Here is a 72,089-nt window from a genome sequence, read left to right as displayed (position 1 = left end):
AACCGCCTCCAGTTGTAAGATCCATAAGATATCTCCCAACATTTTCCTCTAACTGTTTTATGGTCTTAGACCTAATGTTTAGATCTTTGATCCATTTTGAGTTAACTTTTGTATAGGGTGTGAGAGATAGGTCTTCTTTCATTCTTTTGCATATGGATATCCAGTTCTCTAGCCACCATTTATTGAAGAGACTGCTCTGTCCCAGGTGAGTTGGCTTGACTGCCTTATCAAAGATCAAATGTCCATAGATGAGAGGGTCTATATCTGAGCACTCTATTCGATTCCATTGGTCGATATATCTATCTTTATGCCAATACCATGCTGTTTTGACCACTGTGGCTTCATAATATGCCTTAAAGTCAGGCAGCGCGAGACCTCCAGCTTCGTTTTTTTTCCTCAAGATGTTTTTAGCAATTCGGGGCACCCTGCCCTTCCAGATAAATTTGCTTATTGGTTTTTTTATTTCTGAAAAATAAGTTGTTGGAATTTTGATTGGTATTGCATTGAATCTGTAAATCAATTTAGGTAGGATTGACATCTTAACTATATTTAGTCTTCCAATCCATGAACACGGTATGCCCTTCCATCTATTTAGGTCTTCTGTGATTTCTTTTAACAGTTTTTTGTAGTTTTCTTTATATAGGTTTTTTGTCTCTTTAGTTAAATTTATTCCTAGGTATTTTATTCTTTTAGTTGCAATTGTAAATGGGATTCGTTTCTTGATTTCCCCCTCAGCTTGTTCATTACTAGTGTATAGAAATGCTACAGATTTTTGAATGTTGATCTTGTAACCTGCTACTTTGCTGTACTCATTTATTAGCTCTAGTAGTTTTGTTGTGGATTTTTCCGGGTTTTCGACGTATAGTATCATATCGTCTGCAAACAGTGATAGTTTTACTTCTTCCTTTCCAATTTTGATGCCTTGTATTTCTTTTTTTTGTCTAATTGCTCTGGCTAGAACCTCCAACACAATGTTGAATAATAGTGGTGATAGTGGACATCCTTGTCTTGTTCCTGATCTTAGGGGGAAAGTCTTCAATTTTTCCCCATTGAGGATGATATTAGCTGTGGGTTTTTCATATATTCCCTCTATCATTTTAAGGAAGTTCCCTTGTATTCCTATCTTTTGAAGTGTTTTCAACAGGAAAGGATGTTGAATCTTGTCAAATGCCTTCTCTGCATCAATTGAGATGATCATGTGATTTTTCTGCTTTGATTTGTTGATATGGTGTATTACATTAATTGATTTTCTTATGTTGAACCATCCTTGCATACCTGGGATGAATCCTACTTGGTCATGATGTATAATTCTTTTAATGTGTTGTTGGATACGATTTGCTAGAATTTTATTGAGGATTTTTGCATCTATATTCATTAGAGAGATTGGCCTGTAGTTCTCTTTTTTTGTAATATCTTTGCCTGGTTTTGGTATGAGGGTGATGTTGGCTTCATAGAATGAATTAGGCAGTTTTCCCTCCACTTCGATTTTTTTGAAGAGTTTGAGGACAATTGGTACTAATTCTTTCTGGAAAGTTTGGTAGAATTCACATGTGAAGCCATCTGGTCCTGGACTTTTCTTTTTAGGAAGCTTTTGAATGACTAATTCAATTTCTTTACTTGTGATTGGTTTGTTGAGGTCATCTATGTCTTCTTGAGTCAAAGTTGGTTGTTCATGTCTTTCCAGGAACCCGTCCATTTCCTCTAAATTGTTGTATTTATTAGCGTAAAGTTGTTCATAGTATCCTGTTATTACCTCCTTTATTTCTGTGAGGTCAGTAGTTATGTCTCCTCTTCCATTTCTGATCTTATTTATTTGCATCCTCTCTCTTCTTCTTTTTGTCAATCTTGCTAAGGGCCCATCAATCTTATTGATTTTCTCATAGAACCAACTTCTGGTCTTATTGATTTTCTCTACTGTTTTCATATTTTCAATTTCATTTATTTCTGCTCTGATCTTTGTTATTTCTTTCCTTTTGCTTGCTTTGGGATTAGTTTGCTGTTCTTTCTCCAGTTCTTCCAAGTCAACAGTTAATTCCTGCATTTTTGCCTTTTCTTCTTTTCTGATATAGGCATTTAGGGCAATAAATTTCCCTCTTAGCACTGCCTTTGCTGCATCCCATAAGTTTTGATATGTTGTATTTTCATTTTCATTTGCCTCGAGGTATTTACTAATTTCTCTTGCAATTCCTTCTTTGACCCACTCGTTGTTTAAGAGTGTGTTGTTGATCCTCCAGGTATTTGTGAATTTTCTGGAATTCCGCCTATTATTGATTTCCAACTTCATTCCTTTATGATCCGAGAAAGTGTTGTGTATGATTTCAATCTTTTTAAATTTGTTAAGACTTGCTTTGTGACCCAGCATATGGTCTATCTTTGAGAATGATCCATGAGCACTTGAGAAAAAGGTGTATCCTGCTGTTGTGGGACGTAATGTCCTATAAATGTCTGTTAAGTCTAGCTCCTTTATAGTAATATTCAGATTCTCTATTTCTTTATTGATCCTCTGTCTATATGTTCTGTCCATTGATGAGAGTGGGGAATTGAAGTCTCCAACTATTATGGTATTTGTGTCTATTTTCCTTTTCAGTGTTTGCAGTGTATTCCTCACGTATTTTGGGGCATTCTGGTTCAGTGCATAAATATTTATGATTGTTATGTCTTCTTGTTTAATTGTTCCTTTTATTAGTAGATAGTGTCCTTCTTTGTCTCTTTTAACTGTTTTACATTTGAAGTCTAACTTGTTGGATATTAGTATAGCCACTCCTGCTATTTTCTGGTTGTTATTTGCATGAAATATCTTTTCCCAACCTTTCACTTTCAACCTATGTTTATCTTTGGGTCTAAGATGTGTTTCCTGTAGACAGCATATAGAAGGATCCTGTTTTTTAATCCATTCTGCCAATCTATGTCTTTTGATTGGGGAATTCAGTCCATTAACATTTAGTGTTATTACTGTTTGGATAATATTTTCCTCTGCCATTTTGCCTTTTGTATTATATATATCATATCTGATTTTCCTTCTTTCTACACTCTTCTCCATACCTCTCTCTTCTGCCTTTTCGGTTCTGACTCTAGTGCTCCCTTTAGTATTTCTTGCAGAGCTGGTCTCTTGGTCACAAATTCTCTCAGTGACTTTTTGTCTGAGAATGTTTTAATTTCTCCCTCATTTTTGAAGGACAATTTTTCTGGATATAGGAGTCTTGGTTGGCAGTTCCTCTTTTAGTAATTTAAATATATCATCCCACTGTCTTCTAGCCTCCATGGTTTCTGCTGAGAAATCTACACATAGTCTTATTGGGTTTCCCTTGTATGTGATGGATTGTTTTTCTCTTGCTGCTTTCAAGATCCTCTCTTTCTCTTTGACCTCTGACATTCTAACTAGTAAGTGTCTTGGAGAACGCCTATTTGCGTCTAATCTCTTTGGGGTGCGCTGCACTTCTTGAATCTGTAATTTTAGGTCTTTCATAAGAGTTGGGAAATTTTCAGTGAAAATTTCTTCCATTAGTTTTTCTCCTCCTTTTCCCTTCTCTTCTCCTTCTGGGACACCCACAACATGCATATTTGTGTGCTTCATATAGTCCTTGAGTTCCCTGATACCCTGTTCAAATTTTTCCATTCTTTTCCCGATAGTTTCTGTTTGTTTTTGGAATTCAGATGTTCCATCCTCCAAATCACTAATTCTATCTTCTGTCTCTTTGAATCTATCATTGTAGGTATCCATTGTTTTTTCTATCTTTTCTACTTTGTCCTTCACTTCCATAAGTTCTGTGATTTGTTTTTTCAGTTTTTCTATTTCTTCTTTATGTTCAGCCCATGTCTTCTTCATGTCCTCCCTCAATTTATCAATTTCGTTTTTGAAGAGGTTTTCCATTTCTGTTCGTATATTCAGCATTAGTTGTCTCAGCTCCTGTATCTCATTTGAACTATTGGTTTGTTCCTTTGACTGGGCCATATTTTCAATTATTTGAGTGTGATCCGTTATCTTTTGTTGGCGTCTGTGCATTTAGACAGATTTCCCTGGGTATTGGATCCAAAAGTTTGGAAGATTTTTCTGTGAAATCTCTGGGTTCTGTTTTTCTTATCCTGCCCAGTAGGTGGCGCTCGTGGCACACGTTTGTCTGCGGGTCCCACCAGTAAAAGGTGCTGTGGGACCTTAAACTTTGGAAAACTCTCGCCATCTGGGAGGTTCGCTAGCCGAAGCGGCTTGAGCCGGCCCGGGGTCCGAACGCAGGGAGGGTTGCTGGCCGCCGCAGCCCGGTAAAGAGCCCGTCCGAATTTCCTAGTCAGCCCTGGGCGACAAGCGTGGCGGGAGGGCACCAGCGGCAGTGGCCCGCCCGGGAGAGTGCACGTTCCTGGGGAGTCACGGGTTTGGAAGGGGCCTCCCCCACCCGTCACCGTTCTCCACGGCCTGGGGATTTCCGATCCAATTCTCTCAGTTGGTCCGGGGGGCCGCGCGTGGTGTGGGTGCCAGCCACCTTGGTTTCAGGGGACCGCCTCTCCAATTCTCCCAGCCGGCCAGGGAAGGGGGAAGGGAGTGACTCCGGCCGCTTGCCGCCCCACCTGGTGAGGCCCGCCTGCCTCGGTGATCTCACCCGAGCTGCTTCTCTCAGCCAGCCAGCTGTTCCAGGATGGGGTACGCTGTCTTTTTTATCTCTGTTGTGGCTTTGGGCGCTTTCTGTATCGTTTCTACTCCCCTAGTAGCTGTCCTGGAGAAGAAACTAAGATCCGCACGTCTTACTAAGCCGCCATCTTCCAGGAAGTAGTCGAGTGCAGTTTTTAAGGTAGGGGTTAGGTGATGACATGAAAGGGGTGGCACATTAAACAAAGGATTATTATGCCAGCGGGTTGAGCAGCAGGTGGTTAGATGTCCATGAATAGATGTTTGCTGTGCAAAGACCTTGATTGTAATGGTTCACCTCCTGTTCTGGAGTGACTTCATGATTCCAGCCATAGAACCCTCCCTTATTCCCCCCACCTACATGATGGAATTAATGTATTCTGTATATGGTAAATATGTCTTTTTGGGACCAGGGGGTAGAATGTGTCCATTTGAAAGGATCTGCATACCTTCAAAAAGCCATGTTCCAATCCTAATCAATCTTATGAGAGCAACCATTTATTCTAATCTCTATTCAGTACTATATGTTGGTTAGAATCTTGATTTCATGGCCTTAGAACTACAAACTAGGAACAAATTAAATTCACCTTTATAAAGCCATTCCACTTCTGGTATGCTGCATGCTGGCAGCTAGCAAACTAGAACAGAGTCCTTGACACAGTGGAAATGTGACTCACCCAATAGTGGATATTTACTTTTGAATAGAGGGAAATGTGACTCCACCCATTCTAGGTGGGTCTTGATTACCTTACAGAATCCTTTAAAAGGGGGAGCATTTTGGAGAAATCTTGATAATGACAAGAACAGCAGAGACAAGTGAACTTGAGAGTAACCAGCCAGCAGACTTTGGAGATGAAAGAGAATGCCCCTGGCCAAGCTTCATGAAACAATGGGCCTGTAGCAGAAGCTAGAAGACATTGGTATGCTCACCAACTACTCTTCCAGTTGAGAGAGAAACCCTCATCTTCATTGGCCTTTCTTGAGTGCTGGTAATCTCTTATTGGTGGATTAATTTGGTCATTTTTATAGATTTGCTGTAATTGGGACAGTTCCTCGGCCTTAGAACTGTAAACTAGCAATTTACTAAATTTGCCTTTTTAAAAGCCATTCTGCTCTGGTATATTGAATTTTGGCAGCTAGCAAACTAGAACAGATTCCTTGATGCAATATGATAGACTAATCTCATCAACCATCACTACCTACCTTACAAACTTAGTTGGATTTCACCATATATATTTTTGTGCTGACATTTCTGCTCATCTAGTGGCCCTAAATCACATGCGATAGGATGGAATAGTGATTGCACAGATTCTACACTAGCAAGAAGGTGGAAATTTAGGTGAATATCATCCATAGCAAGCCTGGCCAGAGAGCTGATGTTGAAATTAAATTAAATTATTACATTAATGTAAAATGTACACAATAGGAAAATCTAGAGAGACAAAAATTTGATTACTTTTAGCATATTGATAGCATGGGAAGGAAGGAGGAGAGATTTTTGTCTTTTGTAGTGATGAAAGTATTCTCAACTTCAATTGTCATGATGGTGGCACAACTGTGAATATAGTAAAAGACTGAATTGTCCATTACAATAGTGATTTTAATGCTATGGAATTATATCCCTGAAAAACTAAGGAAATAAATTTTAAAAATGTTGACTCATATCACAATTTCCAATTCCACCTTGTAATCATACCTGTGAATTAATGACTTCATTGTTGAGAGGTGTTCTAGTTTGCTAGCTGCCAGAGTGCAGTGCATCAGAAATGGAATGTCTTTTAAAAAGGGCAATTTAGAAAGTTGCTAGTTTACAGTTCTAAGGCCAAGAAATTTCCCAATTAAGATAAGTCTATAGAAATTTCTAATCTAAGGCATGCAGGGAAAGGTACCTTGGTTCAAGAAGGCTGATGTTCAGCACTTCTCTCTCTACTAGAAGGGCACAAGGTAAACGTGAGTGTGTCTAATGGCTTTCTCTTTAGGCCTCTTGAATCATGAAGCTCCCTGGAGGCATTTTCCTTCTTCATCTCCAAAGGTCACTGGCTGGTGGACTCCCTGCTCCATGGTTCTGCAGCATTCTGAAGCTTTCTACAAAAATACTTCTTCTTTTATAGGATTCCAGCAAGCTAATCAAGACCCATGTAGAATGGATGGAGACATGTCTCCATTTAATCAACCATCAGTTCCTACCTTACAAATTCAGTTGGATTTCACCACATATTTTTGTACTGACATTCTGCTGGTCTAGTGGCCACAACTGATTGAGTCACATTGCCATGGAGATAACTTAATCAAGTTTACAACCTGTAGTACTCATCAGGGGTTAGAAGAAATGGTTTTCCCCATAGGATTGATAAGGATTAAAGCATGGCTTTTCTAGAGTATATAAACCCTTTCAATTGGCACAACAGGTTTCATCTTGTGGAGGATCCACACAGAAAGACTTTGGTACCCATGATTCCTATCGGAGATGAATCTCTTGTACTATGATATCAATGATAAAAGATTTTATCTGGATGTTCCATAAATTCAATGTCGACCAGGATTTAGAAAATGTGGATTTTAAATGAATGGTATTAATGGGCTGTGTACTCTTGGAAAGTTCTGAAGGAAAAGGCTGTTTAGAATATAATTGCTCTGCCAGAATTCTGGAGAGAATCTTACATTCTAAATAAGAGCATTAGAATGTACAGCACCTGGAAATGTATGTGATCTGCAATTGCCTTATAATTTGCCTGTGAAAATCAGAATTAGTGCAAAATAAGGGTATATCCATCACTGTGTTCCAATCCAGCTCTTGAAGAACACGGGTCAGCATGGACTCAAGACCAAAACCATGGCAGGCATTGAGTTAAATATGAATCTTATTAGGACTTACAAAAAGGAGAACATTCCCAGCTCTTTGGGAAATAGAAGTGAGCATCGTGCAAATATGGGGGTCCACATTATCAATCTATAAGAGTTTACAACAAGGCCTTTTTATATGTTATGAGTATTGAATTTTATCTGGGACTTATGCTGCAGTAGTTTGGAGATTTGTTAATAACATATCCTGGAAGAAAGTTATGCTTTACAAGATAAGTGGTTTACAATACCATCTGTACATTATTTTATACCCTGAGGAGATATGTTAACCTTTAGCTTTGTCTAGGTCATGTGGGCAGCTGTTCGCAGTAACTTATTCTCCATATGGAGTAGGAGTCTGGTCCCTGGTCTCCACATATTGCATTGCAATTTTTATATTTATATTTATGAATTAGATCCTTTATTCTTTTTTTATTTTTGTATGGGCAGATATCGGGAATTGAACCCACCCAAGTCTGTAGTGAGAACTCTGCCTGCTTAGCCACTGTGGCCCAACCCCCTCATTCATTTTGACTTAAAATTAGGAATATATTTTTGTAGGGATCAATTTGTTCCTCCTAAATTCATAAATTTGAGGAAATAAAGTTGGTCATTATTTCCTTATATGATCCAATGTACCTTTTCTATGTTGATCAGGCCTTCATACATCTCCAATTTAATTTATTTCTCATATTTCTTGATTACACTCTAAAGGCTTTGTTTATTATTTTGCTCTTTTCAACTAAGTTTACATTTCTATTCTTATTGGCTATTATTGATTTCAGAGTTTCCTCTTGTCCTTCTGTTTGCAATACTGTATATTGCTATTTAATTCCTGATTATGCTGTCCTTCCCTAAGTTTATAGGTTGGATAGTCTGTCCAATCATTTTTAGACATTTTTATTGAGATATTCAAATATTGTACAATCCATTCAAACTGGGCAATCAGTGGCTCACAGAATCCACATTAAGGGTGAATTCACCACTACAGTCTATTTTAGCACATGTTCGTTATGCCAAAATTACCCAAAATATCCAGTACCCTCCAGTCTACTCCTATTATTAACCCTTAGCATTGGTGTAGTGCTTATGTTACTGTTCATGAAAGAATATCTAAATATTTCTGCTAACCATAGATTTTAATTTGCAATATATGCATTTCCACATACACAAGTTTATTATTAACTCCTTGTGATGGTGATGTAAATGTGTTGAGTACAAGAAAGAGCATTTTTATATTTATACTATGAACCACAGTCATTATCCACCGTGGGGTTCACTGTGTTATATGATTCTATGTTTTGTACTCTAGTTTTCCTTCTAATGGCATACATGGCTCTAAATTTCTCTTAAGCACAATCATAGCAGCATTAGTAAAATCTGTTCATGCCCCTGCTGTCAGAACTTCTGAGTACATATCAAGTGTCTTCCCCATAACCCCAAGCATCACCTCAACCATATAATCCCTGCCATTTTGTCATGGGCCCTTTTTGTTACTTGTACTGATTTTCCTACCCAACCCTCTTCATCATACTGTTCCCATTTTGCCTCCAAAGGACCATTACCCTTTCTCAATATGATTGTCCTTCCCACTCCCTATCTGTGACTTGAGTCACTAATTGTCCTTATCACCTACCAACCCCACTCATTATCACTTCATCCCCTAATAATATTACAATTATTATTTATTAGAATGTGTTTATTAGAGAAGATTGTGTTTAAAGAACAACTATGCATAAAACACACAATCCCCATCCATCTCCACACTAAAAGCACTTATAGTGGTGAAGAATATTTCTTGGAATTGATAATAGCACTTATGTAATTCTAATAAATTTTAAAGTAGCAATATTTCTTATAATTGCTGAGAGATTATTAAAATAGTACTATTAACTATTTTCCACAGTACACATATGATTATTTCCCCATATTCCAAACCAATTATTATTATTTTCGTGCATGTCTGTATTTTATTAGTCATTAACCAATGCAAAGGTAAAGTTGATGCCAGTCGAGGTTTTACAATCACAGTCAAAAGATGAAAGCTATATGGTTAAACAAACACTACCAAAGATAAATGTTGCTAGATCACTCTGAAACAATTTCAGGTATTTCCTTCTAGCTATTCTAATACACTAGAAACTAAAAAAGAAATATTCATATAATAAGAGATAATTTGTAATCATTTTTTAAATCCTAGTATCTCACTTGCAACTCCTCCCTCTCATCTAATCATTATTTCAGTTCTCAAGATGAAAGTTATTCCAGATATGCACACCTTTTTGGTTAGGTTATTAGCATTAAAAAGTAGTTACCAGCACATCTAATGTCAAATAATAGTACTTTGAAATTCAATTTTTTGAAGAAATTTTAGATGTTTTACAAAATTTCAAAATTGTCCCTTACATTTCATTGTCTTCCAAGTAACATTTCATGTATAGCAATAAAACAAAAACCAGAAAAATTATATATATAAGTCCTTATGTTACAGAGTAAAACTGTTTAGCTTCTTATTAAACCTGACAGTGTGACACTTGATCAGATGAGATTTTTTTGAGCAGGTTATGCTGCAAAAATCTGTCTCTTTTGCTTCCGTATTTATGGGGAGGAAATATTCATCCTTTCTAGAAACACTTCCTGATGTATTTTACTAAGAATAAATGCATTCTCAAACCAAAATTTATGAAATAAATATACTGTAAAGTTAATTAATACCTTCAACTTCCTTTATGATAGTAGAAAGACATTTGAACACTAACATCCTTATCTTCTGCCAATTTTTAAAATTTGGAGATAGATATTTTAAAACAATTTTCCAAGTCACATTTATCACTCTTAAGAGCAAAGCACTATACAAAAAAACCTTACAAACTGAGAACAACCCTGGAAATAGCTCCTAGATTCTGAAACAGAATATTGTCAGACACACAGGCTCCTCTTGGAACCCTCCTCATCCTCAAAAGGGAAAACACAATGAGGACATCTAATAGGCCAGGTCAGAATCACCCACTTTGCAGTGTGCATAAATGTCTATTCTGTATTTGCCTTTTTTTCATTCCATATATTTTTTGTGAATTTATGTTCACAAAAACAGGTTGTTATAGATCATTCAACCTATGTCAATGTTCTCCACATGCCTGTATCAGTCACCTCTACTGTCAAGTTTCTGTGGGCTTTGAGGCTCCTGTTCTTTCCATAGGGTCTGTCATTTCTGAGGTTTCTCCCAAATGTTTCCTCCTTTAAAGGATTCTCCTCCTATAAGCTAATCAAGACCTGAAATGAGTGAAAAGTCATCTCTAGCTAATCAAAATTTAATACCCATAGGGCAGTGTAACAGTGGCTCAGTAGCAGAATTCTCACCTGCCATGCTGGGGGCCTGGGTTTGAGTCTCAGAGCCTGCCCATGCTAAAAAATAAATCAATACCTACAATTGGATGTGTCATATCTCTGCGAGAATAATCTAATCAATTTCTAACCAAAATTGCTGAAGTGGGACTGAAAAACAGCTACTCCCACAAGATGGGATCAGTATTAAAACACAGTTTTTCTGGGATACATACTTTCTAATTGGGAAACAAATTATGCTACATCCATTCAGAGGATTACCTTTAGCTAATAAAAATGAACAGGGATATACCCAAGAGCATGAACATATATCATAGGCATCATTTGGAGTGAAATGAAACATATTCCATAATTCTAGCCTATATTTTTCAATTGATATGACATTCCAAAAAATATAAACCTATGTTGTCAGAATTCAGATCAGTTTTCAACCTCAGACATGAGGTTAGGAAAAGATACTGATTTCCAAGAAACAGGAGGAAAACATGTGGGGCCATGCTAAATGTATGCATAGATTGTGATGATATTACAGGAACATACTTACCAAACTCAGAACTGAGCACAAAAAAATGATGAATTTTATTTTACGTAAATTAAGATAAAATATAATATAATTTAACGTGGTTGTTATATATTCAGTAATCAAATCAAAATAAGTGTAGAAATAGATCAGTGACTTTTAGTTTGTTAAAGCTGCCAGAATGCGATATGTAAGAAATGAATAGCTGTTATAAAAAGGGGTTTATTAAGTTTCAAATTGACAGTTGTAAAAGACCTTAAAAATGTCTAAACTGAAGTCAGAGAAAGACCCTTTGACTCCAAACAGGTTAAATGGCATCCAGAATTTCTCTGTCACCTGGGAAGGCATATGACTGGCATCTGAGGTCCTTATTTAGTTTTCCCAGAGCAAAACTCTGGGTTACAGCTTGTTGAGTTTCTCATGGGAACATGGCCATGTTTACTGGCCTTTGCTCCTAGCTTTTTTTTTTTTTTTGGTTTCTGTGGCATTATTTTATTCTTGGCCTGGTGGCTTAGTCTCTTTCTCTCCCTCCCTCGCCATTTTGGCACGTCTGGTTTTTCTAAACCCCTGAATTACAAGCCTCACCGGCGACTAGTGATGATGCAGCCTTGTCTCTTTAACCCTATTGGTCTTCTCCTTATTCCTCCACCTGCCCAGCATTCACTGCTACAAGCACACTCAGGAACAACATCTCTATGGTGCCTGTGCAATTGGCTACCTTCCCCTGGAGGCCACGCCCTAACTCCTCCTCTCCTCAAACTGTATATAATCCAGGGCTCGCCGAGCCTCGTGGTCTTTAGCTACTGGCGGCCCTGGCATAAGCGTCTACCAACAATAAAGCTACCTCGCTTTATGCCTTAATTGGCTCAGCCTCCTGTCCTTTAGACCTGCAGCGAGGTCTCCTGCGTGTGCCCCTTGGACCCAGACCCCCGGCTCGAGCCCCTTTTCTGTGTGCAGCAGTGTCGTCTAGCAGGCAGTGAGAAGCTGAGGAGTAGAGGGTCCCCGATAGTTTAGCAGTTGGGCCAAACCACAGGTTTCAGCTCCTGGTCCCAGTGGCCTCCTCTCTGAAATTCTTTCTTTTCTCCAATCATATCCAAATGTCTGCATCTGTCAGCTCTGAGCTGTCTCTCTTTTTCCAGGAGTTCTCTGCAGACTCCCGTAAACTAATCAAGACCCATACTGAATGCATGAAGTCACATCTCCACCTAATCAAAAGTTTAACCCTGACAGTGAGGTGTGTCACATCTCCATGCAACAGTCACGATCAATATGTTCCAACCCTACAATATTGAATTAGGATTAAAATTCAAGGCTTCTCTGGGGTACATAAAATTTTGAATCCAGAAAAATGAGCATTCTCTGCAATAAAAATAGACACTTTGTTAAATTTCTATAATTTATGAAGGCACTGTTTCTAAACCTTCCCTGGGTCATCTGTAGGATTTCAAGCCATAGCAGAACTTTGTTCTCACTGCAAAGCTGTGTCCACCAGGGATTATGGTTGTATGTGTCCCTTCTCAATTCTAGTCAGATCCATTGAGGGTGCAGGCTCCTGCCTATCTAAGGAATGAATGGGCCTTTTGTCCCTCAGAAGAGAGTTGAACTGCTTCTCCATTGTGTGCTCAATCCAGGGGACTCAGCAATTTGGCTGGGATGAGCCAGCCTTCAGCAGAAAAGCCATAGGCCACTTGTGTGGTGATGGGGTTGATGACCTGCAATATTGCACATATATGTCCCCAGAGCTGGCTGAGGCCAGAGAGCTTCTCCCATGTCAGCAAGGAATGTATCTGCTGGGCCTGCATATGCACCATGTCCTGTTAAATGCCCTTGGGCAGAGCTCACAGGAAATATACTAGGCTACTACAAAGAAGTGGTGGCTGGTCTTCCAGGGACCAGAATTCGTGACCAGTGTGTATTCTGGAGTGTCTTCTCCCACATACATTTTGGGTTTCCTAGAGCTTACTGTAGTTGTCAGCATCAGAGGTCCTTCATTTTTTTCCTTCCCACAGTCATGTTTACTCAGAGTCCAAACAGGACCCTGCAGAACAAGCATGTGCTTGAGGCAATGAACCCACCTTCATGTACCTCACCATGAGCCATCTCCAGAATCCCAGTAATTCCCCCTCCTTCCAGTCTACCTCAGCTGCTGGAAAGACACAAGGCCCATCTCATTCTCTGATGCACCCTGGATCTTGATGTCTCCAAACACACTTAAGTCACCCTTATTCTGGATAGATATATCTGCTTGCCTATCTATGTCCTCATGACCTAAACATAAGATCCTACCTGATTGATTGGGCTTGCAGTCCCTGGAAATGATTTTTCTCCTCCTGGAGTTCTCTCCATGAGAACAGCACTCTGATTCTCTTAGTAAAGAGAAAGCAGATGAGTGCCTGCAAGTGAAACTTCTCAAAACCTGCTTCATCCAATTACAAGTAACTGAAGTTGAAAAAAAAATATTACTTGCCATCTCTTCCCCAGAGCCTAGGACCTGCAATTCCTTGGCTGCCAATAAGATCCCACCTCACTGCCCAGGGAACACTGAGTCACCTCAGGCCATGGAACTCCTCATGGCAGAAGAGAAAGATCTTACCTGATATACCAATGCATCAGTTTCTGGCTTTGAGCCTTTTCCCTTAAGATGTATGCTTATCAGACACTTCAGGGAATTGAAATTCCTAGTCAATCACTGTCCCATATTTGTGGGTCATCCTCTCAGGGAAGCTAGTCATCCTTTACTGATGGTAAACTAGGGCCATGATGGTAAACTAGGGCCTGTGATGATATTACAGGACCATATGCACTTGCCAAACTCAGAACTGAGCAAAAAAAGGCCATAGCATTCCCTACAAGGATGCTCACATTTTTCATAACCCATTGAACACTCTAACACCATTGCCCCAATCACATCCCCCAAAACAAAACACAAGCAAACATGTGTGAAGTGGTGCACATGTCTCCATTCCTCCTTTCAACTTTGTAGAACAACCCAAGATCCTACATCATCGTTGGATGTGGCTCTCCCTCAGCCTGCACGAGTGTATTGTGTTCTCCATCACATGAGTTTTTTTCTCCATATCTAAGCTCACTTCTTTAAAGAAGCTACATTGGAAAGTGGGCTGGTCTGCAACAAGTTGCATGGAGGTTCTCCCTCTTAAAGTGCCATGTCACAGTGAAGGGTTACCTGAAGAACTTGTCTTTTATTAGCTTCTCAGGCATCTGGGTGTGGCTTTCTCTGATGGGCTGTAAAGATTTCACACCCCACTTCTCCTTCACTCCCATTCAGTGGAGCCTCAGGGTTGAGAAGGTTTGGGCTGTGGTGATACCGGAGGCCAAGACAGAGACAAAGTCAGGGATATGCAAGGTCCTGACATAATGTCAAAAACCATGATAACAGAAGTGATAGGCAGGAGAGGCAGGATGTTAGGGACTCATCCCAATCTCTTCTCTAGTCCAATCCTTACCAAGATTTCTGCAGCTTCCTCCAACATGAAATGAGAATTAAGGGCCATCCAAGTGTAAGGATGCTAAAAGTAAAGAAGCAAATTTGAAAACTTTCCTCCATATTAGTGGATAATGTAGAGCTATTTTAATCCTCTTGTCTCCAATAATTTCATCCTATACAAGTATATAAAAATTGGTCTTCAAAACATAAGTGTAGATCACAATCCCCAAGCAAGAAGTGTGTTTAAATCACTACTATAAGGCTTGGTAATAGATGAGACTCACCCAAAATCAGGAAACACTGGATTTCATATGGAAAATTTACATACCAGTGGTGCCAATGAACATATATTAAAAATAAAAAAAACATTTTAGTGACAATAACACCAACAATGAAGAATGAATAATTGATAGAAACATATTTGTGATAGTGATATGTTTATTTTCAAAGATTAAAAATGAAACTCTAATCATTCACAAATTTAACAAAATTGTAGAGAAACTCTGACAGCATTTGGTCAGTGTTGTATTATTCACTCAAAAATATGCATTGGCTAGGGGAAATGGAACTGGGATAATTTAACGCAAATCCTTAGTTTATGTCATTTCTCTCCTAAGTAATTCTTATCTTATGAGTGATTTTGGTTTCAATCAATTTCTCGTTAATAATCATGGTTTTAAATGTCAAAACAATTCCTACTATGCTATTAAAATAGACAAAGTTATATATTTTTTCCTGTTGTTTTTGGATCCAAACCTCAAAATTATCTTACATTACAATCATTTAGTAAATTTTCAAGTTTGAAATAGATTTTAATGTCATCAACAATTTAATGGGTAAATTATCATTTAATACACATGGATTTTAAATCTTTGATATAGAGAAACAACCACAAATTTTATATGGAACACAGCAGGATCATTATACTAAATCTTAGAGCACACCTAATGAGTCACATAATATTTTTGTGACTTTAAAAACTGGTAAACACAGAAGGAGACCCACAATCCCTTTACTCATTGTCACTATATTGGCAGACATACCAGTTTTCTGAGCAATAAAATAATTAAAGGAGATTTTCATTAGTGACTGATGATGTAATTATCTATTTGTAAATATAAGCAAAAATGATAAAACTCTGATGTCACTAAGCTTAGAGTTCAGTGCAATGCCTATGCATAAAAGCAATTTACCAAAATAAAAGGCATTAACATATATTTCCAAACAATCAAAATATACTTTAGAAGATGGGATATTAAGGACTACAGTCCAAGATAAACAGTTCAGAGTCTAGCTCTAGACTTAAGTGCAGAAGTGGTTTAGGAAGAAAATTATAAACTATTCCACACTGTCATGATAGAACATTTAAATAATTTGACAATGACATGTTTTTTTAGTTGGAACAAAAACTGTTTTTCTCCCCAAACTAATGTGGAATTCAGTCAATTTCAATGAAAAGTTTTTTCTGAGAGTATGACAAAGTAGTTGAAAACTTTTTCAAAAAGATACATGTAAATAGTAGAAACAAATTGAACAATAACAGTGGGAAAGAATTTCCCTGCCAGTTGCCATACTCTATTCTAATAAACTTTTAAGAAGAAGGTGGTGATGTGTAATTATGAAACAAGGAAAATAGCCCTGAGAGTGATATACTTACATAATGAATACAGAAATGTCCAAGGGGGCTTCACATGTGTGTAAAGAAATAATAGATTGCTCAATAGTCATGTATGAAAAGAAGTTCAATCATATTCTACCAGATATCACTTACATACAGCAGTTTCACATGTATCATGGACCAAGTATGAAATTGGAAAACATGGTAAAAATCCACCAAAGTTTAGAACTTTGGATTATGTTATAGAGGGATATTTCTTCAAGAGGATATAAAATATAAGGGAGAAATCAAACCTTGTATGACTGATAAAATGAATGCTAGGAACTGCTGTTGGAAAATGTACTTTAAGGACATCACAATTTGAAAGAATATATACCCTATGTCTATCTCCCAGAAAGGAATTGTCTCCAGTATATATATATGAATGAATTTCTACATACCACAAATGAAAGAAAGACCTACAGGAGAAGTAATAGAAGGAAAATAGGAAGTCAATTCATAGACCAGTAAACTCATATTGCCACGACCAGCACGGTTCAGTGTCAGGACTGAAGAGAGACGATGGGGAATTAAGAAAAAAAAAAGGCAAGAGACAAAGATATAGTTAAAGCTGGGATCAGATGGGACTCTGAGTTCTGATGGAGACTCAAATACCCCAAGAGGCTCAGCAAATAACGAAAGTGTACCTAAAGAACTTAGAAGGAGGAAGTCTGGCTGAACCATCTGCTTCCCTGTGCTGGGATGGGTCAAAAGTTATATGTTTCCCAAGGCCTCCTTACAGCTCCAGACTTAAGCAGCTTTGCAATACTTTAGTCTTTTCAGGACATGAGGTGCCTATTCCCACAGAAATAGCTTTGCTATATCTCTACAGTGAGCATGTGTCTGCAGTCTCATCCATGCCTGACACACATAGTGAATGTGTCTTGTGTTATCTACAGTGTTGTTAATGATAATGTAGATGCTAATTCAGTCCTTACCATTTCACTTACAAGCAATTGCTAATAATCCCAACAACACACTGGGTCCATGATAAGGGGAATTGGACTCCCTTCTAGGATATGTGGACTTGTATTTGTTTAAGCATCTTCAGAAACAAATATGGTCACAGTCCAAAATTTGAAGATGTTAAAATCGTGGATAGAAATTTATGTCCTCATTTTCCATTCATGAAAAGGACATTACCTGAATATATAGATGGCAGCATTGATAGTGGATTAAAATTACTGGAAACAGCAAAATAGCCTCACAAAGTCAGGCATTAAAAACAAATAAAGAATAATCTAGTGTATCTACAGAAGTAAAAACTTTGCAAGATTGAATTAAAGAAATAAATGTTGATAAACATGCATCATCAAGGAGGCTTTCCAGATAGCTATTTTCTTGGAAAAGAACTATGTAGAATGATTCACTTTTTTTTACCTGTGTATATGTACTTTAATCAGGCACAAAATAATGAATAGTATTAAAAGTATAGGCAGATATGTTTCCAAATGTAAAATGAATGGAAAAAAAGCTATGGATGACTGTAACAGTTATACACATAGATGATAAATATAGCAGTGCATAGGAAAATTGAACCCCAATAAAACTATTGCAGCAAATCTTGGGTGAGGATGATTTTATCAAACATGACTGCAGGGTCTTGATTAGGTTGGCATGAATGCAAGAATGGGCTGAGGCATCAAAAATTCCTTCTGGAAAGTGAAACTTCTCCTCTGGCTCGCTGCTCCTTGATCTTCCTGGAAGCCCCACTGTGTTCTGTGGATTTTCTAAACCTCCACAACCTCAAATTCTGAAGACAGGCAAGGAGAATGTTGCCCCTTACAGTTCAGTTCCAGGGTTTATTACCCACAAAATAGGCAAATGGAAGATATATGTATTAGAAAGATTTTTAGTGTTAGTAAAATCATTAATTGTTTAAACTCTATCCCAGGATAGAATCAGATTGAAAATTGCCAAAGAATCTTCACCTGTGAAATGAGAAGCGGGGATCAACAGAAGACTTCTCGGACTGGTTTTGGAATTTAAAACTCATTTCGCTTCCATTTAATTGATATGAGATAGAGGAGGTCCAGTGGGTCAGAGGATGAAATCAGGAACAGGAGGAAATAGGAGAAGATGGCTTGGAATCTCGGTTGTTATGTGGATGGTTCAGATGCTGAAGCATGAAGCAGCAGCCTGTGACCTGGAATAAGTTATTAGGTAAATCTCAAATTTAGGATGTTCTCATCCCATGAACACAGCATTTAAATATTGGCATGCTTTGTTTTAGAAATGAGCATTGAGAGAAGTTAGAGCCTACATCTGTTATTTATGACAAATTGAAGAAAATTACCAATACTCAATATGATGGGAATGTATTCAATACCTTTTTCTAACAAAACATCTTCTGACCTATGACATACCTGCTTTCTAACTTTATTTCCAAAATATTTTAACAAATTATTTTGTTCTATATTGGATGTCCAACTTAATTCAAACTGTAAGTTGGGCTCTGAAGCAAAGTGGGGATTCATATTATTTAGCTTCATGGTCACCACAGGAAGCTCATCAAGGGCATAGAAGAAAGTAACAGGGACCAAAGAAGGAAAAATAGAGTGTAGGTTATGAGTCAGATTATTTTTATTTATAAAAATAATTTGGGGTTTTCAAGTCAAAGAATTAACCTCTCATGCATAGTGTTCATTCCAAGTGTAGTTTTTACTCATGGTATTTCAGGATAAATTACAATTGAATGTAAAGCTCTCAAATTTAGGTTGTATGAGATTCACCTGGAGGGCTAGTAAAAGAACAAATAAAAAGTCCATCAACAGGGTTTCTGATTGTGGAAATCTGGACCAGGCAAGAAGAATCCTTATTTGAGTTTTTCTCTGGTGCTAGATTTTCAGATCCTGGGTTCCACTTTGAGAACCAGTGTCTCTTGGAATATTTATTGATTCTTCTCCAATATGAATGTGGGTCTTAGGGAGAAAATGAAGTCAGACATGTGTCTGTCAGTTGTAACAGATTTTTGTGCATGGTGTGCCCATGACTACTTGGGTCAGGCAAATGCAGGGCTGCTTTCTCTCATATCCCTGCTTTGATAGCTGTGTACAGACTCAGTGTACTGAGGCCACAGTGCTCATAGTAGGACCATTGGGGATTGTGAGTGCAGCCTGGGATGGAACTGTCAGTTCTCCACCCTTGAAACTCCCTGTCTCCTTGTGGGAAAGCATTTGAAGTGAACAGTTCTCAGAAGGGCTTCTTCGAAAGAGGTGGAAAGTGATAGCTCAGAGGATATGGGGTGTGGGGTGACACTCAGACATGCCAGACAAGCCTAGAATGTTATTGTGTTAGATTCAGTTGTCAACTTGTCCAGGTGAGCATACCTAATCTTGTTGCTGCGGACATAAGCCAACGGTATGTGAACCTCATCTGTTGCCAATTACATCGGCAGTCGGCTAGGGGGCGTGTCTGCTGCAATGAGTGACGTTTCACTTAATTGGCTGGTGCTTAAATGAGAGATCGCAATGTAGCACAGCCTAGCAGCTTGCCATTCCTCATCTCAGCACTTGCAGCTCAGCCCGGGCCCTTGGAAATGGAGAAAGAAATTACCCCAGGGGAAAGTTGTTGGAACCCAGGGGCCCGGAGAGAAGACCAGCAGAGACCATCTTGTGCCTTCCACGTAAGAAAGAACCTCAGTGGAAAGTTAGCTGCCTTTCCTCTGAAGAACCAACAAAATAAATCCCCTTTTATTAAAAGCTAATCCATCTCTGGTGTGTTGCATTCTGGCAGTTAGCAAACCAGAACAGTTATGTTTTCCATAATTTACCTCTTCACACACAAGGGAGCAGTAGGGATAAGCTGCTCCTAAACCTGTGTATTTACAACAAACGACAAGCCTGAAGACTCAAGTGTGTTTACCGTGTGGTCTTTTCTCTCAAGAATATACATTTTAATGAATAAAAACCTTTTTAAATTTGAACAGCAAAGTTTAGAAGTCAAATATATATATATATGCAATGTGTCATTTATAATCAGTTTATTTTCTTTGAATAAACTGAAAAATTTTTAATAACCCAAATACTCAACCTATATGAGGCCAAGAGATTATTGCCATAATGGTTTACACTGACATATTTCTGTAAAGTCAAAGACTCTCCTCAGATGCAAACTGCTTACAAGATGCAGATAATTGGTGAGTTCTTTACCCATATTTTCTAAGTAGTTAATGAATATTTGCTGCAATGGAGAAAGCTATTGCTCAGATTCCTTCCCTTATACCTAAATGTTGAAGCTGTCATCTACTCCTTGACTGTCCAATTCCTTGACACCTATGAAATCATCACCTTTTGTAAATAGGCTTCTACCTACAGGACTTGGATGAGATGAGTGTGGCCAACATCAATGACACATCCCATCGTCTAACCCCAAAAGTCATAGCTAAGGTGTCTATTAATATTATTCTCAACCTGCACACAGTCCATTTCTCTATTTATAATTTAAGGAGGTTTTTATGCTTTTTTTGTATAAGCAAGAATTCTTTGCCTCATGAGCTGAATTTGGAGAGATCCATGAAGTGTTCACCATCCCATCATCTATCCTGTCTTCCCATACTTCTTTTATCTCTCCCAGTGACCTCCACCCTCCACCCCATCCACCCAGTGACCTTTAGATATTTCCTAGACCTCTAATGTCCTGCCCTATATTCATCTGAGACTCCTTGACTTCCATAATTGGGTTCCACCTTAATCCACTGGACTTTATGACTTCCATCTCTCCTCTGTCCTTGTACTCCCCATTCCACTGATGTTAGACCATTTCTCAGACCTCACTGCCTTTCACAATCAAGCTTTCTAGTGCTCAGCCATCAAGCATCCACAGCTTCCTAATGATCCCCATGTATCACCCAACCCTAAAATCCCTGCTACTTTCTCATGGGCCACTTATCTTACTCATGCCTGGTTTCCTAACTACCTCCTTTAATCACCTTGTTCTCATTTTGCCTCCAAGGTCCATTATTTTCCCAATTCCATTTCCTCTTCCATACTCCACCTATGCCTTGGGCCAGTAATAATTCTCATGACCTGTAGAGAATTAAGTCTTTTATGCATTTTAGCACTCTTGCTCTTTACCAACCTTTGCTTATTATCTCAACATCTGTATGACCCCCTGTTTCCCATGACCTAATATTATCAGCATTCAACACTGCAGTTCCCCCAAATTCCTGGACATTGACCCATTCTTACTCTGAAATATAACAGCATACTTTAACCCAAATGTGACTTTACCTGCTGACATTTAACCCTTTGATTTTCTTTCCCTATCTTCAATCTTTATCTTCCACATACTCAGGCCCTAGGCTTCTCCATCTTCTCCCTACTCTTCCACCACTTCCCGATGGATCTTATTTTTATGCATCTTTATCAAACTCTCTTGCATTATCATTCCACCAACACTACAACTTTTTCTCTTAGTACTTAATACTCATAGCATTTTTACATTTTACACATTGCAATATCATCCCTGAGAGATGTTAGACTGTTGGAAAGAGTATAAAGGTTAGCTTTATAAAAGGCATGGAGATACCATCATTCATCCACATATGAATATGTTATTAATATATACATACACACATTGACAGAGCGAGTGTGATTTGATGAATATGAATAGGACTTGTGTGAGTTTGTGGGAGTGTGCATTGTTTGTATAAATTTGAATGCGTGTTAATATGTTGTTTGTAGAAGAGTGTAAGTTTGTGAGGAAATGTGTTGTGAGGTATGTTTGTAATTATGTGAGAATATGTGTGTATCTGCAGGTGTGCATGCATGAGTGTCTGCTCTGTGCATGAATGTGTAAATGTGAGTAAATGTGTGTAAATGTTAATCTGTGAGAGGGGTTGTTCTCTTTGAAGGCTCTAATCCTTGACTTGGAAATTTAGAGACATTTGATAGTTGGCCTGTGTTTATTATGAGTTTATTTCTAGTTAAAACCAAAGACATAATTTGAACTTATGTTAATTGGTTACAAAAAGAATGTGTGTTCATTACTGAAAATTCAGCCAAAAATTAGGTTTGTGGATTTTGATTACTATCCAATGCTTGCAAATTGAGGAACTAGCATATTTTATCTTGTAGTTTAATGAATAACATTAAGCTATGTGAATGTGGTGCTTTTATTACTGAGTCTCTTATAAATTTGTTCTTTCTATAGTTTTTGAATCTTTACACATTTCATTATTACTTGGTATTCAATATTGGTAAGGTATATTTTCCTTAAAAATTCCCATATCATATGGATTTCCAAATTAGCTGGCATTGATTGCTAGCTTTCATATTCTTCCTTTGACTTGGATTTCTTAAAATGTTTCTCAGGTGCTTTGATTCCATATTTCAGGTAGTTACTTAATTGATTGTGTGGCCCAATGATCTAAAGATTAATAAAGCACTCACTTTGAAGTAATAGAATGTTTTAGGAAGACAAACCACCATCAGAGACACACCCCCGATTGCAATCCCTCATGCATCAAAACTTGGCCTCATCTGCCCCCTCCATGAGAAACCCTGCCTGCCCCCAGGACCTTGGAAATAGAGGAATCTGGACAATACCAGTCACATGGTATCTAACTAGAAAGTTGTAATTTGTTTTGGTAATTAACAATTGAGTAAAACTTTTTCAGAATGATTCTCAGCTCTCAAGCCTTCATTGTCAAGACTGCAGTAGGTGAAATGGTAATTGCAGTTCATGGAGAGGTGAGGTCACAGAATCTCAACCACATAACTCAGGATCTGGTGCTTCCCTTCCACACACACTGGTTGTCATGACTTCACGTGGAGCCCACTGTACTCACAGGTGGAAGTATTTGGTGAGTGTTTACTATTTCAGTCTGAGTGGCAGGGTTGCAGCAGAAGGAAGCATATCAGGAAGGTGGAGAAGTGACTGTATCAGCAAGTGTCCTTCAGAGTTAGAATGGGTCACTGCCAAAGCCACAGAGGAAGGACAAACCATCTCTGTGGGATGGGCTGAGCTAGTCAAGAGAGATGGGGTCCCAGACCAGACACCAGTCCCTTATGGTCCCTAATGGGATTAAATGTATACCTCACTGATAGGGATTACAGGTGATTAGTCTAGGTGACTAAAAATCTTCTTTAAATAAAATGTGTTCTACTCCTATAGTTCTGAAATCAATTGCTATCCAACTGCATTTATAGAAATCATGGAAATACTTTTCAGGAATACAAGAGGTGTGCCTGTGATAACTCTAGTAATGTAATAAACAGGAAAAATCTATGGAATCATCTCATCCTGAGCAGAAACAGTGGATACGAATGGAAACTGTTGGGATGCAAATGCTTCTCTCTCTCTGGAAGTATGATGTGCACAATGGAGACAGTAATTATACATGTACTGAAAACACCCAGAGTCTGTGGAATACATTTTGTCTATTTTCCCTCTTGAAGTCAAGGAAACAGAATTTAAGGAAAATACAACTTTATACTGTCGGTTTCACACAGTAGTTGCCAGGCTCATATATATCTTCTGATGATTCTCTGATTTAAAAATATTTTAACAGCAATACAAAAATCTACTATTTCAATTTATGATATGCACAATATTTTAAGGTTTACATACTCTATTTTGCATATGTCTTTATCTAAAAATCTTTCAGAAATCTCACTGCATAATTAATAGTTTCAATTAAGTTAAGCATTAAAAATACAACTTAGCAGTAATTTACTTCATAACCTCCAATGTTTTATTACACATTGGTGTTTTCATGGCACTCCACATAGGAGAAAGCATGAGATTGTTCCATGATTTCTTTGAGAGGCAACACTGTACTTTTCTTCTTGACATGAATGCAAATGAATCTTTCTGCTGCTATGGTAACATTCATTTATAAAGTCCTACTGGCTCCTGGGATTGTGTTTTGTACTACTATTCTACAGTCTACATTTAGTTAGGATCTCCATTTTATTAAGCTCTCTACATCTTTATTCATAGTCAATATTGGTCCATGAACAACAAATTTGCATGTAAATGGAAAATTGCCAAAACCTAAATTGCAAAATAACATACCACCAAAATGAAACCCAATCACAAGGTATAAAATCAAAGCTAAATATGGCCTGCATTATTGGAAGAACATACTTACCTGGCTTTGTTTCTATAATATGGCCTTTAAAGGTGCTGTTTCTGCTACAAACAACCAGGTTAAATTCAACACTTCATGTTTAAGCAGGATGGGAATATTGACTAATAACTTAAATTCTCTGAATATGTTTTCCTCATCTATCCAAAAACACTCCTAGTAACGTCTGGCTATGGATTTGTGAAGAATAAAGAATTTACCTTCTTAGCACAGACACCTACCTTTTAATTTCCTTTTAAATAGCATACACTCAACTCTTAAAAGCCTCTTAATAAAAGAGCAAATTTAATATATCCTAAGGGAGAATTAAAGTAAGTACAGAATAGTGGATTTTAATAGTATACTAATTATAGCATACACCTCCTATTTCCTTGCAGGCTCATCTGACTCTGAAGTTAAATATTAGTCACTGTGAAATTGCAGAATGTCCTCCAGGGATTTGGCAATAGGGATGGTCTTATTATTCCAGACTATAATTGGAGTCCTTGGAAATTTCTCTCCTCTCTATCATTATCTCTTCCTTCATTTCACTGGGTGCAGGTTAAGGAACACAGACTTCATTCTCAAGCACCTGGTGATAGCCAATTCCTTAGTTCTATTGTCCAGAGGGGTCCCCCAGACAATGGCTGCTTTGGGGTGGAAACAATTCTCCAGTGATTATGGATGCAAACTTCTTTTCAATATTTACAGTGTGGGCAGGGATGTGTCCATTGGCAACATCTTTCTCTTGAGTATCTTCCAGGCCATCACCATCAGCCCCAGGAAACCCAGGTAGGCAGAGGTTAAAGTGAAAGCTCCCAAGTTCATCAGCCTCTCCATATCGCTGTGCTGGAACTTCTACATGCTAGTAAATATCATTATTCCTGCATATGCAGTGTGGGACTAGCCACTTGGACAGGGTAATGCTATGAATTCCTTTTATGTTGAATTTGTGACTTGGGAATTTCCAAAGGATCAAAATCAATATTTATTGTGTGTAAAATGATTTATTTAAAGCTATCTGCATATTTACATTACAATGATTATATGAAAAAGTAATGATTCATATTGAAAAAGAAGAGTTCACCTGATCTAATCTTTAATTCTAGTATTTAATGAATCTTGTAGTACCAAAATAGAGAAACTCATTTTTTCTCTCATATGAAAGACATAGAAATATTTTTCACGACTTCCGGAGAAGATGGCGGCTTAGTAAGACGCGTGGGTCTTAGTTCCTCCTCCAGAAAAGCAACTAAAGAAACAGAAACAATACAAAACAGCTCCCGGAGCCATGACAGAGACCAAAAAGACAGCGTACCCCATTCTGGAACGGCTGAACGGGCAGGGAGAATCCGCTGCAGTGAGATACCTGAGGGGCGCGTGTTTTCCCAGCCGGGGCGGCTGGCGACTGGGGTCCCTTCCACACACGTGGCTCCCCGGTCTGACTGGGAACGTTGGATAGCGGGGCCCTCCCGCCACGCTTGGTGTCTTGGGCCAGCTGGGCAATTTGGACCGGCACTTCCCCAAGCCGCGGTGGCCAGCGACCCCCCCTCCACGCGCGATTTCCCGGGCCGACTGTGAGATTCAGGCCCCGCAGACAGACGAGCACCACGAGCGCCACCTACTGGGCAGGAAAAGAAAAACAGAGCCCAGAGATTACACAGAAAAACCTTTCAACCAGCCGGGTCCCACACCCAGGGAAATCTGATCAAATGCCCAGCAGAAAATAATGGATGATGCTCGGAAAATTGAAGATATGGCCCAGTCAAAGGAACAAACCAATAGTTCAAATGAGATACAGGAGCTGAGACAACTAATGCTGAATATACAAACAGAAATGGAAAAACTCTTCAAAAACCAAATCAATAAATTGAGGGAGGACATGAAGAAGACATGGGCTGAACATAAAGAAGAAATAGAAAATCTGAAAAAACAAATCACAGAACTTATGGGAGTGAAGGACAAAGAAGAAAAAATGGAAAAAACAATGGATACCTGCAATGGTAGATCTAAAGAGACAGAAGCTACAATTAGTGAACTGGAGGATGGAACATCTGAAACCAAAAAGAAACAGAAACTATAGGGAAAAGAATGGAAAAACTTGAGCAGGGGATCAGGGAACTGAATGACAATATGAAGCGCACAAATATACGTGTTGTGGGTGTCCCAGAAGGAGAAGAGAAGGGAAAAGGAGGAGAAAAACTAATGGAAGAAATTATCACTGAAAATTTCCCAACTCTTATGAAAGACCTAAATTTACAGATCCAAGAAGTGCAGCGCACCCCAAAGAGAATAGACCCAAATAGGCGTTCTCCAAGACACTTACTAGTTAGAATGTCAGAGGTCAAAGAGAAAGAGAGGATCTTGAAAGCAGCAAGAGAAAAACAATCTGTCACATACAAGGGAAACCCAATAAGACTATGTGTAGATTTCTCAGCAGAAACCATGGAAGCTAGAAGACAGTGGGATGATATATTTAAATTACTAAAAGAGAAAAACTGCCAACCAAGACTTCTATATCCAGCAAAATTGTCCTTCAAAAATGAAGGAGAAATTAAAACATTTATAGACAAAAAGTCACTGAGAGAATTTGTGACCAAGAGACCAGCTCTGCAAGAAATACTAAAGGGAGCACTAGAGTCAGATACGAAAAGACAGAAGAGAGAGATATGGAGTAAAGTGTAGAAAGAAGGAAAATCAGATATGATATATATAATACAAAAGCAAAAATGGTAGAGGAAAATATTATCCAAACAGTAATAACACTAAATGTTAATGGACTGAATTTCCTAATCAAAAGACATAGACTGGCAGAATGGATTACGACCTAGCAATACCACTGCTAGGTATCTACTCAAAGGACTTAAGGGCAAAGACACAGACGGACATTTGCACACCAGTGTTAATAGCAGCATTATCTACAATTGCAAAGAGATGGAAACAGCCAAAATGTCCATCAACAGAGGAGTGGCTAAACAAACTGTGGCATATACCTATGATGGAATATTATGCAGCTTTAAGACAGACTAAACTTATGAAGCATGTAATAATATGGATGGACCTAGAGAACATTATGCTGAGTGAGTCTAGCCAAAAACTAAAGGACAAATGCTGTATGGTCCCAGTGATGTGAACCGACATTCAAGAATCAGCTTGGAATATATCATTGGTAACAGAGACCAGCAGGAGTTAGAAACAGGGTAAGATAACGGGTAATTGGAGCTGAAGGGATACAGACTGTACAACAGGACTAGATACAAAAACTCAAAAATGGACAGCACAATAATACCTAAGTGTAATGTAACTATGTTGGAACACTGAATGAAGCTGCACCTGAAATATAGTTTTTTTGTTTGTTTGTTTGTTTGTATCTTTTGTTTTTGTTTTTTTCTTTTTCCTTTTATATATATATATTTTTATTAGTATTATTATTTTAATTCTCTTCTCTGTATTAACATTCTATATCTTTTTCTGTTGTTTTGCTAGTTCTTTTCCTAAATCGATGCAAATGTACTAAGAAATGATGATCATACATCTATGTGATGATACTAAGAATTACTGAGTGCATGTGTAGAATGGAATGATTTCTAAATGTTGTGTTAATTTCTTTTCTTTTTTTGATTAATAAAAAAATTAAAAAAAAAAAAGAAATATTTTTCACCTATTAGACCACACAACAAGGTGCACAAAAGGAAAGTGTATATATATATATATATATATATATATATATACACATACACACACTGAAGTACATATATATATTCACTCACATGCATCTACACTTGTCAATGTGTAAATGTGTGTCTGGGAGGGTTTATACAGATATGTGCATGTATATGTATATTTTATACATATATATATGCTTGTGCATAATCAGTAAGATAATTTGTCCCATCAAGCAATTGTATCGGAAATATTATATTAAATGTAATGATACTAATTAAAGTAACAAGTTAGTCTAAATTTAATGCCTTTTTATCTGACATTCAGAATGTCATGATCTTGTTTAATTGTTTAATATTAGGTATAAGGCAGTATCATTATTCTAGTTTAATCCAAATGTTTGCTATTTATGTTGAAAAATGCCATTAAGTAAAGTCAGTCAATAATACTACCCAAATGGAACAAATATTTTGTGTATATTTAATGTGGAAAGCGATAGTTTTTGTGGGTTAGATATATCAACTTATGTGTTCTTCATTATGGTTCATCTATCTTGTAATTATTTCTATTAACTTTTCTGTAATTTATAAGTTTTTAAAAATGTCTAATTTTTACTCTTTAATTTGGAGTTTTTATATTCTGTATCTCAGATTTTTTTAAACTAGAAATTGCAGCATTTTTTAAAAACACAATCTAATGGTTCTTATGAGTTTCTTGAATAGAATTACAGCAATGGAAAATAACAATCAGGAATCATTAGAAAAAGCAGAAAAAGTTTAACCAGATGGATGATGGCCAAGCATCACCAAGTCATTACTGGGTTTTTCCCATAATAATTCTCTGTTTATTTGGATTCTTCTCCATAATGAAACCACCAGAACCATTGTTGTGCCTTATTATCAGGACTAACTGAAATATGAGCCTCAGTGAGATCACAAAAGACACCCTTCCTATTCAGACATACTCTTTCCTGGCACTACTGATCCCTGTGTCCATTCTCACTGATTATATCTGCTACAAGCCAGTTGTCATTTTACAGGGCATCAGCTTCATTGTGACCTGGGTGCTGCTCATATTTGGTATAGGATCAAAAGTCATGCAGGTGCTAGAGATTACCTATGGCTTGGTCCACACCACTGAGATGGCCTACTATGCCAATATATAGAGCATGGTCAGCTCAGAACATAACCATAAAGTGAGCAGCTACTGCAGGAGAATGACATGGGTGGCCTACACAGTGGCCCTCATGCTGTCCAAGCCCGTGGTATCTCTGGCCAACTTGACATACTTTTATCTCTACATCATCTTCTTGGCTACTGACTCTGTGGTCTTCCTTTTCTGTCTTTTTCTACTGATGCACAAGAGCATGTTCTTTCAGGCAAAACCCAGTGAAGAAATTCCTCAAAAGTCATCAAGAAAATATGCTGTATTAGAGGAGCCTCATAGGATCACCAACCATTATGCCAAGTGCCTTTCAACATTTCAGAACTTGTGGATGATGGCCACTTGAACAGCCCAAAGCCAAAAAATGTGGTGTCATGGTCAGGTTCATTTGCCAACTTGGCCAAGTGGTGGTACCTGTTTGTCTGATTGGGCAAGTGCTGGCCTGTCTGTTGCAATGAGGAAATTTCATAGAATTAAATCATGATCACATCAGCTGCATCCACAGCTGATTTCATTTGTAATCAGCCAAGGGGAGTGTTTTCTGCAATGTGTGATGCTCAATCTAATCACTGAAGCCTTTGAAGGAGGATTCAGAAGAGACAGGCTCTTCCTTCCTGCTTTGGTCGGTGAGTCTCTCCTGTGGAGTTCATTCAGACTCTCCAACAGAATTGTTAGCTTCACAGCCTGCCCTGCAGATTTTGGACTCTGCATTCCCATGGTCACATGAGGTACTTTTGTAAATTTTATATTTGTGAGTGCTCCCTGTTGATTCTGCTTCTCTAGAGAACCCTAACTAATACATGTGGCTTTGGGAATTTTTACACAGTTGTTCCAAGATTTCAGGGAGTGCTACCCCTCAACGGATATTTTTACTGGTCCCTCTGGTTGGCTTTATGCATGGCAGGTTTTAATGAGGTTTTGAAGTATGTTCAAATCCTGTGGAACTACACGTCACCATCTCATTGTAACACAAGATATAATGGCGCCATGAAAACCCTTTCGACCTTTGGAGAGGCCCTGGTAGCCTTCGCAGGAGTCTATGTGAAAGTCAGCTGGGATCTTTTGGGAGAGTTGGCATTGGGGATCTTCTCAGCAGCAGATGCAGGGTCTTTTTTTCTCATGCATTACACAACAAATACTTGGGTATGCTATGCTGGTCTTTTGATATTCACAGATTTCTCATAACTGTAGCACCATTTCAGATTGCTGCAAATCTCAGCATGGAGTGCTAACCCGGGTGTTTGGAATCAATACCTTTGTGGTCTTGACCATCCAGACCATCCTAACCATGATTGTGGAAGACCAGAGTCTGGGGCTCCCAGGCAGTGTTCAGTTTTTGATTTATGGAAGTTATTTTTCAGTCATTGTTGGAATTTTCTTAATGAGAAACATTTATGTGATCTATTCAGCCAAAATGCAAAAAGAAAGAATGTGCTTCTCATATTCAGAACCCAAATGGATCACTTGACCCAGCACCTGATATGAGCAAAGTAGAAGTTTTATGCCAGTCACATGGTATCAGAGGGTGGGTGACCCATTGAAAATATATGGTGCTGTGCATATGTACTGAAGCATTTTAATGTATTGTCCTGGATTAACTTATTTTGAAACTGCAGAGCAGATGTTTAATGTGTGCAGAATGTTTAATAGGTTGAATTTAAATATTTGGACATGGGTAGAGGTAATGGTAGCACATTACGATGGCGAATATAACTAACAGCACTGAATTAAGACTGTGATTGTGGTTGAAAGGGGAAGTTTAAAGTCTAGTGTGGAACTAGAAGGAAAGCTTGAGGATAAAACATGAGGCTCTAAAATAGTGAACCCTATGGTGGACAATAATGTCAATTAAATATACTGATTCATAAAAATAATCTTTATGAAATAGAACAATATAAAGTACTAACACAAGAAACTAATAATATAATGAAAATTTTATGGGAAAAATTTATCTATTCCAAACTATGGACTGTTTTTACGAGTAATATTTTAATATTCTTCCCTCAAAAGTCACAGATGCACCATACTGGTATTAAGGGTCCATAGGGGTGAGAGATAAAGGGTATGGGAAGTCCTGGAGTTATTTATTGTACGCTTTGGATGGATTGTGTGAAGAGTGGATGTAACCCAATAGAACTGCTATAAAGATAAAAAATAAAAAGATGCTGTGACAGACTGAACCATCATGAATGTCATCAAAACAACATTTGAACCTCAGCTGTTTGCCTTGTGAACTGATTTAATCACAGGATTTAGTTGGCCAAATTGAACAAGCCATCTACATGTTCTCAGTGAGCCACAGGGACCCCAAATACTGTTTCCAGCACTTTCAGGCCAACCCCCCAAAATATGAAAGTCAGGAAATGGGATCATTCAAGAGCAGAAACATGAAATGTTCAAGATACACACACACGCACACACACACATACCAGCTTCTGTGTACTAATTCATAAAACTGTGGTTTTCTTTCATTTGGATTATATATTAAGTTATCAAATCATGTTCATTATTAGTCTAATATTGTATATTTCCAATAAAATTGTAGAATGGGTGAAAATGGTCAATGCTCATAAACTGAAATAAATATATCAGGAAAAAAAATTAATTGTACTTCACAATGATCCTGCCTGGAAAGGCTTCAGATCTTCTCAAATTAATTTATAGGTTTATTGTGACAAATATTTAAAGACAGGATCTTGATATTAATAAGATTTATATTTGTTTAATGGAGCCATGCATTCTTTCTGTCTATATTCTTGTGAATTTTTTTTCAATGAATAAGTTTTTGCTTTCACATTTTAAAGAGTAATTTCTGTATGGAAATAATAAAGATATAAAAGAGAACAAATCCACTGTCTATTTTAAAAAAAAATGTTGACAATGGATGAAAATGAAAACTGGTCTAACTATGAAGACAATTAGCAGAATAAGAAATGCATTACATTGGTAATCATTTTCCAAGGGCAATTTTCAAATGACAGATTTCCTATAAAGAAGCTCTTATATGACATTTAAAATAAGCAAAAGTCATTCATAGTAGCAAAATTCAAAGCCTTAAGGGAATATGTTTATATTAGTCAATTTTGTGTTACATAATAACCCAAAGTTCTACCAAAAGGAAATCAAAACATCTCTAGGTAATGGGCAGTGAGTGGTAGCCTAGAGCAGAAGGAAGAGAGGGCTACAGAGAGCCCAAAGGTGGCAAAAAGAGTGCAAGCAAGAATCAGTTCCTATGAGTTCCAGTAGCCTTGATTCTTTTTTGTTTTTTAACTTTTTTTATTGTACAGTATAACATATATAAAAAGCAAAGAAATAAAAAGCCAATAGTTTTCAAAGCACTCATCAACAAGTGGTTACAAGACAGATCCCAGAGTTTGTCATGGGCTACCATAAGATCCTCTCAACTTTTTCTTTCCATCTGCTCCAGCATATAGGAGACTAGAAGGCTTAGATACTTTGTTATCATCTGTTCTGGTTTGAAATGATGTATGTACCTGAGAAAAGCCATGTTCTAATCTTAGTCCCATTTTGTAAAGGCAGCCATTTCTTCTAATTCCTATTAAGTACTGTATGTTTGAAACTATAATTAGGTCATCTCTCTGCAGATGTAATTCAATCAAGAGTGGTTGTTAAATTGGATTAGGTTTGGGTGGGTCTTGATTAGTTTACTGGAATTGTATAAAGGAGGAAACATTTTGGAGAATGTGAGAGATTTCTGAGAAAGCAAAGAATGACATAGCCTTGAGAAGCAGAGAGTCCACCAGCCAGCAGTCTTTGGAGATGAAGAAGGAAAATGCCTCCCTAAAAGCTTCATGAAGTGAAGCCAGGAAAGAAAGCCAGCAGATGATGCTGTGTTTGCCACATGCCTTTCCAGATGTGAGAGGAACCCTGACTGTGTTCGCCATGTGTCTCCTCATTTGTGAGAGAATCTCTGAACTTCATCGGCCTTCTTGAACCAAGATGTCTTTCCCTGGATGTCTTAGATTGGATATTTCTTAGATTTGTTTTAATTGGGACATTTTCTCAGCCTTAGAACTGTAAATGAGCAACTTATTCAGTTCCTCTTTTTAAAAGCCATTCTGATTCTGGTATATTCCATTACAGCAGGTAACAAACTGGAACACTAAGGCTCTTAAAAATCTCAAGGATAGACCCATCAACTCTTACCTAATTATGGCCACAAGAAACAAAATTATTTTCCCCAGACCTAAAATTTTATTTTTAACTTTCTCAAATTTCTGAGCATATATATTTAGATCCCCATAATGATATTTCATATATCAGACTCTACCCTCTGATGCAATTAGAAGAACCTGGGGGTTTTTGTAAATGTTCCTCTTTCTTTTCACATTCAAACACACTTTCATATGAATTCATTAATAAAGTTTCAATTCCACACAAAGCAAATTATCTTTTTCAAAATTTCCTGTAGCCATTGCTCATTCTTTAATAAATATCAACACTGAAAGTAGTTTTCCTGACACATGTATATGTATATAATTACAGCCAAACTAAGAAGTCAGAACAAGAAAATTATACCCTCTCCTTAACGTTTTTCATCTTTGTCTTCTCTTTCACTGTAGTTTTTACCATAAAAGATGTCACTAAATAAGAAATCTTCCATTGGTGCTCAGAAGCCTGGATTTCATTGCCTTCTTTCTCAAACTACTTTTCTAACTTTTGCTTAAGCAAAGGCAGACCGGTCTCATAAAGGTAGTCTACAGTATCTTGAAAAGGCTTTTTCTGCCAAAGGGAACACAGATAATGGTCAGCTTATAAAATTTATTTTGATCGTAAGATGAGGGGACATCAACTTTGGCCTTAACAAGCTCTTTCCAGGCTATCCCATCAGCGTTGGTCACATTTATTTCATACAGTCTCTCAATAATGCTTCTTTTGGCTGTAGGGCATTGTCTCCATGTGCACACCCTGACCTTAGTCATTCTCTTAGATAGAATTTCAGTAGTCCACTTGGGTTTCCGCTACCTGCAATTTGTTTCCAGTTTAGCTTCTACTTCTACACATGACATGCTCTTGTAGAGCTTTTCCCAAACAATTTATAATCAGCTTTCAGGAATTTCTAGGAACTTAGTATTCACATCCTTTAACTCATGGAGAGACATTTTCTTTAAAATCACTTCTTCAGTGGCCTTGATTAAATTCTGGGTTTCTGTCTTAGTCCAAGTACAATGATTTCTTTGACTGCTGATTTTTGAGAATTTCAGGACAACATAGAGGCTACTTTTGGCACCATATCTCAAACATTTTTTGAATCATTTCCATGAAGGGAATGATGTATCTTTATTTTCTCCATATTTCCTTTACTATACCTTCGTTTTAAATTAATAATATCAAATCTCTTCTTTATGCTATAGTATTCTAGTTTAAGGGCTGAGCAATGCCCTTATCAATGTGGAATCTAAATGAGTACTTTATTTTTAAGATGGTGATTATCAATTTCTCCTCTGTGTGTCTGTCAGTATACAGCATCTTGCCTGCATTCTCAGTTCCTCTCAGGGGCAGAATCTCTTGTATGTTTTTCTCCAATGATTTATCCCCCTCTACCAAAAACTTGCCAAATTTAATAGAGACTACTTGTTCTTTAAATTCTTTAAACCATCCTAAGTCATCTGTTTAAGTGCATCTCTATCTTCTATACTACTCATTTCACCCATGATATTTTTTTACGTTTGTGGGTACACAAGTACCCCCATTCTCAGGTCTCTCAGGCATGATCAATGCCCAAATTCCTGGTTCTATGAAATTTTTTTCATTTTTACTTAGACTTGTCTTTATCAGCAGATACTCATAGGTCTGTAATTTCATCTTTTAGGCTCACAGAGAGCAGAGAATCCTGTTCATGTAATGCCACCAGGGCAAGTCAGTGCTTTCATATGGGTTTTCTTGTACATCAGAAGATAATTCTTTCCTCTGCCTTTTAAAATCTTTTCCCCTAATTTTATTATGCAGTTCTTCTGACCCATTTTTCGAAAGCTTATTACCTGAATGTAAGTTATCTGCTCCAGACAATTTTGCTGACATTTGTTCTTTGCTCATATCAACATAAACATCATTGATATCTTTTTGAAATTTTTTTCTTAGCACGTTCTCAACATTTCCAAAAGGAAATACATGACACCCGTTTCATCACGTACCCCCTAAGGGTGAAACGGGTGTCATGTTTGGAGATAGAAGTGACATTTCCACTTTCATCACAGATTCTCAATTTTTTCAAAGGAGAAGAAATGAGTTCCTGAAAATGTTTTCTCTTTTCTTTGCTCTTGGTCATTTGAGAATGTATATTTGCAAAGGAAAGTCTCTGAAGCTTTCACTGGAACACTTCTGCTGTCTTTCCTCATATACAGAATACTTTTTTCTTTTACTTGTCAAAAACTGGAATATGTATTTCAAATATGCTAGATTTGCTTTCTATTTTAATCCAATAAACTACTTTTAGTTGTTTTTACCTGGAAGTAATCTCTAGGTTTGCCAGGTGGATGTTCCTATTCACAATTCAAATTATGTGAGTTTGAAAGGCTTCTCCTGCAAACATCCAAAGCTGCCACCATCCTTCCTCCAACCCAAAAGTGCTGTGGTTATCACTATAACATTTCCATCTCATTCATTCTTTAACAACCAGACATTTTAATTTAGGACAATACTACTCTCTCATTCATTATTAAAAACATATCGTGTATGCTTTACATATTTATGTTACAACCACAATCTTGGAAAATATCCTTAAGCTGACATCCTACATAACACAATTACTGTCAAAGTAAGTCTTGTCAGAATAAAAGCTTATTTTATTTAAATGCAAACATTTTTATCAAAAATTATCAATTTTTATCATAAAATATCTAGTAGGTAAAATACAAGTTTAGGTGGTCAGAAAACCTGTAAATGTTAAGGAAGAATATCTTCAAAACTGCATGAAAATTTTTTTGCACTAAGTTCCAGTTAGAATTTTAAATCCCTTATATAAATGTTTGGATCATTTTAGGATTAGGAATTAATTTCTGATATCCCTGAGCTCTGCCTTTGATCATGGATAAAAGTTACTGAGAGACCATTCTGACAGTCTTAGAAAGTCTGGCCTTATAAGGAATTTCCAGAATTTCATTTGGACCTTCAGGGAAGGGTATGCTAACCCTATAGTCCCTGCCTTTTACTCCAATGCCCTCTATCCCAATCATTCCCTACTTTCTCCCAAGCTTCCCTCATTGTCCTCCTCCCATTTTTCCCTGCTACTTTCCTGGGCACATTTATTCCACAGAATTCATCTCCCTTCTCACCCTCCATCTTTTCCAGTAGCTGCATTACCCCCTGTTATCTGTTTCCCCAACATGCTCTTTAACCTCTGATAGATGTGAAGGTCCTTGTGCTTTTAACATACCCTGCCTTTTACATTCCTCCATCTATTACCTTCCCACCATCACCATCCTTTTCATACCCATGTTCCCCATACCATTTTATCTCATAATCCCATATTCATCATGCCATTAACTTTCCTGTGCACATTCTTCCTTGCTCCCTTAAACCTAGTGGTTCAGTTTAACTCCTTGTCTTCTTTAATGAGGCACTGACTTTTACCCTCTGTCCTCCCTCTGCCACTGAAATCCCAATGCCCCTCATCCTTCAGGCTCTCTGATCCCTCATCTGATTCCTATATGCCCTTTTCCTATGTCTTCATCTTTACTTCACCCTATCCCACACCCTCACACGATCACTCCCCTAACACTCCGTATTTTATACCATGTTCCTAGACTTAAAATGTTCATGCTCAACACTTATAAGTGTAAAACACTGAACTTTCTGCTGTTTGGGTCATTGCATAGTTAGAAGGATTACAGTGAGTGGAATGGAGCCTTTACCTCACCTATAAGTCTGGAGACACCATCATTCCTCCCAAAATGGACACATCATCAAAATATATATGCATGGTATGACTGTGTGAGTGTGATTTTATAAATGTAGGTAGAACTATATAAGTTTGTGTCAACGTGGGCCATGGTGAGTGTACATAAATATGTGTGTGTGTTTGTGATGAACGGGTGGAAGAGTGTGAGATTGTTACAGAGAGTGTACATGAGTGTGTACATGGAAAATTATGTGAGGAGATGTGACTATGTATTTGATTGTGTGGGTGCACATGCATATGTGTTTGCATCTGTGTGTAAATGGGTAACTGTGTGTGTGTTTGTATGAGAAGTAGGGCTTGTCCAACACTATGGCCCTCATCCCTGACTAGGATATCAGGGTCATTAGGTGGTAAATGTGAATCAAATTGTAGTTTTTTGGGTGATGAAAAACCAAAGACTGATTTGAACTCACATTTTAAATTTCTTAACAAATTACACAGGCAACTAGTGTTCATTACTGACAGTTAAATGTGTGTGTGTGTGTGAGAGAGTGAGAGAGAGAGAGAGAGAGAGAGAATATAAGAACTGTGGTAACTACTAAGTCCCCATGAATTGAGCAACAGCACTGACTTATCTGATAGTTCAGAAATGTAGGCTCTGCCTGTTAAACCATCTCATCTTTGTGCTCTTAGTTTTGAGGGATCCATAAACTTCTCTATGTCTATGGGTGTTGTTCTATTTTGATTTCTTATCACTACTGGGGGAGACAAAATGGAAAAGTACATTTTCCAATAAATGTGTGTGAATGAATAAAAATTAATTGGCATTTAGCTTTTCAGATGAGTTTCTTACTTTTTAATACAAATAATGGGTATCATGTTCTTCCTTTTACTTGTATCACTTTACAAATACTTCTCAGGTATATGGTCTGATTCCATTTCTCTGGTCATAAAATCTGATGAAGCTGAATGTACTGAAGATTTGGAAAGAGCTCTGTGCTGCATGGAAGGACTTCTCAGGGAAGCAGGGCCTCCACTGAGATGCACCTACCTTGCTGTCTGTCCCTCTCATCCAGACCTCAGCATCACTTGCAACCTCCATATGAGATTCCGTCAACCTCCAGGGCACACATGTAAGAAAGACCCTCTCCCAAACCCTCCAAATTGTCTTTGGAGATGCTAAATAGATGTTTGTAATACCTTTCTAGTAATTAGCAACTGGGAAATTTTTTTTCATGAATATCTTCAGCTCCATAATCCTGCAGTCTCATTGCTGCTACAGATGAAATGTTAATTACAGTTATGTGGGTAGGTGAGATCACAGAGCCATGAACCCTTATGTCATCATCACACTGCTCTTCTGACTCTTGCCTGGCTCTCATGACTGTCTTATTGAGCCCACTGGCTTGGGCCCATAAAGGAGTAAGGTGAGTAGTTTGCATATCAGTCCAATGAGACTCTGTAAAGAAACAAGACATATGAGGAGTCTTTGTAAGCAACTATATTGGAGAAAAAGAGAATCTTCTGGGTTTGGAACTGATCAATGCCAAAATCACAGGGACAGAGGAATCATTCCTGTGGCCTGGGCTGAGCGGGTATAGAGTGATGGGTGTCCCAGACTAGACACCAACCCCTGAGGGCTCCTAATGGGATGTGGTGTCATCCTCAATAACAGTGATTCTTGGTGTGAAATCCAAGAATAAGAGAACCTGACCTTGTAGATTCTTAAATGTGGTAGGTCTGAAATGTATCTACTATTGTACAACCATTATCACTACAGGAAACAGAGACAAAATATTTGTGATCTCTATAGAAGAACATATAACACATTTTTGCATATAATAAATGTCAGATGAATCTGCAAGTATCATTTAATCTGGTGTAGAAACAGTTTATGTGAATGGCAATGGCTGTGATGGAAATGTTTTCTCTAACTCTGATTGTACAAAGTACTTTTTGAAGACAGTAATTGTGTCTCCACTGAAAACACACATGGTCTGTGAATTATGGGGAAACTATTTTCCCTATGGAATTAGGGAAGAAGCATTTTAGGAAAAGGAAAGTTTATAATTATGGGCTTCATACAGCAGTTGTCATCATCAAATCTTCTGTGTAATGTTTTCTTTGTTTTAAGATATTCTAATATCAACCCGAAATACACCATTTGGATTTTAAAATCCACAAATCCCATGACTTGTATATTCAATTTTCCATATGTGTCTTAAGGTTTTAATAATATTATCATCTCATTGTGAGCATTTTAAACTCATTTATTAGTTAACTGATGGATGTATGACTTGCAAACAGTAACATTTGGTTTCTAGCCTATACTGCTGTTTTTTTTCTCTTTTTTACATTTTAGAGTTTCAGGTCCTATAGTTTAGGGCATGATAGTAGGTTGTTGAACAATTCTGAGATAGACACTGTCATGTCTTTGCTCTTGGCATAAAAGCAAGTGAGTCTTTCTGATGCTATCCTAATATTGACCTAATCTTGCTTTCTGAAGTCTACTTTGTTCATGGGACAGGTTCCTGTAGTACTTTATGCTGTAAGTAAGGCATCTGCGTTTTACTAGGATCTTTAAAGCTTTATTTATAATTAATTTTGGCCTCTGGATTGCATTTATATACATTATTGGAAGTTTGCTACCTCCAAAATGGTAAATTATGATGTCACCAGCGTAAAGTCAAATTACAAGGCATAGAAACAGAACTTAACCTATATCTGTATTACTGCAAGAACACGGTTAACTAGTTTGTTAGTAGAGAATGGAGGCTAACGGTCAGGACAGGTTCAAGGCTCCACTTTGCCCATAGCCAGCATGTGAAAGTAGACAAACCTCCCTGTGCCTAAATTCTCATCATCTTTGTAATAAAACAATAGTAAGGACTAGGGTGAATGGATGGCTAAGTGATACAATACTTTCCAAAAACAATAGTAGTGACTACCACAAAGATTTGTGAAAAATAAGAACATTACCACATGTAAAGTCTTCATAGCAGTGATTCATTCATTAAAAATACTCTTTAGTTCGATTCCCAGTGCCTGCCCATGCCAATATTATATATATATACATACTCTTTAAATGTTAAACATTCAACTATCACAAAGCTGTTAATTAAAAACACACTTTAAGCAATTCTTTCTTTGTGGGCACTGATGGAAAATGGAGCCACCAAATGTACTTGGGAGCTTTCACTTTAAGCTCTGCCCACCTGAGGAGACATAGCCCACGTCTCCTATTCCTGTGCAGTGTCTTCTGGCTCTGAAAATATAAATGACAGGGCCAAGTACATTTGCCTCTCCGTATCCATCTGTTGGCTCTTCTTCAAGCTGGTAAATATCATTTTTCCTGTGTATGTGACTGGGTATTGGAGAAATAATACCATCAAAAAAGGAAAAACTTAGTGTACTGTTCTTCTATAGTTCATGACAAAATCATGGTCTTGCTGCTTCCTATGAAAGAAATCTCAAAGGATATTAAGGAGTGATGAGAAAGAAAGAAAGGAAGGAAGGAAGAAAGAAAGAAATAAAAAAAGAAAAAAATAGATAGGCTCAGGGGGTCTCGAGCTTAAGTTTACTTCAGACAATTTTATTCTTAACCAGATCCTGGTTATATACTGCAGGATGACAAAAGGCATGCATTTCCTGAGGGAACAAAGTTCTTATCTTTCAGTGTTCTTCCTTCATACTTAAAATAACCATTTGGGGTAAACAAGCATTCTCTTCCTCCTAGACTGTCTTACATAAATCATATAACATAAAGCAGCTTACTGCCACCACCACCCTAATGCCATCTACTCCCAAGTAGTTTCACAGGTCTTATGTTAATCCTAGCTACTACATTTCCCCCTTTTTATTTTATAAGCCGAGGTGACTGTGCCTGTCTTAGGTTGCCCATAGGCTCTGAAGAAAGGGTCTTACCCATCATTGGCTACCAGTCAAGCTTTCTGACTTTGATTTGGGAGGGAGATAAGAGTTTTTGCAAGAATCACATGGTTAGTATGGCTTTGCTTTGTGAATGTGCCTGGCTTAAGTTGCCCTTAAGCTCTGAAGAAAGGGTCTTACCTGTCATTGGCTACCAGTCAAACTTTCTGACTTTGATCAGCAATTAAAGTTATATGTCCTGTAATATACATTACCTATTTAGTTATTTTCATCCGGGTTGACATGTCTGGGTTTTATTCTCTTCAAGGGAATCCAAACCAAGGTTCCATCAACTGCAATGACAAGAGCAAATCCCCTAACCCACACCTTTTTCATGCTTGGTTCCCATAACATCTTTAACATCTTTCCAATAGATGGCTACAGCTGCAGTTCTGTTTGGGTTGTATCATTTTCCTTTTCCAAATTACTAAAATGTTGTTCTGCAGGAGTCTGTGATGAATTATCATAAACATTAAAAAAATTTAAAGTAAACATTGATTATGCTAACTGATCTTTTGGTGTACATATTTTCATAACATCATCCTCCTGATCTCCCCCTTTTTGTTTTATGAGCATAGACTTTAACATCCAGTTTGTTCATTCAACAATTCATTGTCCAGAGGGATTATGTGGAATTCCTGTGATGTGAGTAATATAAAAGTGGTACAAAATTTATGAAATTGTTTTCCTGTATAAGTAGGACCATTGTCCATTTTAGTAGATTGAGGGTATCCTATAACAGCAAAAGCATTAAGTAAATATGATTGAACATGGCAGAAACATTCTCCAGATTGTGTGGTAGCCCAGAGGAAGTGAGAACAATTGTCTATGATAACATGTACATACTGCATTTTACCAAAATGTGAAATATGAGTAACATCCATTTGCCATAATTCATCTGCTTTTTGACCTTGAGGATTAACCCCTGATGCAAATGGGAGTGCATTTAAAGGTCCACATGTTGGACAAGTCCTAACAATGTCTTGAGCTTGCTGTTTAGATAAAGATGGAAATTTCTTTCACAGCCCCTTGCTGTTGATATGAGTCAATTTGTGAAGTGTTGTTGGATTTTGAATTATCCCACAAGAGTATCTACTTGCTGATTTTGTAATGATAGAGGACCTGGAAGATTGGTATTACCTCTTTATATGCTTGATAAAAAGAGGATTAATTCAACTTCTGACTAATGTTTGTAAATGTAAAAACATTCAGGACAATTCATTTCCTTTAAACAAATAAGCAGTTTCAATGTGAGTAACTGTTTGACAAACATATGCAGAATCAGAAACAATATTAAGAGATTGTGGAAAACTTTGCAATACTTGAATTACAGCTGCTAATTCAGTATGCTGGGCTGAGGTATAAGGTGTTTTCCAACTTTTGTTTTCCACTGGGGTGACATATGCAGCCTGCCCATTAATATTATCATTGGTAAAGACAGTAATAGTTAGTGGGGAAGCCTGAACTATTTTAGGCAAAATCCATTGCATTCTTTTTTAAAAATTGTAAAAGTTTTGACATAGGCAAATGATTATCCATTTGTCATTTGAAGTCACTTAATGCTATTTGCCAAGAGATATTGAAAACATATAGACTTTGAACCACTTCCTTTGTGAGATCACACACTATGCAATTAGGATCATGACCTCTTAATTGATAATAGATTTGGTGACCTTTGGTTATTAAAGAAATCATTTTTTGCAAATATGTATTTAAATACTTTTGTCAATTGTTTGGAAAAAAATCCATTTTAAAACACCATCTTGCTAAAATAGGCCTGTGGGAGATTGCAAGGTAAAGAAAATGATAAAATCAACAGGCTTTTCTAGATCTATTTGAACAAGCTGTCCTTCTTGAATACATTGTTCAATTCATTGTAACTCTCATTCAGCTGCAGCTGTTAACTGCCTTTTGCTTAATAAATCAGAATCTCCTTGTAAAATATCAAACAAGTTCTGTAACATACAATTAGGAATTCCTAAAGTGGCAGGTAGCAAAAATGAAAACAGAGTGTCAATAGTGAAGTGTACCCATGGTAAATGACCAGATTTTTTTTGATTGAATTCATTGGATTGATTGAAAAGGAATGCAGGAATGTGGATTCTTTATAATTGGTTGTGCATTTTTGCTAATTTTAAATTTATTGCATGCAGTTTTTATGATATTTTCTCACAATAGTGGTCAAATTCCAATTTGCTTACATGACCAGGCCCAGTTGGGTCCTCTGGGAACTGGCTAGGGACCAAGAGGAGCTTCCTAGAACCTAGATATCTTTATTAAAGTACACCTCCTTCTGGGAGGATAGCCAGTCATCCCAGCTACAGTGCACATTTTAACTATTTCTTACCAAGGTTAAGTGATAGCAGCATCAGTTGCATGTAATGGCAATATCAGGTGAACAAAACAGACTCCACAAGTATATTTTTTCCTTGCATTCAGCCCTCAAATCTGATTTGCTTCCAATAAAAGCCATGGTTATTTTGGGATAAATTTAGTTTAAACATATGTAGTTTATATAAGCACTGGACAAAGCATTAAAATATTTTGGCTTAAAGGAATTTAGGTATTTATATAATTTGAAAATTATTTAGCCAGTAATAGATTCATTTATAGCAATATTACTTAGATTAATAGATTAAGCCACCTGATTTGGGGTAAGAAAAGAAACAGTTTTTTGCCAGTGTAATAATACCCAGGAGAAAATCAGTATTTTTTATACAGATAACAACATGATAAAAGTTAACATAAGTTATTTTGATAAGACACAGACTCTTTGCTTTTTACACTGATTATCTAGAAAAAAATGTTATATCTTTTCATTAGAACAGGCTAAGAGTCCAAGAAAATGTTGTCATTTTAAACTCATTAAATGTGTTTTTGATTTTGACCATAATTTCCATTTTTACAAACCCTCAGCTGTTATTATATTAGTTAGGCTTTGTCCTATGTTTTTCTCATTTTGTAACAGTTATTCATTTTATCTTATGATAAACTATTCTGTTTTTCCTATTAATAAAAATATATATTTTAAGTCATTGTTTTAAGCAAATATTTTTCCACATATAATTACCAATGAAATTAAATTTGTTAGAATAATGTTAAATACTTAAAATACTTTAGTTCATGTTTCAAATATACATTAGCTATCAATATATAGTTTTTAACAAGAACTTTTAGTTTTAAAATATATTTCTTTTTAAAATACGAATAGGAGCTAAACTCATGGCCAGTTTCCATATTTCTGTTTGTTGAGAATCTAAGTTAACAAAAGGAGATGGGGTTACCATTCCCATTCTTTGTCACAAGATTTTATTTGTAGCATAGGTATAATTTTAGTAGATTATTTAGATTAAACCAAGGCAATTTAACAGAACACTTTGAGTCAGAACTACAATCCTGAACTGCATACCCCTTAGGGGATCAATCTGCTACAATTCCATAGGAACCATTAATGAGTAAAGACTTTTTTTCTGCATGGCATTGTTACTACTGAATATTTTCTGACTCAAGTTGTAGAAGCCAAGAGTTAAAAGCAAGACCTACAGAATTTGTTGCAAGCTGCTGGCCTCGGGATGGCAGCGGTAAACTGTGGTGATTGTTATGTAGAGCAGTCTGGGAGGAAAAGAATGTTTACCCAAAATAGTTATGTTAAGTATGAAGAACACTGTGAGATAAGAATCTTGCTCCCTCAGGAAATGCCTGCATATCTATTGACATCCTGTGGTATATAACTAGGATCTGGTTGAGAATAAAATTGTCTGAAGTCTGTCTGAAGTAAACTCAAGCTTCAGACCCCCTGAGCCCGTCTGTGTCTTTCTTTCTTTCTTCCTTTCTTTCTTTCTCATCATTCCTTAATGTCCTTTGAGCTCTGTTTCTACAGAAAGCAACATTTGGCGCCCAAACGTGGGGCTCAAAGAAGAAGACTCCAAATCAATATTAAGGAACCAAGGAAAAGTCTCATTAGAGGCACGTGTGTCCAGCCGATAGAAGAGGACTCGAGTCATATTAGTAAAGTAAGCATTTTCCTTGGATCATCAGGGTAACAGGTAATCATAATAGGCAGCTGGAGGAGTATGTGTGTGTTAAAGCTACTGTGGTGCCTGTTAAAACATCTGAATTAGTAAGCTTATTTGATCTCATTCAAAAACATTGTTGTTGGTTTCAGCCTTAAGGCCATAATGTTTTAAATCTTAAGTAATGGAAATTCGTTATGAAGGCTTTGCAGTGAATATAAGATGGGGAAAATATTCCTGTTTCTATTTGGTTATTGTGTTCAGTCAGGCAATGAACTACCTGGCTCATGCTTTGTCTTAAACTCTAAGTTGTGTTTCTTCTCAATCTCCCACTACCACTTCTTACACTGTTTCGACAGTTGCTTGAGCCGGACTCAGCAATTGGCGCCTGAACAGGGACCTAATAAGGGAACTCTTAAAGCATAAAGTGAGGAGATGCTCCAGGGACATCCACTACAAATACTACAGGCAGGCCTTTTTGAGTTGAGCAGTGGCCCTTATCTGTAAAGAGGTTTGAGGCTCTGACTCGGTTGATTTGGGAACAGTTTGGAGCAGGACGTTTAGAGGAGTCTCATGGTTCTTGGAATTCTCCGATATTTATTGCAGGAGGGAGGTCAGGAAAATGGAGAATGTTGACTGATTTGATAAAAGTTGATACTGTGATTCAGCCTATGGAGTCATTGCAGCCTGGCTTGCCCACACCAGTTATAATTTCTAAGAACTGATTTATTATGATAGATTTTAAAAATTGCTTCTTTGCTGTGCCTTTGGCAGAGCAGGATAAAGAAAGATTGGTTTCTGGGCTTGTTCTTTATGGGCTGCCTTTATATAGGGATTCACGTACACCTGAGTCAGAAAGTATTCAGTGAGAAAGGTGCCATACCAAACGGGGGTCAGTGCTCATTGATGGCTCCTGTGGCAGGTTGGTCCCCAATGGGGTGTGCAATTCGGGATTGTAGTTATGACTCAAGTTATTCTGTTAGGTTACCTTTGTTTAGTCTGAATGATTATTCTATGAGATTTATACCAATACTACAGGTAAAGTCCTATGACTCAGAATGGGAACGGCAACCCCATCTCCTTTTATTAACTTAAATCCTCAATAAACAGCAATTTGGAAACTGGCCATGAGTTTAGCTCCTATTCATGTTTGAAAAGAGAAATATATTTTAAGAACTTTAAAACTAAAAATTCTTGTTAAAAACTATATATTGATAGTTAATGCATACTTGAAACATTAAAGTATTTCAAATATTTAACATTATTCTAACAAATTTAATTTTGATGGTAATTACATATGTGGTAAAATATTTGTTCAAAGTAATGATTTAAGTATGAAAAATATGAAAGATGTATTTTTATTAATAGGAAAACAGAATAGTTTTATCCTAAAATGAAAAACTGTTACTAAATGAGAAAAATATGGGACAAAGCCTAAACTAATATAATAAGTGTTGAGGGTTTGTAAAAATGGAAATTCTGGTTAAAATCAAGAAAGATTTAATGAGTCTAAAATGACAATGTTTTCTTGGACTTTTAACCTGTTCTAATGAAAGGATATAAAAAAAATTCTAAATAATTAGTTAAAAAGCAAAGAGTCTGTGTTTTATCAAAATAACTTATGTTAACTTTTATCATGTTGTTATCTGTATAAAAAATACTGATTTTCTCCTGGGTATCATCATACTGGCAAAAACTGCTTCTTGCCCTAAACCAGGTGGCTTAATCTATTAATCTAAATACTATTACTATAAATTAATCTATTACTGACTAAATAATATTCAAATCATTTAAATACCTAAATTCCTTTAAGCCAAAATACTTTAATGCTTTGTCCAATGTTTATATAAACTATATATGTATAACCTAAATTTATCCCAAGATAACCATGGCTTATATTGGAAGCAGATCAGATTTGAGGGTTGAATGGAAGGAAAAAATATACTTGTGGAGTCTTTTTTGTTCACCTGATGTTGCCATTACATGCAACTGATATTGCTATCACATGACCTTGGTAAGAAATAGTTAAAATGTTCACTCTAAGTGGGAGGCCTGGCTATCCCCCCAGAAGGAGGTGTACTTTAATAAAGATATCTAGGTCCCAGGAAGCTCCTCTTGGTCCCTAGCCAGTTCCCAGAGGACCCAACTGGGCCCGGTCATGTAAGCAAATCAGAATTTGGACACCATTGTGAGAAAATATCATAAAAACTGCATGAAATAAATTTAAAATTAGCAAAAATGCACAACCAATTATGAAGAATCCACATTCTTGCATTCCTTTTTAATCAATCCAATGAATTCAATTTTAAAAATCTGGTCATTTACTATGGGTACACATCACTATTGACACTCTGTTTTCATTTTTGCTACCTGCCACTTTAGGGATTCCTAATTATATGTTACAAAACTTGTTTGATATTTTACAAGGAGATTCTGATTTATTAAGCAAAAGGCAGTTAACAGCTGCAGCTGAATGAGAGTTACAATGAATTGAACAATGTATTCAAAAAGGACAGCTTGTTCAAATAGATCTAAAAAAGCCTGTTGATTTTATTATTTTCTTTACCTTGCAATCTCCCACAGGCCTATTTTAGCAAGACGGTGTTTTAAAATGGATTTTTTTTACCAAACAATTGACAAAAATGTTTAAATACATACTTGCAAAAGGTTATTTCTTTAATAGTCAAAGGTCACCAAAGATATTATCAATTAAGAGGTCATGATCCCTAATTGTATAGTGTGTGATCTCACAAAGGAAGAGGTTCAAAGTCTATATATTTTTAATACCTCTTGGCAAATAGCATTAAGTGACTTTAAAGGACAAATGAATAATCATTTGCTATGTCAAAACTTTTACAATTTTTAAAAATGAACGCAATGGATTTTGCCTAAAATAGTTTCAGCTTCCCCGCTAGCTATTACTGTCTTTACTGATGATAATATTAATGGGAAGCCTGCGTATGTCACCCCAGTGGAAAACAAGTCAGAAAATGCCTTATACATCAACCCAGCGTACTGAATTAGCAGCTGTAATTCAAGTATTGCAAAGTTTTCCACAATTTCTTGATATTGCTTCTGATTTTGAATATGTTTACCAAACAGTTACTCACATTGAGATGGCTTCTTTGTTTAAAAGAAATGAATTGTCCTGAATGTTTTTACATTCACAAACATTAGTCAAAAGCTGAATTACTCCCCTTTTTATCATGCATATAAAGAGCTCAAACCAATCTTCCAGGTCCTTTATCATTACAAAATCAGCAAGCAGATACTCTTATGGGGGTAATGCAAAATCCCACAACATTTCACAAATTGACTCATCAATAGCAAAGGGCTGTGAAAGAAATTTCCATCTTTTTTAAACAGCAAGCTCAGGACATTGTTAGGACTTGTCAAACCTGTAGGCCTTTAAATGCACTCCCATTTGCATCAGGGATTAATCCTAGAGGTCAAAAAGCAAATGAATTATAGCAAATGGATGTTACTCATATTTCACATTTTAGTAAAATGCAATATGTACATGTTATCATAGACACTTGTTCTCATTGCATCTGGGCTACCGCACAATCTGGAGATCGTTTTTGCCATGTTCAATCACATTTACTTAATGCTTTTGCTGTTGTGGGATGCCCTCAATCTATTAAAACGGACAATGGTCCTGTTTATACAGGAAAACAATTTCATAAATTTTGTACTACTTTTAATATTACTCATATTACAGGAATTCCACACAATCCCTCAGGGCAAGGAATTATTGAATGAGCAAACTGGATGCTAAAGTCTATGCTTTTAAAACAAAAAGGGGAAGATGATGATCAGGAGGATGATGTTATGAAAATAAGTACTCCTAAAGATCAATTAGCAAAGGCATTGTTTACTCTAAATTTTTAAAACATTTATGATAATTCATCACAGACTCCTGCAGAACAACATTTTAGTAATTTGGGAAAGAAAAATGATACAACCCAAACAGAACTGCAGCTGCAGCCAATCTATTGGAAAGATGTTAAAGATGATTTATGGAAACCAGGAATGGTAAAGGTGTGGGGTAGAGGATTTGCTCTTGTCATTGCAGATGACAGAACTTCAGTTTGGATTCCTTTGAAGAGAATAAAACCCAGACATGTCAACCCGGACAAAAATAACTAAATGGGTAATGTATACTATAGGACATACAATTTTGATTGCTGAAGGACAGGGATATATTTATACTTATTGGGATTATCTGTGAGCCCTAACATGGGCCAATCCAACTTTATCAAAATAACCTAAATACAAGTTTAGGATTCCCAGGTCCAGTAAGAAGAAAACTGGTGTCAAATTTAATTCCATTTTTAGAAAGACCTATATGTTTAACTCTGGATACAAAGGATACTTGCCTGTTAGGTGGGAAAGAAAGTTGGAATGGATGGCAGTCATCTCATATGGATCAAGCAGTTTTCATAATTAATGAGTCCTATGGAATTGTAAGATTCCCCTGTGGGGTTGAAGATAACTCAGACTATATGGATAGGCAAGCTAAACCAGAGTTATTACATAGAGGATGATTTGTGACATGATTTGGGATGATAAATACATTATTCAGAGAAATTTATGGGGAATTTTCCTAGGACTGGGACCAATTTTCATAGTGAATTCTAGTAACTATAACTTCTCTTTAGCAGCCATAAACACTATATACAAATATGTATTAGAGATCCATATATACTTGTTAAAGTTCATATGCATATAAGAAATCAAACTTCTAATTGTGAAAATTATTCTCTATTCACTTGTCCCCAAGCATTTATGTTGCAGGAAAATGAGACGATTATAGCAGCAAGGAGAAGAGGTATTTGGCTGCCGGTGCAGATGTCAAGATCTTTGCAATCCTCTCCAGAAACACATATACTGATCCATTTGGCAAAAGAATATCTAAAAAGGACTAATAGACTAATTGGATTCATTATTGCATCTGTCATTGGAATCATTGGAAGCATCACAGTGGCTGCAGTCACTGGAACCGCGTTGCAACAAACTATACAGATGCAGCATTGTTAGAAAAACACCAATGAACTGTGGCATAGACAATCTCATTGATGAGCAAACTAATAATGGACTAAATAATATAGAAATGACATTGGTTCATATTGGAGATCAAATGTATAATTTAAATTTTTTACAAAGTTTAAAGTGCAGTTTTTGTATTACCCTCTTTTAACATATGGCTTGTTTGAAATAGAATGGGAAAAGGGAATAGGCATCTTTTAAGGCTTTCAGATAGTTTAAGTCCTGATATCTTAGAATTACAAAAAAGGGGTATTAGAATGTAAATTAGAATAATCTACATATAGCTTATGGAAGTAATGTTACACAATCACTTACCCAAGAGCTAAAAAATCTTAGGTTTGGGGCTGTTTATACTTTGCTTCCTCCTCAGCTGTGTTTAACAACAAAGAAAAAGGTGATTCTTGCAGAAACTCGTTGGCTCCCTCCTGAATCAAAGTCAGAGAGCTTGACTGGCAGCCAATGATGGGTAAGACCCTTCAGAGCCTAAGGGCAACCTAAGACATGTGCTGGCCACCTCTTCTTATAATGATGTGATTCTTGTGAATCAAAGTCAGAGAGCTTGACTGGCAGCCAATGATGGGTAAGACCCTTCAGAGCCTAAGGGCAACCTAAGACAGGCGTGGTCATCTCTGTTTATAGTCACCCTAAAAAGGTGATTCTTGTTTTCCTCGGCTTATAAAATAAAAAGGGGGAAATGTAGAAGCCAAGAGTTAAAAGTAAGACCTACAGAATTTGTTGCAAGCTGCTGGCCTCAGGATGGCAGCGGTAAACTGTGGCGATTGTTATGTAGAGCAGTCTGGGAGGAAGAGAATGTTTACCCAAAACAGTTATGTTAAGTATGAAGAACACTGTGAGATAAGAATCTTGCTCCCTCAGGAAATGCCTGCATATCTATTGACATCCTGTGGTATATAACTAGGATCTGGTTGAGAATAAAATTGTCTGAAGTCTGTCTGAAGTAAACTCAAGCTTCAGACCCCCTGAGCCCGTCTGTGTCTTTCTTTCTTTCTTCCTTTCTTTCTTTCTCATCATTCCTTAATATCCTTCGAGCTCTGTTTCTACAGAAAGCAACATCAAGTGTATATGAATTTCTATATAAAAGCAGCTCATATTGATGTAAAATTTTTATAATTATGCATCTCATCTTAAGTTATTTATTTGCTGTCCTTTTCCCTTGCCTCAGTTTCACACTTCTGTATTTCTATTTTGAAGATTTCTTCAGATCTTCTAACATAGTCTCCATATTCTCATTTTGTTTGTCCTTTTTTGACTTTAATTACTCCAAATATACTCTCAATTTTTTTTTAGAAATAGCTTCTTTTTTGAAGAAGCTTTTTAAGCCTCTTTTTCCCAACTAGAGTTACCTTGTCCCTGGCTATTATTTCCTGGCTGTATCATCCATTTCCCTTTCCTATTTTCTTCCTAACAACAAGAACATAGTTTCTTTACTTTTCATAAAATCCTTTCAGTTATTGCCCCATGTGGCTTCACTGTATTGTTATGGAAAAATGTTTTCATTCAGAAGTTTCTTCACTCCTTTTCCCTCAATGTCTCCCATCTCACTATGGGGAGTATGCTTTAGACTCTTCTCTGCTTTATCCACAAAGTCTTTTTCTTTAAAATACAAATAACTCTTAAATTTTATTAGAACCTTATTTTAGTAATGGCACCCTAATGATGTTTTCAACACACAAACATACAAACATACGTACATACATACTCCTCCAGGTACCTATTGTGATTACTCATTACCCCGATGCTCCAAGGAAAATGCTTACCTACCAACATGACTCGAATTGTCTTCTATCAGCTGGACACATGTGCCTCTAATGAGACTTTTCCTTGGTTCCTTAATATTGTCTTGGACTCTTCTTCTTCGAGCCCCACATTGGGCACCAGATGTTGCTTCCTATGAAAAGGAGCTCAAAGGATATTAAGGAATGATGAGAAAGAAAGAAAGGAAGGAAGAAAGAAAGACACAGATGGGCTCATGGGGTCTCAAGCTTAAGTTTACTTCAGACAGTTTTATTCTTAACCAGATCCTGGTTGTATACTGCAGGATGACAAAAGACGTGCATGCATTTCCTGAGGGAACAAAGTTCTTATCTTTCAGTGTTCTTCCTTCATACTTAAAATAACCATTTGGGGTAAACAAGCATTCTCTTCCTCCTAGACTGTCTTACATAAATCCTATAACATAAAGCAGCTTACTGTCACCACCACCCTAATGCCATCTACTCCCAAGTAGTTCCGCAGATCTTATGTTAATCCTATCTGCTACATGGTCTCACTGCACATGTCTTGTATTCCATGAATGCAGAATTGTAGGAAGGAACTGCAGCTCCAGGATTTGCTGGGACAGAGAATGTGTGACACTTCCCCATGGGACAGTCATTGACCTCATGTGAGACAATGCTCAATGGTTTGTTCTTGGATCTTGTCCAACTTGCCCACCTGGGGACTTTCTTTGACTCTTTTCCTCTTTTAAAAGATCTGCACATCCTTTGCCTATAAGCTGTCAGACTTACAGACCACCTGTTACCTGGTCTGCTGTAGAAACATGGTGTGCTGTTTTGAAAGGATATATGTACCCTCAAAAAGTCACATTTTACTCAAAATCCCATTTTGTAAAGGCAGAATAATCCCTATTCAATATTTCTGTTTAAATCTGTAATTAGATTATCTCCCAATGAAGAGTGGTTGTTAAGATGGATGAGGTGGAGATGTGTCTCCACCCATTTGGTTGGGTTTTGATTAGTTTATTGGAATCCTATAAAAGAGGAAGCATTTTGGAAAATGGGAGAGATTCTGGGAGAACAGAAGGATGTAGCCACAAAAAGCAGAGTCCACCAGCCAGTGACCATTGGAGATGAAGAAAGAAAACACCTCCCAGGGAGCTTCATAAAACAGGAAGCCAGGAGAGAAAGCTAGCAGATGATGCCATGTTCGCCATGTGCCTTTCCAGAAGAGAGGGAAACCCTGAACTTCATTGACTTTCTTGAACCATGGTATCTATCCCTGGGTGCCTTTCATTAGACATTTTAATTGGGACTTTTTCTGGTCTTAGAACTGTAAACTAGCAACTTGTTAAATTTCCCATTTTTAAAGCTATTCCATTTCTGGTATATTGCATTCTAGCAGCTAGCAAACTAGAACACATGGTCAGGTATCCCACAGACTCCCACAGCCCTTTGTCAATTAATGCACAAGTAGGAACTGACAGTTACTGGAGAGGGAAGAGATATTAAGTTGTGAGACCCTCCCCTGCTGCTGATCATGGATGCTGGGTTCAGGTAACTCAACCTCTCCCATGTCATCCCTTTAGCCCTGGGATACGTGTGTGTGTGTGTGTGTGTGTGTGTGTGTGTGTGTGTGTGTGCCTCAATATTTCCTGTGAGTAAAACACCCAGAGAGGATTCCCTTTCCTCACTGGACCTTAACGAACAGAAAGTGGCATAAAATAAGTGTCTTATGAATAATGACACATTAAATTTAATGAATTAGCATATATAAAAATTCTGGTAAAGAGAAGTCTGTTAATTTTGTTATGTGTTATGCTAAATATGCTATTTCTAAACAATTTGATTCAATTATGTAACAATCTTTATAGAAGTATGGGTTACTGTGATATGATTTATATCATGGATAATTCACTCAGAGAATCTTGACCATTCTATTAGTTTTGACAAATGTATATAGTCATGTAACCACAAGCAGTAGCTAGGTAGAGCTTTTTCAGTACTCCAAAGATGGAGTACTCAGGAAAACTTTGATAAGATTTCTTTCTGCATGTCTTTAGCTTTTTAAGAATGTCATATAAATGCCATCATATAGTATATGATATGTTGAAACTTATTTCTTTCACGCAGCAAAATAACTTTTATATTCACCCATGGTGTTGCATATGTTATTAGTTTGTTCCTTTTTATTGCTGAGTATGGATCCTTTGTATGGATATAGATTAGTTTATATATCTATGATGGTTAACTTCACACATCAACTTGGCTAGATTATGGTGTCCAGTTGTTCAGTCAAGTAAACACCTTTGTTGTTATTGTGAGAGTTCAGATGGAATTAAACCATTACTCTGTTAATTGTACCTGCCAGTGATTATGTCTACAGTTAGAGATGAGAGGAGTCACATTATACAATCAGTTGGAAAACTTAAAATGAGAACTGAGGATTTCAGCAGTCAGAAACAAGAATTACTGTGTCTTCAAGCATCCAGAGTCTCCTGGGGAGTTCAACATCACTTTCATCAAGTTTCTAATTTGCAGACTGCCCTACAGAATGCAAAATTGTCAATCCTTATGGTGGTGTTGCTTAGTTCCTACAATTATCTCTCATCATTTTCACAGGTATGCATCTCTATATCTCTCTGGGAATCCTGACTATGTTGACTAATACACCATTAGTCAATTGTTAGATATTTTCAGTTATTTCCACCTTTTTAAACTTTACTTTAGTGTTATAGACATTCCATATAGGTCTTCTCTGGGTTAGATATTTTTAAAAATTTTTATTAAATATAAACATTTAATATATGCTAAAAATTGTCCACCAGTATTTACTCCATAGATTCGAATTTTAGATTCCATATAAATCAGATCACAGTATTTAAAAAATTCTTTAGATTATACAGAAACAAAACATACTGATATATCACAAATATAACAAATTTTCTGATATGAAAAACTTGTAGCTTTAAACACCTGCCAAATTGAGAGGATAGTGGTGCTGTTGTAGAAGTAGCCCCATGTTTTTCTGAGTAAGAAGAATGCTTCTGTGATGTTAGCCTTTTACCAAACTATGAGAGGTACAAGAGAGCAAAGAACAACAGAGAGGAGTCCCACCTTTGAGAGTAAGATAGAGATTTATTGGGGGTTTACATGGGGTCCCCATTCTCAGTGGCAGGAGGAGAGAGAGTAATTCCTTGGTATGATGGTCCACACTGACAAGAGGACAGGGCAATGTTTTATGAAATTTAAACAAAACTACATAGGGTTGAGGCACAGCTCAATGTGGCTCACTGTGCATGCATTCAATTAAGGATGACAAGTTGGCCTACCAAGCCTCTACACACTATGTTTTCCTCATGGGTATAACTTCTAATAATGAGGCTGCTTATCTTACTGGGCATAATTTCTGACCACACTGTTGTTTTCCTCAGTGTAAAATTTACTGTTTTACTGATAGGGGGACATCTGTTCTCTAGGGCTTGTGGGAAAGGGAAGAGCTGTGGGATAATACAAAAGTTCATGTATTTTACACAAAGAAACTTTCTGGATTGTCTCTTATCTGTTTTTTTAACTCAGTGATCTTTGCAGAGAAAGACATCTTGGATTAATTAGGAGATAAAACACAATGGGATGGTCTTTATAAATAGCAGCAGAGTTGAAATTGAGGGAAGGGGTAATGGGAATGTATGGCACGGACATATTAATAAGTATCTGTAATGCTTACTGGATGAGGTAATTCATGATACCCTTTGGAGATTTTTATCCACTAAGTTAAAGTGGAATTTTAAAAGGCAAAGGCATACAATTAATATTTTCTCAATGTACCACTAAATTTGCCTTATCCAGGATAAGGATATCCTTGAAAGCATGCAATGTCATTATACTTGATAAATATAGATACATGCAAATAAGGAATGGAGGAAAGGATAGAAAGAAACTTATGGTACTGGATTAGAGTCAGAGGCATCAGGATGAATGTATACACAACCACAGATGTTTAAATCCAGAAATAATTATATAATTAATGCAAATGCATATTTCAAAACTCTGTTGGCTTAGAGGGCCTAACATCATTGACAGCCAGTAACAATGAATACATTCAGAACCAGTAATTTATTTCTAATACCAATGTCTAATCAAAGGTTCCCTGGAGAAAAGGCTGATTACATATCTGGAGCAGGAAAAATAAAAATCAACCTGAACATATTGTATCGCCAAAAATAAAGGGAGTGCTCAAAAATGAAAAGATTGGGTTTATATCAAAGGGACCCAGGTTTCAATGTGAAAGTTTCCCATAGGACAAAGCAGAAAATTATTGTAAAACAAAACAAGTAGTATAATATATTATAGCTCAAAGGATAAAGCAAATATAGATAAGTCCCTCCTGAGGTGAATAAATAATTTAAGAAATGAACCATGGAGATTATATCCACACAGGAAATCAAGAAATATACATGTACATTACTTACCCAATAGGAAGTGTACTTAAATCAATGCCCACGCACCCTTGCTTTCCCAGACACTCTTCTCCTTGCTTGAGTTTGGGCTGATTAGAGTGAGTTCTTTCTAAAAATAGAATAAGAAAAGGGAAGCATTAAATTTACTATAGAGAAACCTGACAAATCTTATGTCAACAAATTGGTGGGGTTATCATCACTAGTTAAGAATTATATTAAATGCATGAAACCCCAGGTAAGACATTGCTGGAGAATAAATCATGTCCCCACAAAAAGGCATGTTCAGATCCTAATCCCTGATCCAGTGGGTTTAAATCCATTTCTAAATAAAGCCTTTAAAGATTTCATGAATTAAAGCATGCTCAAATGTAGATCTTAATCCAATAGGGCTGATATCCTAATAAGCACAGAAAAGTGAATACAGAAAGAAGGGCCAAGGGGAGCAGCCAATGGAACCTGGAAGAAAAATAAGACACTGCCATGTGCATTATCATGTGATGGAAAAGCCAACTAAACCAGAAGATTGATGGCCAGTCAAAGATTTTGAACCCCAGTTGGAAGCAAGTATTCCACCCTCTGAAACCATAAACCAATAAATTACTGTTGTTAAATCAACAATTTTATGGTATTTATTTAGTAGCCAGGCAAATAAAACAGATATGATGTGATAAGATGTAATATTCAGTCTATTCATGAGAAAGCATGAGCCAAGCCCAAATTCAAGGGTTTTCTAAAAATTCCTGTCAGTATTTGATCAATCTGTGAAAACCAAGTAAAGCAGGGAAAGACAGAGAAACGGTCATGGTGCATAGGACATTTGGGCTGCATGATGGCAAAATAAAATATGGTATCCTAAATTGGATCCTGGAATTACAGGGAAAAGGACTTTTGGGTTAAAACTGGTGAAATCCCCCCAAGAGAACCTCTTTTGATGCTCAGATGTGGCCTCTCTCTCCAGCCAACACAACAAGCAAATTCACCACCCTTCCCCTGTCTACATGGACATCACTCCCAAGGGTGTGGACCTTCCTGGCAACGTGGGACATAAATCCTAGAATGAGCTAAGACTCAGCATCAAGGGATTGAGAGAACCTTCTCGTACAAAAGGGGGGAGAGTGAAATGAGACAAAATAAAGGGTCAATGGCTGAGAGATTCCAAACAGAGTCGAGAGGTTACCCTGGAGGTTATTCTTATGCATTAAATAGATATCACCTTGTTAGTCAAGATATAGTGGAGAGACTGAAGAGAACTACCTGAAATGTGGAGCTGTGTTCCAGTAGCTATGTTCCTTGAAGATGATTATATAATGATATAGCTGTCACAATGTGTCTGTGTGATTATGAAAACCTTGTGTCTGATGCTCCTTTTATATACCTTATCAACAGATGAGTAAAACATATTGAATAAATATGAATAATTGGGGGAACAAATGTTAAAATAAATTTAGAGCGAAATGTTGGTGATCAGTGAGGGGTAGGGATAGGGGTGTGGTATGGATGATTTTTTTCTGTTTTCTTTTTATTTCTTTTTCTGAATAGATACAAATGTTCCAAGAGGTGATCATGATGATGAATGTGCAACTGTGTGATAATATTGTGAATTACAGATTATATATGTAGAAAGGAATGATAAAAAATTAAGAATGTTTGCATTTGTTTGGTGGGGTTTTTTGGTATTTTTTAAAAAATAAAAGAACTTAATAATAAAAAATTAGTGAAATCCAAATAAAGCCTGAAATTTATTAAATAGTAATGTACAAATACTGGTTTCCTAATTTTGCCAGATATACCAGGATAATGATATCACAGTAAACAGAGTGAGGAGTAAATATAATCTCTTTGTAAATTTTCAGCAAATCCCAAATTATTCTAAAATAAAAAGTTTACCATAAAGTTAGAATGTTTTATAATTTAAGTACTGCACAGGGAGTTTTATTAAAAGTATTTTCTATGTTTGCATTTATATCCAGGTTTGGTTTTTAAGGGTATCCATTTTGGTTCCTTGTCATTTTCAAAAGCAATAAAATTCTTCATTAAAAAAGCTTGATTCATGTCTTTCACTAATCCTCTACTCCCCCAAGGTTGATGAAGACACCCCCACAAACTTGTATCTTCAAATTGGAAGCACATCAGAATGACCCGAGCCCCCTTATTTTCATTACAGCCATCTGTCCTCAAGGGATAAACCAAAGAAATTTGGCTTCTAAAATTCCAAGTGTCTATTTTTTAAACTTTTTTTATTAATTAAAAAAATTAACAAACAAAACATTTATAAATCATTCCATTCTACATACACAATCAGTAATTCTTAATATCATCACATAGTTGTATATTCATCATTTCTTAGTACATTTGCATTGATTTAGAAAAAGAAATAAAAAGACAACAGAAAAAGAAATAAAATGATAATAGAGGAAAAAAACTATACGTACCATACCCCTTACCCCCTCGCTTTCGTTTACCACTATTTCAAACTGAATTTATTTTAACATTTGTTCCCCCTATTATTTATTTTTATTCCATATGTTCTACTCTTCTGTTGATATAGTAGCTAAAAGGAGCATCAGAGATAAGGTTTTCACATTCACAGAGTCTCATTGTGAAAGTTATATCATTGTTCAATCATCATCAAGAAACATGGCTACTAGAACACAGCACTACATTTTCAGGCAATTCCCTCCAGCCTCTCCACTACATCTTGAACAACAAGGTGATATCTACTTAATGCATAAGAATAACCTTCAGGATAACCTCTCGACTCTGTTTGGAATCTCTCAGCCATTGACACTTTGTCTCAATAGATGAAAATCAAGGGATCATAGTTTAGGTACCAAAACATCTATTTGGCAGATCTTAATATATATTGAGGTCAAATTAAAATGTTAAAAAAAGGAATTGGTGGAACTTTAAAATTATTGTTCATTTTATTAAATATAATTTAATTAAGATATTTACATACAAAGGGAAGTTAAAAAGGGCCAGCAGTTTCATGTTGTTGAGAATTAAATTACACACTCCTTAGATGTGACTCATCAATTTAATTCCAATGATTTTGTGGATAATTTAGCTACCTATATATGCACAATTTCTTCAGGAAAGAACCATTTGGCAAGAGTTGCAGGACTCCATAGGTACTGAGAAAATAGAAGATGCAAACTGAATAACTGATTCAAATTTACATAAAAAGAAAGAACATTTGCAGTATCTCTATCTTTCAATGAATATTAATCAAGTGCCCATGTCCCAGGCTCTATTTTATTTTATTTTTTTGCATATTCATCATCCAGGCTCTATTTTAAATTGCAGTGAACACAGTGGGAAATTAGAGATGAGATCAGTTCATTCAAGGCAATATGGTATGATGAGAAGCACAGATACAAGTTCAGTATCACTGATCTTGATTTGAGTGCTTCCACTTACTTCTTTTTAACTTCACTCAGAATAAGCATCATTATCAGCAATAAGCAGCTAGTAATAATCCTATGTCCCAGAACCAACTCAGGTTTAAATAAATATATCCAAGGTCCCATGCACAATGTCAGAATGTCATAAATGCTCTCTTTGTCTTATCTCTTATTGTGGTCATAATGCACAGTGATGACATGCATGAGCTCTGAAACAGGTGGCCTGGGATTGAGCCACAGGGGCTGTGTGGCTTTAGGCAAAATATTTAACTTCACTCTACAGCATTATCTTCATATGGAAATTTATTAAAGAAACTCTTCTTTCCAAGTGTTTTTGTAAGGTGTAATGAGCTAATACATAAAGAACTCATATTAATTTCAGACCTATAATGAGAACTACAAATGTATTAACAGGTTTTATTATTGTTCAATAATACTTCTCTTGTAGTTATGGACAGATCATAGTGAATAAATTAACTGAAGCAATAAACATACCAATTAAATATATGATTGCTATAAATGCTCTGTGTAAACATTTGATTGAATAGTCATAGAGAGTGATCTATGATCTCTATAGCAATAAGGAGTCAGCAAGAAGACCATGATGGGTAGCATTCCAGAAGAAAGAGCTAATTCAGGGTCAAGAGGCATCTTCCCTGAAGATGGGTAAAACTGGAGAGAGATAACACCAGTTATGTCATTATATCCTCAGATGAGAACTGTGGAATTCACATTCTAGGTGATGCAAAGATGTGAAGGAAAAATTCACTCTGTTTTCTCTATGGGGAAAAATTTCAGAGGAGGAATAGGGAAGACAGAGACCTGTAAAGTAGCTATTGCAGTAATCAAGGTAAGAGGTATGTATTGCTTTTACTGTTGGAAATGGAGAGAAGGCAAAAGCAGTTGTGTGTGATTCTTTAAATATAACTCCTCAGTGAGTTTTCTCCAGGCCCATAGTTCTCAAATTGAAGCCCTTACCCACCTTCTCCAGCAACCCTTCCCATTTTCACTTCCACCTTCTCATTCATTCTTAGGTCCAAACCAAAATGGTACACTGTTGTGTCTTCCCATCAAGACATCTGCCTCCACTGTAGTTGTCTCTAATAGTAGGATTAAGACTTTCATAAAATTATTTAAATTATCAGGGATGTGGCTTTCTCCATTAAAATATAAGAGCACATTGTGGCCACTTCCACCACCTGTATGTCAATCCCCAGTATTATGTGCAGTTCACATTCTGTACACCCACTACATCCGAGGAAACATTGATTCTGCAGAGACAGCTGTCCCTGCACTTTTACTGCTCTCAGTCCTTAGGTTGGTTCCAAGACAGGAGAAGCTGATATCTGAGTCATCCAGGCCATGGAGGTTGTTCTCACTCCCAGTTATTCTTCTCAGAAAAGGAGACCAGAAAATTATCATGTACTCACTGGGACATGGGGACCGTGTTCTTCAGACTCTTTTCTGACAGGAGTTGTAAATATCTCGTGGAAACAGAATTAAGAAGATGTTCTAAATCTGAAGTGCTTGTATGTCTTGTCCAGGATGTTGTTACCATGATGAGATGCTGTCCAGAAAGATGGCTAGATGGTGAAGGTTGAGGTACAGTACAGACCTGGAAAGGATTCAGGTGAAGTGTGTTGGGTGGAAGATTGAGATAAGCAATAGACACTAAGGAAAGTTTCTTATGGGACACTTGTGTTGACCTTTCAGTTACAGGTTGAGATGTCCCATGCAGTTTCTGGAGGAAGTGGCTAGCCCAAGGTCTGGCCTGTGAGTGTTCTGTGCAGGGTCTGGAATGGAATGGGTCTCCTTTTCTTTAGAGCATGCTGGCATGTCTGGATGGGAATCTGGGAAGTCCTATTCTCTGGAGCCTGGGTGCAGAATTTGGAGTTCTGACCCAATCTACATGTGTTAAACTTTATCCTGGTTTTGAGTTCAAACCCTGATGCTTGCCTTGTGTCTGAATGTTGATGTCATGGCCCATCCAAGTATTCTTTTTTTTTTACCCCTTTAATTTATTTTTATTCCATATGTTCTACTCTTCTGTTGATATAGTAGCTAAAAGGAGCATCAAACATAAGGTTTTCATATTCACAGAGTCTCATTGTGAAAGCTATATCATTGTTCAATCATCATCAGGAAACATGGCTACTGGAACACAGCACTACATTTTCAGGCAATTCCCTCCAGCCTCTCCACTACATCTTGAACAACAAGGTGATATCTATTTAATGCGTAAGAATAACCTCCAGGATAACCTCTCAACTCTGGAATTTCTCAGCCATTGACACTTTACCTCATTTTACTCTTCCCCCTTTTAGTCAAGAAGGTTCTCTCAGTCTCTTGATGTTAATTCTCAGCTCATTCTAGGGTTTTTCTCAGTCCTTTGATGCTGAGTCTCAGCTCATTCCAGGATCTTTGTTCCACATTGCCAGGAAGGTCCACACCCCTGGGAGTCATATCCCACACAGAGAGGGGGAGGGTGGTGAGAATACTCATCATATTGACTGGAGAGAGAGGCCAAATCTGAGCAACAAAAGAGGCTCTCTTGGGGGTGACTCTTAGGGCTAAATTTTAAGTAGACTTGACCTATCTTTTGTGGGTTTAAGTTTGATGTGAACACACCCCAAGACTGGGGGCTCAGCCTATAGCTTTGGTTGTCCACACTGCTTGTGAGAATATCAAGAATTCAACTTGGGGAGGTTGAATTTCTCCCCACTCTCATCATTCCCCTAAGGGGGCTTGCAAATACTTTTCCAGTCACTGATCAAATCATTCTGGGATTCATCGGGGAATCACTTTGGACAAACCAACAAAATCTCATGTGCTACCTGAGATTCCAAGTACTTATGATATTCAATCAAACTATATCATCCAAGTATTCTTGAAGCAGGCTTGGGAATATTTGAGGAGCATACATCAGGCCTACTTGGCATGAATTTTAGGGTGCTAACTTGAGTGACTACACATTAGCTTGGGAGAGGCAAGGATATTCAGTTGCTGTCACTTTGTTCATGAGATGAGAAAAAGCCCAGTTCACATCTTTGGATGGGAAGCGCTACATGTCAGATGGGTCCCATGTCTGGTCTTTTTTTATAAGAAGCTGTCTTCTAAAAATAGGGTCCAGGAGATGTCAGCATGATGACATAAACAGCTATGGAAAATTTCTCCTGGGAAATTCAAAAAAAAAAGAAATAAATTCTGAATTGCTCATAAATCTGGAGGATGATTGAGAATGTAGTATAGCCCTACAAATGCTGAACTGAATAAACAGAACATCAGTTAGGGAATTTCTCCCCAAAATGTCTTGTCCTCTCCCCTCCTCACGTGGTTTCACACCCAGCTGGGAAGTTAAACCAACAGTGGCAGGGAACCATCCCAAAGAGGTCACAGAATATGAATTAGCTTGCAGCATTGGGACAGAACCTCACCTTTTGGGGACTCAAGGAATAGGAGAGAGCATTCCAAGGCCCAGGTCAGTGAAAGTCTTAGGAATCAAGAACAGGAGATGTATTTCCAGTACGAGTCTGAAGGTACTTCCCCTACCTCTGTGACAAAAGGCAGCAGGAGACCTAATACTCACATAGGGGAAGGCTACAGACTGACACTGGGGTGTACTCCACCACAAATAATGTGGGGAACACAGACCCAAATTGAACCTGATTCTGGCTGGCAAAGAGATGAAACAGGAAAATATCAGTTTCAGCAAGACCTGAAGAGATGTAACCAGAGCACTGAGGATGATTAGGTTATTGTACAGTGCCACATGCAGAACAAAAAGTGTAAGGGGATTGAAGGGCTTTTTCAGAGAAAAAAAAACAGCTAAAATACATGACTCATACTATAAAGAATGAAGATATGGCCCAACCAAAGGAGCAAATGAACACCCCAACTTAGATATAGGATTTGAAACAACTAATTAATGGTGTTCATACAAATCTTTTAAATCAATTCAACAAGTTGAATAAAAATATGGGAAATGTGATGAAAGATATAATGAAGACCCAGAATGCCATAGAGAAGAACTTGAAGGCTTGAAAAACAAATGACAGAACTCATGGGAATGTAAAGTCCAATAGAATTGATGAAAAACAAAATGGAGACATTGACATTGGAAATCCTTTGGGAAAAGCCATTAAAAACATGGAGACATAACTGCAGATTTGGATACTAAGAAGAAAGTATCAGTGAACTAGAAGACAGGACATTTGAAATCCTATACAGAAAATAACAGATAGGGAAAAACATTGAAAAATTTGAGCAGGTCTCAGGGAAGTGAATGGCAACATGAAACATAAACATATACATTATGGCTATCCCAGAAGGAAAAGAGAAGGAAAGGTGGAAAAAAGAATAATAGAGGATATAATCACTGAAAATTTCTCAACTGTTATGACATACATAAAACTATAGGTCCAAGAATCATAGCATACTCCAAACAGAATAGATCCAAGTAGAAATATGCTAAGACACTTACTAATCAGATCATCAAAAATCAAAAACAAGGAGAGAATTCTGAAAGCAGCAACAGAAAGTAATTCATCACATAAAAGGGAAGCTCAATAAGACTAAGTATGGTTCCCTCAGCAGAAACTATGGAGGCAAGAGGGCAGAGAAATGACAAATTTAAAATATAGAAAGAGAAAAATTGCCAACCCAGAATTATATTCATCAAGACTGCCTTTCAAACATGAGAGAGAATTGAAAATATTTGCAGAAAAGCAAAAACAGAGAGTTCATGAACAAGAGACCTGATCTACAAGAAATGCTAAAGGGAACACTATAGGTAGAAAGGAAACGGCAGGAGAGAGAGGTTTGCAGAAGAGTGTGGAAATGAAGATTAGTAGGAAGGGTAACTAATAGGGCTAAATGATATAGAAAATTAAGATATGATAGATCAAATCCAAAAGAAAATATGACTGAAGAAAGTACAGCCTTCATGATAATGACATTCAATGTTAATGGCTTATACTCCTCAATCAAAAGACATGAACCAGCAGAATGGATTAAAGAAAAAAAAATAACAGGATCCATTTATATTCTGTCTACTATATACTCACAAGAACAAAAACAGGTTGAAAGTGAAAGTGCAGAAAAAGATATTTCATGCAAACAATAACCTGAAAAGTGTGGAAGAAGCTGAATTAACATCAGAGAAATTAGACTTCAAATGTAAAATAATTAAAAGAGAAAAGGAAAAATTCATCAGGAAGACATGAAAGTCTTAAATATCTATGCACTGAGCCAGGGTGCATACATGCACCAAACACTGGCAAAATCAAGGGAGTATACACTTCTATCATTGTAGAATTGTAGACTACACCACTCTCATCAATGGATAAAACATCTAATCAGGTGATCAATAATGAAATAGAGATCTTGAATAATACTATAAATGAGCAAGACTTAACAGATATTTACAGAACATTGCACCTAGAAAAACCCAGAATACACATTTTTGTCGTGTGCTCATAGATTGTTCTCCAGAATAGACCACATGTTGAGGCACCAAGAAGGACTTAAAAATTTCAGAAGAACAAAATCATAAACAAAATTTTCTCAGGTCATGAAGAAATGAAGCTGGAAGTCAATAACAGGTGAAGGTGGGGAAATTTACAAATATGTAGAGGCTAAACCACACACTCTTGAACAATGGTTGGCCAAGACAAGAATTATGAGAGAAATCAGTAAATATGTTGATTTAAATGGAAATGGGAACAAAACATATCAAAATTTATGGGATGCTGCAAAGGGAGTGCTGACAGGGAAATTTATTGTGCTAAACAACAGTCTTAAAAAAGATGAAAGGACAAAAACTGGGGAGTTAACTAGAGGAGTTAACTTGGAGGAACTAGAAAATGAAAGGCAAGCTATCCCAGAAATAAAGTCCAGGACCAGATGGCATCACATGTAAATTCTGCCAAGCATTTAAAAAACAATTGATACCAATCCTGCTCAAATTCTTTGAGAAAATTGAAGAGAAAGACAAGCTACCTAACTCATTCTGTGACGCAAACATCACCCTTGTGCTGGTTTGAAAGGATTTATGTATCCTAGAAAATCATGTTTAAATCAAAATCCCATTTCATAAAGGTATAATAATCCCTATTCAATAGTGTATGTTTGAAACTGTAATCTGATCATCTTCCTGGAGTTGTGATTTAATCAAGAGTGGTTATTAAACTGGATTAGGTGATGACATGTCTCCACCCATTTGGGTGGTCTTCATTAGTTTCTAAAGTCCTATAAATGAGAAAACATTTTGGAGAATGAGAGGTTCAGAGAGAGCAGAGCAGAGTGACATAGCCACAAGAAGCAGAGTCCACCAGCCAGCAACCCTTGGAGATGATGAAGGAAAATGCCTCCTGGGAAGCTTCATGAAACAGGAAGCCAGGAAAAGAAGCTAGCACATGATGCTGTGTTCACCATGTGCCCTTCCAGATAAGAGAGGAACCCTGACCATGTTCACCATGTGACTTTCCAAATGAGAGAGAAACTCTGACTGTGTTCACCATGTGCCTTCTCATTTGAGAGAGAAACCCTGAACTTCATCGGTCTCCTTGAACCAAGGTATCTTTCCCTGGATGCCTTTGATTGGAATTTCTATAGACTTGCTTTAATTGGTACATTTTCTTGGCCTTAGAACTGTAAACTAGCAACTTATTAAATTCCCCTTTTTAAAAGCCATTCTGTTTCTGGTAAATTGCATTTCAGCAGCTAGCAAACTAGAACAAACATCCACATTGAAAGGTGTTGATAATGGGATGGTTTGCAAGGAAAACACAAGGAATGCAAACTAAGATCTATAGTTAAAAGTAATATTGTAATACACTTCCATTGAATGCAACAAAGGCAATATGCTAAAGCTAAATATCAAAAAGCAGGGGGTGCTTTTTAGCTTTGCCATAAGGCCAAATGTCTTACTCTATCATCCCTGCCATCTTCTCCTTGGCTGTTTTTCCACTCATTCCAGTTTCCTAATCCGCTTCCTTACTTGATCATCTTGCTCCCCTTTTGCCTCCTAGGTCTCATTACATTCCCACTTCCATCTCGCCTTCCAAAGCTCTATCTGTTCCGTGGGACACAAATAACCCTCAATATGTGCCTACCCCACCCTTTCCCTCTTTATCTCTAATATTTAATCTTACATTGATATTATGTCTCTCATGCCTTTTACACACTCCTGCTCTCTATCTACCTTTGCTTATTATCTCAATATCTGCAGGATTCCCTGCTTTCCCATGACCTAATGTCTTCAACATCAAAAACGTGAGTATTCCCTTAAAGTCCTACGTCACTTCGCTCGCTCTTAGCCCATAAGACAGGGCACTCTAGCCTATCTGGACCTTAACTCCTGACTTCTAACCCTCTGTTTGTCTTTCCACATCATCACTCACTATCCTTCTACATTTTAAGGCTCTCTTTCTCCCTCTTCTCTCTACATACCCCCTTTCCATGGCCCTCATTTCACCCAACTTTATCACTCTTGCACTGCAATTTGAACCCCACAACTTTTTCTCTTGGCACAAATGCTCACAGCACCTTTTACATTTTTAGCATTATAGTATCATCCTGGAGAACTGTTTGACAGGTGGCAAGAGGTTAAAGGTTGAATTTATAAAATATGACTGAAAATACCACTATTCTCCCACATATGAACATGATATTATTCTATACATGTGAATGCCACATGCAGACAGTGAATGTGAAACTGATGAGAGTGAGTAGGACTGTGTGAGATTGTGGTAGTTTGCATTAAAGTGTATAAATGTATGTGTGGGATTTCAAATGACTAGTGTGTACATTTGTGAGGAAATGTGCACATGAAGAAATATGCATGTGAAATATATAAATGAAGTATATTTGAGGTATATATATTATACACATGTACTCACATAAGTGAGTGTGACAGGGTATCTGTGGTTGAGCATGCATAAGTATTTGCATCTGTTTGTAAGTGTGTAAATGAATGCATGTGTGTGTTTTAAGAGTTGTTCATTATTAGGGCTCTAATCCCTGACTTGGGAATTGAGATATATATGATAGCAAACCTGGTAAATGCAAGAGTTTTTTGAAGATATAGCCAAAGGGTTCATTTGAACTCATATTTATTGATGACAAAAGCAGTCAGTACTTAAATTTCAGCCAAAAATAAGAGTACAGATCTTTGGTGACTATACAGTGCTCTCCAGTTGAGGAAGTAGCATTGGTTTATCTAATCATTAAATGTATGACCTATTAAAGTATCTGATCCTGACATTTTTAATACTGAGACCCTCATAACCAGGTCCCTTTCTATAGTTATTATTCTACTTATACTTCCTATCATTACTGGGTACTCAATATTGGTAAGGACACTTTTCCTACAAAACTTCTATATAATCTAAATTTCAAATTAGTTGTCATTGACTACAAAGCATCATGTTCTACCTTAGACTTGATCTCTGAAAATCAATCTCAGATGCATTGATTCCCTAAGTTATGTACTAAATGAAGTGACTGTGCACCCCACTTATCTAAAGATTTGGAAAGGACTCACTTTGGGTTGGCAGAAAGTCTTGGGGCAGAGATACACACGGCCCTTGGTCCAAACGCTTATATGTGAGATGAGGACTTGTCAGCCCCTCCATGGAAAACCCTTCCTGTCCCCAGGAGCCTGGAAAAGAATGAGCTTCTATCAGACATTCCAAGGTTCTTTTTGATGATGCTAACTAGAAACTTGTGATTAGTTTGGTTAATTAGCAACTGAGAAGATGTTTTCAGAAAGATTCTCATCTCCCCAAGCTTGCACTGTCAAGAGCACACCAGGTGAAATGATAATTGCAATTCTATGGGGAGGTGAGGTCACAGAACCACAAACCCATAACTGAGGATCTAGTGCCTCCTTCCTACACACACTGGCTGTTATGACCATCAAATGGAGCACACCATCCTGGAAGGTGAAAGGACTCGGTGAGTGTTTTCTATTTTAGCCTAAGCAATAAAGTCTGTAAGAGAAGGAGGTGATTATATCAGGAAAGGGGTCCTTCAGAGTTGAATTGGGTCTGGTGCCAAAACCACACAGGAAGGACAAATTGTTCCTGAGGCATGTGCTGAGCTAGTAAAAAGGGTTGGGGGTACCAACCAGACACAAATCCCTGAAGTCTCCTAATGGGATTTAATGTAATCCTCACTGAGAGGGATTTGAGTGTTTATCTAGATGATTGAAAAACCTCTCTTCTACTAAACAAGCATTCAATGCCTGTAGTTAATAAATCAGTCACTGTTCAGCCACCCTTATAGAATCATACAAGCAATTTTCTGCATTACAAGAGGTGTGCCTCTATTAACTCTAAACTTGTAATAAGTAGTAGGTGAATCTCTAGGAACCATTTCCTGTTGTGCAGAGACAGTGTATGTGAATATCAACTGCTGGGATGCAAATGTTTCTCTAATTCTTGGAGCATGACAAGTTTAACAGAAACAGTAATTATGTCTCTGCTGAAAACATTCATGCTCTGTAGGTTATGGTGAGTCTGTCTTCCATGTTGTAGTCAGAGATCCAAAATTTAAGGAAAATATAACTTTATAATTGTGTTCCACATGGAAGCTGCATGAGTCAAATTATGTTCTTCTTTAAAAATATTCTAATAATGAATCAAAAACCTACTCCTTCAATTTATAAAATGTGCAAGATATTTCACTTTTACATGTCATCATTGAAAAAGCTTTGAGAAATCTCTGTGCATTCCTAATAGATTAAATTAAGTCATATCACAATGCGTATAGGAGAAGTAAATTATTTCTACCCTGAAAACTCATTTCTAATGCTAGTGTTTCATGGCCTTCAGTTTAGGAGAAGCCATGATATTGTTGAATAATTATTTTCATAAGTGACATTGTACTTTTGTTCCTGACAAATGAAAATGTGCATTTTGTCTGCTATCCTAATATGGACACTTTCTTTCATTCATTAAGTCATACTGGTTCAGGGGCCAACTTCTATACTAGTATAAGACATTTTGTTAGGGCCTAAATTTTATTAAGCTCTCTAAATCTTTATTCTATTCAATGTTGGCTTATAGACTATGCCTTTACATGTAAATTGAAAAATGCTACAACCAAAATTGTGAACTAAAAGGCCATGAGACTAAAATTCCATGATTAAAAACAAAAATAGCAATCTGGATTATTGGAAGAAGATTCCTAACTAAGTTTAGTCCTGTAGCACTGTGATTAAAGTCTATGTCTTTGGAAACAGCCCAGGAAAGTGCCAGTCACCAATTTGCCCCTAAGTCAGAAGTGAATTTAGACAAATCATGCAGCCATTCTCTGTGTATGTTTTCCTAATCTTTCCAATGAAAATCTTAGTAATGCCTGCTTCATAATTTGTGAAGAAATTACCTCATAAATGGCCTTTTCAGCAGTGATACCTACATTGTAAGTACTCTTTTGATGTCATACAACTATCTCTTGAAGCTCTCATAATAAAAAAACCCATTATATACTCTAATATTCTAATAGTCTTAGTGGTAAATGGAGAATGTTGGATTTCAGTGTACGTGATAATTGACATCCTGTTTCCTTCCAGGCTCTTTTGACTCTGATGTCACTTCAATAAAAGTCAGTGGGAAGTGGCAGAATGTCCTCCAGGGATTTGGCAATAGGAATCATCTTCTTATCTCAGACCATAGTTGGAGTCCTTGGAAATTTCTCTCTTTTTCATTATCTTTTCATTTATTTCACTGGGTGTAGTTTAAGGACCACATATTTGATTCTCAAGCACTTAATTATAGCCAATTCCTTTGTTTTAATCACCAGAGGAGTTCCCCAGACAATGGAAGCTTTGGGTTGGAAACAATTTCCCAGGGATTATGTGTGCAAACTTCTTTACTACCTTCACAGGGTGGGCAGGGGTGTGTCCATTGGCAGCACCTGCCTCTTGAGTATCTTCCAGGCCATCACCATCAGACCCAGAAACTCCAGGTGGGCAGAGCTTAAAGTGAAAGCTCCCAAGTACATCAACCTCTCCATAGCACTGTGCTGGCTCTTCTTCATGCTGGTAAATATCCCTATTCCTATGTATTTGACTGGCAGTTGGAAAAATGATACCATCAAAAATAAAAATTTTGCATACTGTTCTCTTCAAATTAATGAGAAAATAGTGGTCTCAATTTCTGCAGCATTGCTATCATTTCCTGATGCCGTATGTTTGGGACTCATGCTCTGGGCCAGCAGCTCCATGGTTTCCATCCTGTACCAGCACAAGCAGCGGGTGCAACACATTCACAGGACCACCCTCTCCATCAGGTCCTCTGCTGCGTCCAGAGCTACCCAAACCATCCTTTTATTGGTGAGCACCTTTGTCTCTTTCTACACCCTGTCCTCCATTTTTCAGATGTGTCTTACTGTTTTTGATAATCCCAGTTGGTTGCTGGTTGACATGGCTGCACTATCCACTGCATGTTTCCCAACCATCAGTCCCTTTCTACTCATGGGCCAAGACTGCAGTGCATGTAGACTCTGTTTCACCTGGATAAGGAAAACAAAGTCTCCAAATCTGATTGGTAATATATAATGCTATGTTTTTGCACAGTGTTTGCTTTCTTATTCAGCCATTCCTACAGACTCTGAAGCACAGTTGTGAAATTATCACAGTACAATAGTGGTGAGCAATTACACTGAGCTTCTGCCCCACAGATATATCAATCAATGGAAATGGAAAAGGTAAATGAAATATTAAGTAACTATCATGTAATAACATATAGAATTGAAATTTTAATATTATTTTCAGTGGAGTCTTTCAGAGTTTATGTAATTAAAAACAGTATATGCTGAAATATTTTAGAAATTATGAAGGAATTTTTTTGGTGTGTGACTTTCAATCTGATATTAAATTCTCTTTGAATTAACGAAAGATGGAAGAGTTGGTAGAGTTCTTTGAGAAAGGAAAATATGAGAGAGCCCTTCAGAAATATGGAAAAATAACTGTTCTCAGGTAATAATGAGCATGGAATGAAAGTAGACAACAACTTCTGTTTTAGTACAAGCATTGAGAACCAGGTTATGAAATTTGTACATTAAATCCTTGGAGAGATGACAGTTGTTTGAAATATAAATACATGGAATGACATTAAGATGTTTTAAACATTCTCATGAATAAATGGCCAGAAGCAACTGCAGTGAGAGACAGGATAGCACAAAATATGCCTTTACTGATTAAAAAAGAGTTAGGTAAATGTTGACAGTGCAAAAACAAATGATATCTGGGATAAAAGTGCATGGATTTTAGAGCTCAGTAGAGGGCAGATATTTTGGTAAAATATAAGGTTG

General features: G+C 37.1%; 1 protein-coding gene, 1 long non-coding RNA gene and 3 pseudogenes across 2 annotated transcripts; 3 read left to right on the top strand and 2 right to left on the bottom strand.

Annotated features, from left to right (window-relative positions):
- Positions 1-28,944: 28,944 nt before the first annotated feature.
- LOC143658280 (thiamine transporter 2 pseudogene) lies at positions 28,945-30,865 on the top strand (annotated as a pseudogene).
- A 3,005-nt stretch (positions 30,866-33,870) lies between these two features.
- LOC143658279 (transcription termination factor 1 pseudogene) lies at positions 33,871-35,057 on the bottom strand (annotated as a pseudogene).
- Positions 35,058-35,059: 2 nt separating this feature from the next.
- On the bottom strand, positions 35,060-36,644 carry LOC143658278 (transcription termination factor 1-like; annotated as a pseudogene).
- An 8,121-nt stretch (positions 36,645-44,765) lies between these two features.
- On the top strand, positions 44,766-51,292 carry LOC143658684 (uncharacterized). Its single transcript, XR_013163291.1, has 3 exons — positions 44,766-45,125; positions 49,201-49,278; positions 49,909-51,292. It is a non-coding gene; the product is annotated as an uncharacterized LOC143658684 (long non-coding RNA).
- Positions 51,293-70,398: 19,106 nt separating this feature from the next.
- Positions 70,399-71,334, top strand: LOC143658277 (vomeronasal type-1 receptor 4-like). The gene has a single exon (XM_077130441.1). It carries the CDS (start codon positions 70,399-70,401, stop codon positions 71,332-71,334), a length of 936 nt encoding a protein of 311 aa, XP_076986556.1.
- Positions 71,335-72,089: the final 755 nt, after the last annotated feature.

This window comes from Tamandua tetradactyla, chromosome 16 (assembly GCF_023851605.1).
Source record: "Tamandua tetradactyla isolate mTamTet1 chromosome 16, mTamTet1.pri, whole genome shotgun sequence".
Taxonomy (NCBI): domain Eukaryota; kingdom Metazoa; phylum Chordata; class Mammalia; order Pilosa; family Myrmecophagidae; genus Tamandua; species Tamandua tetradactyla.
Note: the sequence above shows the minus strand (reverse complement) of the source record. Positions and strands in the feature narration are given on the sequence as shown.

What these genes read in the sequence shown, in the direction of transcription:
- LOC143658277 (XM_077130441.1), top strand. Translation starts at nt 70,399, where the DNA reads ATGTCCTCCAGGGATTTGGCAATAGGAATCATCTTCTTATCTCAGACC.